Source organism: Lutra lutra, chromosome 1 (genome assembly GCF_902655055.1).
Source record: "Lutra lutra chromosome 1, mLutLut1.2, whole genome shotgun sequence".
NCBI lineage: Eukaryota > Metazoa > Chordata > Mammalia > Carnivora > Mustelidae > Lutra > Lutra lutra.
Window position 1 is genome coordinate 13,916,637 of NC_062278.1, and position 72,089 is coordinate 13,988,725.

The 72,089-nt window shown below is 39.8% G+C and overlaps 2 protein-coding genes and 1 non-coding gene across 3 annotated transcripts; 2 read left to right on the forward strand and 1 right to left on the reverse strand.

The window, feature by feature from the left end:
- Nucleotides 1–10,906: 10,906 nt before the first annotated feature.
- On the forward strand, nt 10,907–11,593 carry LOC125098750 (keratin-associated protein 7-1). The gene has a single exon (XM_047728231.1). It carries the CDS (start codon nt 10,947–10,949, stop codon nt 11,208–11,210), a length of 264 nt encoding a protein of 87 aa, XP_047584187.1. The 5' UTR covers nt 10,907–10,946; the 3' UTR covers nt 11,211–11,593.
- A 14,399-nt stretch (nt 11,594–25,992) lies between these two features.
- On the reverse strand, nt 25,993–26,141 carry LOC125090097 (small nucleolar RNA SNORA29). Its single transcript, XR_007124193.1, has one exon. It is a non-coding gene; the product is annotated as a small nucleolar RNA SNORA29 (small nucleolar RNA).
- Nucleotides 26,142–29,370: 3,229 nt separating this feature from the next.
- On the forward strand, nt 29,371–29,925 carry LOC125099442 (keratin-associated protein 8-1). Its single transcript, XM_047729134.1, has one exon. The coding sequence runs from the start codon at nt 29,406–29,408 to the stop codon at nt 29,595–29,597; it is 192 nt and encodes a 63-aa protein (XP_047585090.1). The 5' UTR covers nt 29,371–29,405; the 3' UTR covers nt 29,598–29,925.
- Nucleotides 29,926–72,089: the final 42,164 nt, after the last annotated feature.

The following is a 72,089-nucleotide window of genomic DNA, read 5'->3' on the forward strand; positions in this document are numbered from 1 at the left end:
GAATGCCAAGGCCTGCGTGACCACTCAGTGGTTGCAATACTGAGGGAAGTTGCCTTCCCCGAAGCTTTCTTAGCCCAAACTGCTGCTCTGTGATCTAAGAGATGTATGCGTTGTCCCCTAGGCTATGTTTAGCTGAACTCGTAGAACACACAGATTAGCACATATCTTTTCCCTAAACAGATGGTCCTAGTTCCAGTAAGACCCCTTGTCACATGTCATGTGCTTGAGGATTTGTGATTATCCTGAAGGACCAATAAAAGTGGGAGCAAAGAAGGGCAAATGGTCTTTGTCTCTGAGCATTGACCCCCCGATCCATCTCCTCTCTTTCACAGCAAAGTTTGGAGTAATTTTCATCCATCAGGACAAGGATTGCTGGCCATTCCCGGCAGTTTACAACAGTTAGGAACTCTGATCATCTGTTGCTTTTTAAAAATTTTTATTTTTAAAGTAATCTCTATGCCCAAAGTGGGGCTCAAACTCATGACCCCAAGATCAAGTCACATGCTTTACCGACTGAACCAGCCAGGGACCCTTTTGTTGTTCTTGTTTTTAATTAATTTGTTTTTCCTCTTGGGAAACTGGGGAAAGTGAATATTCTTAGACTAAATGAGCCAAAAAGTATCTTTCAGTTCCTGTCTAAAGCCCATGCTATGCTGTTCACTAACTGAGGAGGGGAGAAAAACAGGAGGAGGGATAGCAAAAGACAACATCAGGGTAATTGTTCTAGGACAGTCTCTACTCTGACAGGTAGACTAGGGACTCAGAAACCTAGCTGAGTGAAATTAAAGGTATTCAATGAGGATTTATGGATTGCTTTTGGGGAGCTAACATTTCCTGGTACTACAGTCTATATGATGTGAACGAAGATACTGGGACAGGGGGATCAAGGCTGGTTCAAAGTTAGATGACTTGTGTATGCAGCGTGTCGCCTGGGGGCTGCCTGATATCTGGGCTCCTCTGAGTGGGGTCTGTGGTGATGGCTCTGCGAGGGCAGTGGGCATTATGACAGTCTCCTAGAGGGTTCAACATTGGCATTACTTGTTTAGCGGCTATCAAAATGCTATAATACTGGTATTATTCAGAATCATTTTTCTTTACTAGTCAATTAACACCATTTTATTAATGTATTTTAAAAATTACTATTGGGCCCTTTCGTGGGCCAGGCTCTCTCTGTGATACCAGTGTCTCAACGCTTAACATGTGCAGCACTTTTCTCATGTTCCTTTATCCACCATTGATCACTTGATCTGTTGTTCCTTTTCTCAGTTCTCTTGGGTCCCTTCTCTTCAGGCTCCTTCTAGTTCTTTAAGAATCTGCTCACTTGTATCCTACTCCAGGAAGACTTCCAAGATTTCCACAGTCTTATTTAGTGCCCCTCCTCCCACTCCTTTTCACATCAGCTTTCCCTCTCTCTCCTTCTCCTCTCAGTCTCTTAGGGCTTTCCCAAGGTTCATTCTCAGCCCCTCTTTCCATTTTCTTATGGATATTCTTGTGGACATCATATGGTTTAAAATTTTGTTTCAAGGAGGAGGAAAACTCAATATACAGTTTTCATACAGTCTTATTACTTATTGTAGTGTGAGGATTTGGCAATGCCATTAAATATTCTTCATAAATACAATTTGTAGTGGTTGCATAGCAAGAACTATTATGACAAATCCCTGCCAGAATTTAGCTCCAAGAAAAATGTCTATAAATGGATTTTGGGGGAGGCAGTATAATATAGTAAAAATTATACTGGAAGGGGTTTTGTATCTAAACGACAGACTACACACAGATGTCTATCTCCCACTGCTCCATATCCCTAGAGATGACAGAAAAGATTGTTTTTTAGAGAAAGAGTGTGTGTGTGTGTGTGTGTGTACACTTGCGCGTGTGCCAGGGAGAATCAGAGGGAGAGGGGAGAGAATCTTAAGTGGACTCCATACTCAGCAGAGAGACCGACACAGGGCTCGATCTCATAACCCTGAGATCTTGACCTGACCCAAAATCAAGAGTCAGATGTTTAAGCAATGGAGCCATCTGGGTGTCCTGAAAAGATATTTTTTTTAAAGAAAAGGACAAATCATAACAATCCTAGAAAAATAAAGAGATTGCCATCAGAGGAGAGGAGAAATATGGAATTCTTTAAAGAGAGAAAGCGGTCAGGCTTCGCTCTGTGCTGGACCACTGAGGCAGGTGGGAGCCATTTTGATAACCTGGTACAAGGGTGAGGATGAGGAGCCCAGGTGTTTAGGAGCAGATGGTTGAGCTGGGCTGTGCCCTTTCTTCCCCATGCCAGGCAGGGTGCAGAAGAGTAACTCACCCCAAGGGTGAAGCAGTGAGTAGAGGGCAAAAAGATAATGCCTTTTGGTGGCTGGTTATGGCCGTTATGGCAGAGATGGAGAAATGTGAACTGATTTGCATACATTTCAGAGCCTATTGGGTCAGCAGCAGACTGGATCTGTGTGCGGCGTGTGTGTGTGTGTGTGTGTGTGTAGGAAATGTGTATCTTTTGTAATATAACCACAAAGTGCTGGCCTGTCACCATCATTACATGACATCATAGCTTCTTCATTCTATTCATCATATTTTATACATTTGTCATATTCTATCCATTCTATTCTACGCAGGTCCCAGGTCCCACACACAGGTGGGAGAAGTAGTTCTCAAAAGTGTGAATATCAAGAGACAGTGGTCATGGTGGCCACCTTAGGTCTGCCCACCATAGTAGGTAAGGTACAGAAAAGGAACCAATTATTTTTCCAAGAAATTAGTTGGATTCAAGTCTATAATGGATAAGGACAAAGACTTTTTAATTTTAGGCTCAAATCAACATACACAATGCAACATAGGTATGTCATGTCCTTTCCTGGATCTCACTTTCCTCGTGTATAAAATGCAGGAGTTGGACTGAGTGCCTGGGGGTGACTCAGTGGGTCAAGCATCTGCCTTCGGCTCAGGTCATGATCCTGGAGTCCCAGGATGGAGCCCCATGTTGGGTTTCCTGCTCAGCACAGAGTCTGCTTCTCTTTCTCCCTCTGCTCCTTCTCTCTCACACTCTTTCTCTCTCTCAAATAAATAAGTAAAGCCTTAAAAAATTTTTAAGAATGCAGGAGTTGGATTAATGTTACTAGCATTCAGATTTCTTGCATTATATGTATAGAAAACCCAACGAAGAAATACTGCTCGATCCTTCCACTGTGTGAGCTATCTTTTCTCACCATTTTTCTTCTCTGCCTCGATAATCATTTGTGAAGGATAGTCTACATTTATTAGTTCTTTTTAAAATTAGTATTGTCAGGCGGTGCTTGGGTGGCTCAGTCAGTTAAACCTCCAACTTCTGGTCTCGGCTTAGGTCAGGATCTCAAGGTCCTGGGATCGAGCTCGCTCCATATGGGGCTCTGCACTGAGCGTGGAGTCTGCTTGAAGAGTCTCTCTCTTTCTCTGCTCTGCTCCTCCACAACTTCACACACCTGTTCCTGCTCTAAAGAAAATATAAAATAAAATGGGTGCTGCCATTCTTGATCACTTAGAGTGCAGATTCTCCTTCTCTCTTTTCCTGTGTGTTTCTCCTCAAAGGAAAACAACCTTTTTTTGCCAAATTCAGTGAAGTGGTCTCAGTCCTCATCTTCCTTGAGTATTGTGACGTCAGGTGCCGTTGACTTCTCCCAGAACAAACTTTCCCACTTGTTACGGTGCCTGTTCGCTCTGTGGCTGTGGCTCCCCTGCTACTCTCTGGGTCTTGCTCACTGACATGCTCCCCCATGCCCCTGGAAACAGGTGTTCCCAGGGTTCTATTCTCAGTCTTTTTCTTTTATCTGGTGGGTCCTATTCATCAATGATGTTCAAACTATTATCTTCAGGAAGACAAAGGCCCAGTTGTCCCATCGAGCTTTTCTTCTAAGTTGTCCTGTTGATTTTCAACGTGTAATTACAGGCAGGCCTCACTCTGTTGCACTCCACAGATGTTGTGTTTTTTATACATGGGAGGTTGGTGGCAGCCTTGCATTGAATGAATCTATCAGCTCCCATTTTCCAACAGAATTTTCTCAGTTTGTGTCCCTGTGCCACATTTTGTTAATTCCCACAATATTTCAAACTTGTTCATTAACATTATATTTGCTATGACGATCTGTGATCAGTGATTACAACTTGCAGAAAGCTCAGATGATGATTAGCATTTTTTAGCAATAAAATTTTTTTTAATTAAGGTGTGTACATCATTTTTGTAGGCAAAATCCTATTTAACACTTAATGGACTATGGTATAGTATAAACAATTTTTACATGCACTGGGAAACCAAAAAATTCATTGGACCCACCTTACTAGAATATTCTTTCTGTTGTCGTGGTCTGGAACTGAACCTGCAATGTCTCTGAGATATGCCTCCACAACCTCCTTGGCACAAGTGACCCCTCAAAACTAGCATTCTCCTCCTGATTTCCCTATTGCCATTACTCAAAGTGCATTTGCCCTGTTCCAGGAGTGAGCCTTTGGTTTCCTTTCTTTCCTTCATGGTGACATCTTATTCATTGCTAAATAACTGCTAAATAAATAAATTATTTATAATAATTATAAATATTATAATAAATAAATAAATAAGAACTGCTACACAGTTCTCCTCTACAATGTCAATCAAATTGGTCTTCTTATCCCCATTTTTATTGCCACCAGCTTAATTCTCAATTATTTTTTGAATTAAACAATTCAATAGAATACTAATACATGTCCCTCCCTCCATAACTCTCTCTTGCAACCTGTCATTCACAAGAAGGCAGCCCTAATCACATCATTTCCTCAATTAAATTGTTTAGTAACTGCACTTTATCTATCTCCACACCTGCCATGCACGTAAGGTGATCCCTTCTCTAACTCTGGCACTCATTGCCAGAATTTTCTCCTTAACATCCCTGCTTTAGTACAGTCCTCCATCTGAATGGATCAGCTCACCCATCCCCAAACAAACCCAGACATTCCTGCTCTAACTTTGATATCCCATCTTCATAAATATCTTTAGGCTTCTGCCTGGTGATATCAGACTCAGTCCAACAACCATCTCATTCATTCCTTCATTCAGGAGATTAACAAACACTAATGAGTTCCAACTATGTGTTAGTCAGGCACAGATAAGACAAAGTGCCTACCATCTGGGAGGGCATTCGAGTGAGAAAGACACACAGTGAGGAAGAAGACTACCGTGGCTGATCACAGGACCAAAGGAGGGTAACATAAAGTGAGGTTGGAAGGTTGACAAGAAATAGACCATGTAAGAAGTTTAAATTTTGGGCACCTGGGTGGCATAGTCGGATAAGCATCTGTCTTTGGTTTAGCTCATGATCCCAGAGTCCTGGGATCGAGTCCTGCATTGGGCTCCCTGCTCAGCAGGCAGACCGCTTCTCCCACTCCCCCTGCTTGGGCTCTCCTCTTTCTGCCAAATAAATAAATAAAATCTTGAAAAAAAAAGTTTGAATTTTTTTTTCCCCTAAGAGCAACAGGAAATTACTGAAAGCTTGAATGTGGAAGGAGAGGGAACATGAGATAATAGGAACCAGTGAGGATACTATGGCAAGAATCCTGGGTAGAGGTGATGGCAGGTTGACTGGGCGACAGAAGTTGAGAAAGGAGAAGTGGGAATGAATTTGGGTTGTATTTTGGAGAGGGAGCTGGCAGATTGGATGAAAGAATTATAATGAAGAAAGAAATTAAGTTTTTGTTCTGAGGAATTAGATGACAATGTTATTTTTTGAGATAGGAAAGACCATGAAAGGAATAGGTGTGTAGCGGAAAATTAGGAGCTCATCTTTTGACATGTTAAAATCATTTGTACATGAATGTTCATGGCAACATAGTAGCCAAATACTGGAAACAACCTAAATGTCTTGTCAACTGATGAATGAGTAAACAAAATGCGGTCTACCCCCTACAAGGGAATGCTATTTGGCCATAAAGGGAAATGAAATTCCAATTCAGGCTGTAACATGGAAACCTGAAAACACCCAAAGAGAAAGAAGTCAGACACAGAAGGCTACATAGTATATGATTAAATTTATGTGACATGCCCAGAATAGGTAAATTCTAGAGACAGAACTTAGATTAGTGGTTGTGCATGGGGAGTGACTTTTGATGGTTATGAGATATCTTTTTGGCATGATGGGGTGATGAAAAGTTCTGAAATTGGATAGTCATGAAATGGAAAGGTTGCACAACTCTGTGAATATAAAAATTACTGAATTACACACTTTAAAAGGGTTATTTTTATCATGTGAATTACATCTCAAAAGAGATATTAGTTAAGACAATTTTTTGACCTACTGTTCTGGTCTAGGCTTTCCAAAAAACAGTTTCAGATAAAGGGTTTCTGTATTGCTTCTTAGGGAACAGGGGTGAGGGGCAAGAGGACGAAGCAGAGAAGAGTGGACAGCACCAGTCAGGATGCTTACTGAATTGACTTCAGCTAAATACACCTCTGTGCTTGATTCTATGGGACTATTCACCAAGAAGATGCCTAACTGTTCAGGACAGTCCATCTGCAGAGCAGATGGGAAGCCTATATACCCTGACTCCCATCTCTCCTGGTCAAAGAGGAGCACTGACTCCCCTACACTTCTGGATTATAAGTGTGTGGGCGTCACATAGGCTGGTCCGTATCTTTCCTAGGTGTTAAACATAAAGTCCGTGGATGGGAAGTAGGAGGTGCCTGGTGACGGAATGAGACAAGCACCCTCATTTTATACCAGCTTAATGTAGTTTGGAACCTATACAAAGCTGATTCCTGAAGGAACAGAAAGTCTATGAGCATCCGTGTCTGATAAAGATAGTCATTAAATATCCAAGTGAGTAGGTCACATAGGTGTCCCCTTCCATATTTCTTCCTCATAGATACTATTGTGTTGATTCATTTTCTCTTTGCTTAAAATTGAATATATACTGTAATAAGTAAAATGAAATTTGGTATAAGACCTCATTTCTTTTTTTTCACAAATCAATTGGCATTGAGGGATTTTTGTTGTAAAACTAACATTTATGACAACCGTGCCCTAAATTAGATTACAAAGTGACCAGGAAGACATGGAGGAAAGGAAAGAAAGAAAAAAATTAAAAGTGTCAAGTCATCTATAACCCCAGTCAGATTGATGGTGAATGAATTGCACTGAAAGCTGTATATTTAAAATTGCCCAGTATCAGAACCACTTTAAATTATACTGTCTTATAACCAAAATAAAATAGTGAACTATGCTATTTTAATTATGTGATACTAAAGTTACGTCAGTCTTAAAAAGCCCCTTTCTATTTCTGTGTTCATCTTATTTTCTAAATTGTGGGAGATGTGTTTAAAAACATTAAAATATGTTTTACAAATTTTTTAGTGTGTGGCAGAAATAGAAACTGCGGAAGTCATTAACGCTGTCCTGCATATCACGGATTTCCTGCTTCCGGTAGGTAGCATTGTTGTTCTCCAGGAGCCCAGGAGCGAGCTGGGGTAGTGGAGCTTTACAGAATGGGAAGAATGTGAAGACAACCATGAGGTCTGGTGGAAGTCTTTGGGAACTGACACGTGGTTTGCCACTTTCCTGTCCCCTATCAGCAGTATTTTAGATTATGAAGGCTCTGTCAGCTCACAGCTGTGAATGAGAATGATGTCTCTCCAAGACGCCCACCAACCGGATGTGCACTGTGGGCATGGAATAAGCCTCTGATCTTAACAAGCATTGACATTTGGGGTGGTTTGTTATAGCAGCAAAACTAGCCTTTCTTTATTGATGTGTTCTGCAAGAAAATAACAAAGTGATCTCAGGCACTTAATAAGCTGAAGCCCTTTCAAGTATTAATGACATATCAAAGGCAGTTCAGCAAAGAGGTTAAAAGCATGGCTTTGGAGCTTGATTCTGCTTATTAGCCATGTGACAGTGAACAATTTATTTAAACTCTCTGGCCTCAGTGTTCTTATGAAATATCACAATACCCACATCATAAGATCACTGTAAAAAATAAATGAATTGATGTTTGCTAAGTGCTTAGAAAAGTGCATAGTAAGTCCTGTCACTATGTACAGTGATAAAACATATAAATTAAATTGTACATGTGAAGTGTTCAGAACAGAACCTAGCACAGAGTAAGCCCTCTGTGAATATTGATTATTACTAATATTTAGAATAAAAACAATAATGACCAAATACTTAGCTGGGAATTTTCTCTGGGGAAAACAAGCCAAAGGGGAAGGGGTGGGAACCAGTTCATGGTTCAGCTCTGGTGGGTTTTTCCTCTGAGGAGATGCCTGGATATGCTGCTGTTACTTCCTTTCTATTCAGGTATGTTCTGAGAAAAGAAACAGAACACAGGGGAAAGGAAAGACAAACGAAGGCTTTTTCTTTAATTTCTCTGTCGCCCAGAGCAAAAGGAAACAGGGCACCTGTGACTGGCACCGAACACGCCTGTCCACGGGAGATAAGCAGCTCTGGGCGATTTCACAGAGCCAAACAAAGACAAATTCCTTGAAATCTCATGAAAGACTGGTTCAGAATTTATCAGGAAGATTTATTCATGAGAATCACCTGAGATTCTTATTAAAAAATATTGATTTCTAGAATCTCACGGTGAGAGTAGGAAAGGATTGCTCTAGAAATCCAAATTTCAAACAAGATCTTCCAACATTTTTTTTGCCCAATGGTTATTGAGAACCCGGGCCATGTGGGTCCTGAGGCGCCGACGGAGTACCTGAAGTACCACTGCCACCAGGTGGCAGTAGATCCAAATTACTGGTTCTAAAGGCATTGGAGGGAGAGTCAGCAGTTCAATTTTTCCAGCAAGCACCCAACTGTCGCGTTAAAATGAGGGCAGTCACCTCACAGACACGGTTCAAGTTTTCTGGACTAGCTGATGTAGAGTTTATATAATTTGGACCCTTGAAAGCACAGCTTTGCATCATTTTAATTCATTCTTTTTGTTAAAAACTTAATTTGAAAATAGACCTTATCTTTTGAGTCCTCCAACTATAAAATCTCACATGTAATCATTTTGTAGAGTAAAAGAAACCATGGAAAATGATCTGTAAAAAGTTCTTCTTTTTTTAAGTTTTAAATTCTAGTTCGTCAACATACAGTGTAATATTAGTTTCAGGCGTACAATATAGTGATTCAACACTTCCATATAAACCCAGTGCTCATCACAAGTGCCCTTCTTAATCCCCATCACCAATTTCTTCCATAAACCCCTGCCCCCCCCCACCTCCCCACTGGTAGCCATCCATTTCTTCTCTATAGTTAGGAAGCTGTTTTTTGTTTGCCTCTCTTTTTTTTCCCTCCCCCTTTTTTCACCTGTTTTGTTTCTTAAATTCCACATATGAGTGAGATCATATGGCATTTGTCTTTGATGACTTATTTTGCTTAGCATTATACCCTCTCGCTCCATCCATGTCATTGCATGTAAAAAGTTCTTCTATCAAAGAAATTGAGGGGCACCTGGGGGGCCCAGTGGGTTAAGCCTCTGCCTTCAGCTCAGGTCATGATCTCAGGGTCCTGGGATCAAGCCCCGCATCTGGCTCTCTGCTCAGCAGGGAGCCTGCTTCCCCCTCTCTCTCTCTGCCTGCCTCTCTGCCTACTTGTGATCCCTGTCAAATAAATAAATAAAATATTAAAAAAAAAGAAATTGAGAAAAGCTACATCTTAACAGAGAGAGAGAAAGAGATGTCTGACTGAAATAATTAATTTTGCCTGTTGGACTCTATGATCATCCATTAAGGAGAGAATAAGTAAAAAGAGTTGGTATCGATGACATTTTCTTTTTTTACTTTCAGAAAATCCACACCCTTCTTCTACCACAGAACAAAACTATTTCTTAAACGTTTGAATTGGAATAGACTTAGCTTTGCCAAGCTCAGATTCTTTCTGAGAAATGGTCACACAGGGCAAAATGTGAGCAGAAAAAAGTGTTGCATCCTTAAATATAACTGGCATTTCCTAATGGATCACAGCATCCAAGCTTGTTTTACTAGGAGTCAGTAAGAAGCCAGCACGGTACAATGTGACTTTGAAATTAAGGATCATTCCACTCACCCCCCAACATAGCAACTCCACAAGTCAGTTTGGCAGTCAGTGTTCAAGATGATTTACAACAAAGATTGTATGCTCTCCATGGGGGAAAAAATGCATTAACAAGGAAGATGCTCATAAATGAAATCCATGAAAATTACCAGTAGATGATCCACAGACAGTGACCTAAAAAAAAAAAAAAAAAAAGGATTCTATTATTTGGTGTCTCTGCAGCCTCTGTAATAAAACTTATTCCGATGGATACATGTAGCAATGTTTTAAAAATGAAAAACTAAAAAAGAAAACAAAACTCTTGAGGTGAAATTCACATAGAATAAAATGAACCACCTTAAAGTGAACAATGCTGGGGTGTTTACTACATTACATTTATAGTGTTTTGCCATCACCCCCTCTAGTTCCAAATAATTTTCTTTGCTCCAAAAGAAACTTCACACCCAGGAGCAGGCGGTTTACCCACGTTTTTAAATGGCATAGGGAGAGAATTTCAAGACTGTGTAGAAGTGTTCACATGGCTGCCAAAGCTTTTTTAGTCTAGCTCTGTCTTGGGAGGAGTTTATCATCAGAGGATTTAAAGAGTCTCACATGATGCAATCGAAGGGTAGTTAAACGATGGGGCACTGATGAAAAGAATTCAATTGTCTCTTAAAGATGGCCTTGGCTTTGAAGACACAGCACATTCCTTTGCAAATAGAAAAGCCAACAAAAATGTGGGCTATGAGTCTGTGGGTTCCTTTACGCGCATTTTATTACCAAATAAGAGACTTATTTATGCAAATGAATGGAAAGATATTTAGACAACTGTGTCATGCCCACCAGCTGGAGGTATAAAAAGCCTTCTGCAGGAGGAGACCAGCATTCACACTTGGGTAACTCGCTCTTCCCCATCCATCCCATTCCTCCTCAACTCCTGCCACCATGACTCGTTTCTTCTGCTGCGGAAGCTACTTCCCTGGCTATCCTTGCTATGGAACCAACTTCCATAGGACCTTCAGAGCCACCCCCTTGAACTGCGTTATTCCCCTGGGCTCTCCCCTGAACTACGGTTATGGATGCAATGGCTACGGCTCCCTGGGCTACAGCTTTGGTGGTAGCAACATGTACAACAGGGGCTGTTGCTATGGTGGCAGCTTCTGCAGGCCATGGGGCTCGAACTCTGGCTTCGGCTATAGTACTTACTGAAGGACCCGTGGCTCCAGGCAGTGCAGAACTCCTCATCGATTCTCTGTGTGCGAACCAACCTAAAGAGCAACAACTGTCTTCCTGTCTCCAGATGCATGAGGGAGATACATCTTCCATCTTCTTCCTGACTTCTTACTGAGTTCCTGGTCTTTGACGATGCCGAACAAGCCATCCAGGCATCCAATACTGAACTGATACTCACCTACAGCCAAGGAGAGCAAGATGTATTTCTCCGACATACCTAAATTTTAGCCGTGAAGCAAGTCGATTGCCTCTTCTAGCTGCTCTGCTCCTGTGTTACTAAATTCTGCATCGACATCCATGTATTACAATTGGGTGTGGGTAGAAAGGGGTTTTGCTATCAGTCTCTTAATAAATCTATTTCATTCAGCACACACGTGTTTTTGTTCCTGTTATTTATTTTACCCTGCTTTTATGCTTTTGAATTCATCAGCCAGTTTCAACCTATAGTGGCTGGCTTTAACCAAAACTTAATTTTGAGTTCAGACTGTACACCAGGATAGGGCGATGCCTCATTATTTTGTCCCTTAATGTTGAGATTTCAATTTTTAAAAAGGTCTTAAAAGGGTTCTAAATTAAATCCAAAATACACTGCCATTGTCAGTGTTTTTCTATGCTGACTATAAGTAGGAACATTTCTTAGCTGTTGAATGCTCAAAAAATTTCTTTCCTTCTTTCATTAGTGACACCATCTCATTTAGTTTCTTTCCCCCTTTCCCTGCTGTTTATGGAACTCGGATCTAGAGAAGTTTGAACCATGCAGTCTGCTGAAAGAATTTCAGCTAAATGGACTTAGTTATGAATCTTTGTTTTAGGAGTTTCTAAGATTTGGTGTATAAAGGGAAGCCAACAGCTAAAAATCATATAATATTTTTTCCTTTTTGATAGATGAGTTTTATTTTTCCCATCCACTTCGCTTCACTTCTGATTATACATATATATATGTATATATATGTATATATGTATATATGTATATGTATATATATATGTATATATGTATATATATATATACATATAGCTGTATTAAAAATGAAGCATTTATTCTTTAGAATGATAGTTGCCATCGAAAGCCCTTGAAATGATATGTGGTCTATACTTAGAAAATGCTTCTTGTCTTGCCTCCTGAAAAATCTTTGCTTTATTGAAGCAAAATACTTTGTTTGAATGAAAGCTTATTCATTCACATATCAAGTATTTTTGGCACCCCCAGCCTCTCTCAGAGAAGGTGCTCAATAATTGTTCATTGACTTGTTGAATCCCTGCTTCATGGGTGCAAAATATTGAATAATTCAATATAACGTTCACTCATGTATGCATGAAATACTACTGGGCTCGCCACTGTGTTAAGAGTTTTGGGGACTATGAAAACCACCTAAGATAGAGACTGGCCTGAGAAACTGACTGTTTTCAAGAGAGGCTCACTCAATAGACATTTGCCAAGTAGACACAATACCAATGATTGTCCTAAGACTTGGGGGACATAGAGACAAATAAAACATAATCCTTGCCCTGAAGACTTAAATATACTTTATTCAATATATAAAGGAAACTAAATAGTCTCCTATTTTACACCAATAAATGTGTCATAAATGATTATCCAAATATAAACAGATATTCTTTATTCATTTCCTTCCAAGGACTTAAAATAGGAGACAGCCTATGATAAAAGGCATATATATATGTGTATGTATATATGTGTATGTATATACATACACATATATATACGTATATATATACATATATGTATATACATGTATATACATATACATATATGTATGTATATGTGTATATACATACACATATATATATGTATGTATATATATATATATACATACACACATATATATATATGACACTTAGCTTAAGATCAAGGAAAGCATAATTATTAAAATGAAAAATTAATATTGATATTCATATTAATATTGATATATTATAATATTAATATAATATTATTATTTAATTACAGTACATACTCTAATTTTTTCAATTGCTGTAATAATGTCCTTTGGAGTTATTATTTGCCCTTGTCCATATAAACATAGCATAAACCGTGTAAGCTTTCATAGAAGGAAAGTTTGGGTATATAAACATGACCATGAGAGAGGTGACTTAAGAGTTATATATCGAGACAGATAACAGGTATGCAAAAAGGAAGAAGAATGGGGCTATCTGGAGATGAAGTGGGCTTTCACTGGCGAAGTTCCAGCATATAGGTAGACTGATCTGGTAGGGAGATTCCAAGAGCATCAGGTACTAAATGGATGATTTGGGATCTCTACCAACCATAAGATTCTAGATCCTTATCATCATGGCTAACATTTACCTAAAGCATAATTGTTCTAAAACCATAATTGTTTTTGTGTTTTGCTGTTACATTTTTTAAATTTTTATTTCGACATAATTTCAGATTCACAGAAAAGTTGCCATGACAGTGCAAGAAAGTTCTGCGTGCCTGGATTTACTAAATGTTTATACCTTGCCCCACTTACTTCATTACTACATGTAATATAATATACATACAGTACTGTGTGTGTGTAATATATATAATATTTAGAGTAGAAAACCCACTTCAGAATATATTTCAGGTACCATGTTGATTTGTCCTTAGAACAAAGGCAGAATAATCATGAAAATTAGAAAATTTAATATTAATTCTGTTATCTAATCAACACTCTGTAGTTAATTGTCCCAATTTGTCCCTAGTAGTTATTTTTCCCCTTGTCCCTGTAGAATCTGAGCCAGTATCATGTGTGTGTCTCCTTAAATTCTTTAATCTGCCTCAGTTCCTCAGCCTTTCTCTGTCTTTCTTGACCTCAACCAATTTGAAGGATGTTGATTACTTAACAGAATGTCCCATGGTTTTGGTTTGTCTGACTTTCCTCGTGATTTGGTTCATGTTAAACATCTTCGGCAGAAGTAATGCTGTGTTCTCCTTGGTGCATCTTATCAGGGTCACATGATGTTGGTTTATGCAAATTTGTTATAAATTTTGACCACTTGGTAAAAGTCGGATCTTTTACGCTTCTTTACTTTGTCATTAGGAATTATTGCGTTGATCCTCTGACACTATGTAAGCATACTATCACTTAAAAGCTTTTTACCCACTCATTTTAGGATCCATCTGTGACTTTCTGATTTTATACATCCTTCTACTATTTATTAGTTGGCACTCAACCTTAAGAAAGAATTTTCTTTCCCCATTTAGTTTTTTTTTTGTGCTTATTTATTTGTATCAGTATTTATATCAACATAAGCTTGTGGATTCTTCTTTTACTCAATATGTTATAATCGGTTAATGTTATTTTTTAATTTTGATGCTCAGATTGTCCCAGCTTTGGACAGTGGGAAAACCTTTACAGAAGCTCCTAAGTTCTTTAGAAATGGCCCAATCAGTATTTGATCAATTCTTTAATTTCTGGCTCAACAGAATGTTCCAGGCTCATCTTGAACTTCTCTGCTCCAGTCATGGAATCAGTGATTTCTCCTGGCCTCTAGATCCCTTAAGGGAAGACTGCAATTTAGAAGCTATTGTTGCTATATATGCTCATTTATACCTTATCATTGCTAGGATTGTCAATCATCCCATCAGGTTTAATAATGATACAGTAAGAAGGTGTGCTGGAGCTCTGCATATGGGGGGAAGGTCACAAAGGATTCATTTAGGGTAAAAGAGGAACTGGCTGGCCTTTAGGCTGGCAGCGGGGGAGGGAGGGTGGTGTTCCCAAATGCCAGAGCATAAAGGTCATCTGTTCTTTTTTTTTTTTTTTTAATTTAAGGTTTTCTTTGTTTGACAGAGAGAGAGAGAGAGAGACAGGGAGAGCAGGAACACAAGCAGGGGGAGTGGGAGAGGGAGAAGCAGGCTTCCCGCTGAGTGGGGAGCCTGATGCAGGGCTTAATCCTGGGACCCTGGGACCATGACCTGAGCCAAAGGCAGATGCTTAATGCCTGAGCCACCCAGGTGCCCCAAGGTCATTTGTTCTAAAGTTCAAGTGACCATTATGGTTGCCTGCTGATTGAACACTTCTGTTCTTCAACTAGAATTTCACTTAACCACCCTATCTCTGTTTTAGGCCCAATCTTTATATTTTTCTATGTGCAGCAATCCTGGTTCTCTCTGGGGATTTGAAGGGGAATAACAGCTTTCTCTTTGCTTATAGCCTCCTTTTCATGACCTTTGCTATGGTTTCCCCTTTCTTTCTGTTTTCTTTCCATCTCCTTCCCATCATCCAGATATTCAGTTAATCCCTCCTCAATCTGTATTGTTCCTACAATTCTGTCATTGTTGGCTTCCACCTTTTGTTATAATTGAATGCGTTCTGGAGGGTGGGGGGGATATGTGTTTGGTCTGTCTGCGATCCTTTTTTTTTTTTTTTAAGATTTATTTATTTTTGAGGGGTAGGAGGGGCAGAGGGAGGGAGAAATTCAAACAGACTCCCTGCTGGACATGGAGTTCCACTCAGGGCTTGATCTCATGACCCTCAGTTCATACCTGAGCCTAAACCAAGAGTTGAATGCTTAACCTGCTGTGCCACTCAGGTGGCCCCATCTGCCATCTTGAAGCTAAAAAGTGTAAATACCTTAAAAAGCCCAAGAAGGGATTAAGTATAACAGTGTGTCTCCTTTCCTCCTACAGTAATGATGTGACAGGCACAACAATAATTTAACTTCAATATTTATTTGCATGACAATTTTTTTGAGGTTGGCTTCCTTACCTACCCATGTTACTGAAGAGAAAGCTGATATTAAAAAGTTAAATAGTTTGAGCTTTCACATCCATTTGTAAAGAAAACATGCCAACATAAAGCCAAGGAGTGTCTGACTCCAAATCCATCCCTCCACTCTAAAATGAGTTACACAGCACTTTCAGAATTATAAAACTCTTTCCCAGAACTATTCCTGCTTAATGTCACTTCTTATGCGATCAGCAATTATGCCTTATATTTACATAGTGATTTACAGTTCACAAAATACTTCCATAGAATCTTATTTAATTCTTTTTTTATTGAGATGTAATTGACAACATTATCTTAGTCTCAGCTGCACAACATAATGGTTTGATATTTATATATATTATAATCATCACAGTGTCTAGTTAACATCCATCACCATACGGTTATAAATATTTTTTGTTGTGGTGAGAACTTTAAAGAATTACTCTCTGAGCGACTTTTAAAAATACAATACTGTATTAACTATAGTTACTATGCTATACATTATATCCCCAGAACTTATTTGTAACTGAGAGTTTGTGCCTTTTGACTACCCTCACTCATTCTGCCCACCCTCCGCCCCTGGCTCTGGCAACCACCAGTATGTTCTGTGTCCGTGAGCTCCGTTTTTGCTTTTTCCATTTTTAAGATTCCACATATATGTGACATCATATGGCATTTATCTTTCTCTATTTGACTTGTTTCACTCAGTGTAACGTACCATCCAGATGGTTGCAAATGATAAGATTTCCTTTTTCTACATGAATAAAATTCCATTATATATCATATATCTACCCATTGTATCTATCTATCTATCTATCTATCATCTATCTATCATTTATCTATCTATCTATCTATCATTTATCTATCTATCTATCTATCATTTATCTATCTATCTATCTATATCTATCATCTATTGATCACATTTTCTTTATCCCTTTATCCATCAATGGATACTTGGGTTACTTTCATGTCTTGGTTATTGTAAAAAACACTGCAGTAAACATGGGCAGTGCAGGTAAGTTTCCGAACTGGCGTTTTCATTTTCTTTGGAAATATACCTAGACATCGGATTGCTGGATCATACGGTATTCCCATTTTTAAGTTTTTTGAGGACCCTCCATACTGTTTTCAAAAATGGTTGCAACAATTTACATCCCCACCAACAGCACAGATGGGTTCCCTTTTCTCCATATCCTTACCAACACTGAATTCTATTTAATTCTGACAATTGTCTTGGGAGATTGGGTATCATGAGGAAACTGGTGAAATTAAGCAATTTTCCTGTGGGCAAATATTCACCAAGAAGAAAGCTGAGACTTGAACCAACACTTGGGCTGGGGTTTCTGGATTCCTTCTGAGGCCATCCTTCTATCACTGATAAGAGAGGAGAATGTGAACTCGGTATTTGCTGATTTGCCCATAACTGAGACTATCAAGATCCTCCATTATTTAACAAGCTTGCCAAATAAATTTTAGAGTATTAGGCTCCATTCTCTATCCAGATATCAAGCCCTTAGATTTTCCTTCCTCATCATGCCTAAGAAATGATGTTATATCCTTATTCCTAATATTTCTGCCCTGCTTTACACCTGTGTCATTTCATGCCTGGACTACTGCACCCACTGCCTATCCAGTCTGCCAGCCAGTCCCTAACCCCACTTCCATACACCAGACATAATCATCTCTCAAAATGTGAATCTAATAATATGGCTTTCTTTCACAAACTCGGGTTATTTATTTATTTATTTTTTTTGTTACTTAGAGATTTCAGGATAAAGATCAACTAGTGGCTCATAAGAGTACTGATTCCTCTAGCCCCATTTCCTATTTGTCCTTACCATGCTTTCCTCTCCCATAATTGGATCTGCCATAGTTCTTTGCTTCCTTCTGTCCCCTTCTTCATCTAACTCCTACAGATCCTTCAAAAGGTCTTCCTCTACCCCAGGGAACTTCCCTTGCTCCAGTTTGAAAGCCCCACCTCTCTTTACTTTAATATCATCCTGTTCAGACTGTCCTGCCAAAGTCCACCAACCAAGACCACCAGGAACACACCCGTCGTCAGAGTTAGGTTCATCAAGTTGTTCCAAGAGCAGAAATAATGCAAGATGAGAAATTACAGGATTTCTCAATAAGGGGGGCTTGGAAGGTGTTTGTTCTAAGATCTGGGCTTGAATGGGGTAATTCTGGAAAGGACTAATGGAGGGCAGTGGTCATTTCCGTATTGGATACCATCTGTAACAAATTGCCACAAATTTAATGGCTTAAAATTACACAAATATGCTCTTACAGTTTTGGATGTCAGAAATTCAAAATGGGTTTTACTGGGCTCAAATCAAGGTGTTGGTAGGACTGTATTCATTCGGTTTCCTAACCTTTTCCAGATTCTAAAGGCTTGCCCCCAGTCCTGTGGTTTGTGTCCCCTTCCTTCATCTTCAAACACAGTAGCATAACATCTTTAAATATCTCTCCTGGATTCTGACTCTGACCTTCCTACCTTCCTCCTTCACTTTCGATGACACTGGGCCTACCCAGATAATCCTGGGTAATCTCCTGTCTTCGAAGCCAGTGGGTTAGCAACCTTCATTCCCCTTTGCCACATAGTATAATAGATTCACAGGTTCCAGAATTAGGATGGCAATGTCTTTGCGGGACCATTATTCTGCCTCCCAGAGGTACCTAATTCTATGGCTGGGGTGTTTTAATAATTTTTACCCAGGAGGTGGAATAAGGCTAAAGGTGTTATTGGTCAAGAGGCAACAGTCACTGACAATGATGCCTAGTCATGTTGGGTTTGAATAGTGTTCCTGTTTCCATCTGTTCTTGGACATGATTACAGAGTGGCCTTTTTTTTTGTCTTACTCCATCATTGTCACGGACTGACCTTGTCTGATTTGATGTTCTGAAGATTGTGTATGAATGTGGGGAATGCTCTGGCTTATTATTAATGAGGTGAGGGCTGCTGATTATCTTTCTTATGATCCTTGATTCCCTCAATAGAGTGTGTATGCTTGTAAGTTCCTTAAGGACAAACACTGTGCTTAATTCACTGTTCTATCACCACTGTTGTCTTCTACATGCTTGATAAATATTTGCTGGATTAATATAATGATTTTAAAACTAGAGATAAAGCTTCATCCTTTGTTCCTTGAAATATGGTCAGAGGACAAGCAACATTGGCATCACCTGGGAACTTCTTCAAAAGGCAGAATCGTGGGCTCCTTTTGTACTCAGAGCTTTGACAACATTTCAGGTGATTCATGAGCTCATAAAGTTTAAACACTGGCCCAGTCCTGTGGCTGCTTACCCCAAAGGAAGTAGAGAGGGACATACGTCTCACTCTTGATTTTAAAGCACTGATGAAATGGTATTAACATTTTTAGCAAAAAAGTAAAGTTTTTGACGTATGATGTCTCTTATGTTCTTGTTCTATTTTTATTGCTATTTACAGAAAAACTAGTTTATGGTTTTCATTTCCATTGTGGGTAGAGGAAAAGCACTTAAAACTGAAGCAGGAGAACTTTCTATTAGATAAATGGAAATATTTCTTGCTTCTAAGGCCTGCCAGCAGAGAGCTCTTAGGATATTCTGTGAGACTCTTGAATGTGCTGAGAATCATCTCTAAAAATACCCTGTTATTTCTCAGACACCAGTCCTTTTGTAGTGACTGGCCTCTGAGACTCCTGACATTATCTTTGACAACAAGATTCACAGTAGAGTGTCCTGCTCTTTTCTTCCTCCCTTTCCAGTAATCCTTCCCTCTTAGTAATCTCTTTACAAGTGTGTCTCATTATCTCCATTTTGAAGCTTCTGCGTCCAACGCCCTGGGTTGCAACTGCAGAATTTTTAAGGCTTCCCTAATGAGCAGCCTAAAATTTTGAGATAAATCTTTGGGACCTAGGTCCTCACTTTTAAATTTAAATGTATTTATTTGTATATTTAGTTTTTGGTCAGCAAAAACTTTTGAGGACATGATGCTTCTAGTAGCTCAAGCTTGCCATCATTCATTGTGTGGCAGTAATGCAAAACGTGATTTTTGTCATCAGAAGGACATAACCTCAGGCCTCCCAAAGGGCAACGATGAGTACATACGTTGAAGTGTCGTGCTTCCAGTCATCAGTGATGCTGTTTAGTACTGAGGGACACAACAGATCAGAATTTTTTAATCTTTCATTCTTTGGACTAAGTCAGTGTACAGGTTGGTGCCGTGCTTTCAATTTGCACGCACATTCCCAGTTGCTGGCTCTACCTCTCCCTTTGTGTCCAAAAAGTGGACATCAGCTCCTTGTTTTGCATTACTGAGAATAGAGAGTAGATGCTAAAAATGACCTTCTTATCCCACCAGTGACTGAAAGCTGACAACAAAACCATACCTTCCTTCGAATGACTTTTCATGTCAGTTGTTAAACACCTGCAAGCTGTCTCTGACAGTCAGTGAGCTTATTATACATCCAGGCATTCCTGGGGTGTCACCTTATTTCTTAAGGACACATCATGGGTTCTACATCAAACAGCAAGCTTCAGTAATTAGGCGTTTGCTCTGATAATTAACCAAGTGGCCTCACGAATGTGGCGTAGCCCTACAAGTGCTGAGATAGCAAGGCATTGAAATTAATGTCTCAAGTTAGCCCTAAGACTTGGTCAATAAGTTCTGGCCTTGTCATGTGACACTTTGGGGGTATATTGTCTGGCAACCATATTTGATGGCCTGCAATCTTGACTTCAGTCTGGTGTTTCTTCACTTTAGCTCTATGGACACTGTGGGTTGGATAGATTTTGCTGTGAGAACTCAAGATGTAGTGTTTCTCTGTACATTGTAAACTGTGGCTGCAACCTTGGCTCCTACCCATGAGAGGCTAAGCAGCCTCCCACCAGTCCTGACAAAGAGAAATGACTCAAGACATTGCCAAATGTCTCCTGGGAAGCAAGGTTTCCCAAGACAGTAAGTTATGTTAGGTCTGGTTTATTAAGCCGGGGCAAGAAGGTGTCTCCTTTTTATCCTTCAACGACTCATGTTCATCTCCTTTTGAGTGTTGTGTTTTGTTTAAGAGGACACATCTTCAGATAGCTTACTGTGGAACACTACAAATTTCCCAAGGTGTGACCACTGCCTTTACTGGAATCATATAGTGGCATGCTTAATTGGCCAGATTCCAATGAGTGTGGGCTGCAGTGTAATATTGGGTCATCTGTGATTTTGATGTGAAAATCATTGAGGTGGTGAGTTTCAGTAAGCCAGCTTACCTCATTTTATAGTCAAATGGCTTGGGACCCAGAAAAATAATTTGCCTAAATTTTACCAACACATCAGTGACCAAATGTTTAGAATATTATTCATTCATTTACTTAGTTGGTATTACTGAAAACTTGCACTGTGCCTCGTAGTGAGCTAGGCACTGAGGAATCAAGGCTGATTAAAGACATCATTTTTGCTGATCATTTAGCAGGTTAGAGAAGCATCTGTCAGTCACACGGATAAAGTTAAAGGACAACAGTGAAAAGTACTGCAGATGTGGGGGAGATGGTGGTCTGCCATGATGCTGTAGCTGGATTTAGCTAATGCAGGGGAGGACATAAAGACCTTGCAAAGGAAGTGTTTGGGCTGGTGTCTAGAGGTTGGTGGGAGAGAAGAGGGAAAAGGATTCCAGCAGAATAAATAGTAAGTGCCAAGTCTTGAGAGCAAGAAGGAACATGGTACTTTTGAAACACTAAAAGACAGTGAAGGTTAAACATTGAGTTGGGGGCTTTTAGGTCAGTGTAAAGATAAATTTGAAAAATCATCCTGAAAGCAATTGTTAGTTATTGAAACATTTTTAATGTGTGTCTCTCACAACCAGATCTGCCTTTTGTAAATGCTGGTTGTTGGAAGGAGATTGTAAGGGGGGAAGCCGTCACCTGCGTAGTTCTGAGGCCACCATAGCAGTGCAGGTACATAAATAAATAGCTTGCATTGGGTAATATGGTAGGCTGAAAAATGGGCCCCCAAATTGTCCACTTTGTTATCTTATCTTACCTTATCAGACTCCCTACTTTACTGCTAGTGAGGCAGGGGTGAGTAAGTTAAGGATCCTGATTTGGGGAGATTATCCTAGATTATCCAGATGGGCTCAATATGATCCTTGTAAGAGGGAGGCAAGAGGATAGCAGTCTATAGCATAGGAGAAGCAAGACATTGGAGGGAGGCAGGAAAGGAGGCATGGGCCAAAGAATGCAGCTGGCCTCCATTGAAGCTAGTAAAAGCTAGAAAACCAATTCACCCCTCAGAACCTTTGGAACCATGCCTACTGCTGATTTCACACATTTGGCCATAGGAGGTTTAAGACAATAAATTTGTGTTTTTCTTATTTTTAATTTTAATTTTTTAAAAACAATATTTTATTTATTTATTTGAGAGAGAGCAAGAGAGAGAGAGAGAGCAAGTGCATGAGTTGGGGAGGGGCACTGAGCAGGAGGAACCCAAAAGATGTGTAATGTACTGTGTGTGCTATCTGGGAAGAAGATTAGGAAGTCCTGCCCTTTGGTCTTCCTTCCACAGTGTCTTCCATGGATGTCTTGTGTCAGATTCCCTGGTGGGGCTGTGGGGTGATGACCATGATAGAATCCCAGGACCCTAAGATCATGCCCTGAGCCACGGTCAGACACTTATCCAATTGAGGGACCCTGGTGCCCCAAATTCGTGTTATGTTAAGCTACCAAGTTTGTGGTAATTTGGAGCAGTAGGAAATAACAGGAAACAGATGTAGTGAAATGGAGATTGGTAGAAATTAATGGAGTCAAGAGACTTTTAGAAGGCAAAATTGACAGCGCTTGGTAATAGATTGAATTTGCAAATGAGGGCGTGTCAAGGGTTGCTCCTGGGTATTGATTCTTATGATTCAGATAGTAATATCTCATAGCATGGGGATAGATCTTATCTTCTTACTGAAAACCAGATACAATTTCCGAGTAAGAGGGCCTAGACAATAATAATTAAATTTTATATGCAAGTTAGTAAATTAACTGAAGGGAAATCATATTTTGAGGGTCATGGTATTTGATTGTCAGATAGTAGTAACTGAACAGCAATGGTTAGGAGGATTACAATCAAGGGTCTGAGTGAGCATTTTCCTTGGGATAACTTTACATTATTAGAAGCATGACAGTTCTCTTTATATGCTTCCTGTAACAGTAATTAGATGTTGTCTCTACAGGCTATTTTATTGTCTCTAATTGTCCCAAGTGCCTTATAGACCTGACTAATTGGAGGACCTCAGCACTGAATTACAGGTGTGCCAGAGGTGCTGTCGGTCTCAGTCTTTGGCTGATCTCGGCAGGATCTGGGGCGGCTGAGTTTGGGGCATGGCTATCTCCTCTCAGTGAGTCTCACCTGATTATTCCACTGCATCCCAAAGATGTGTAATGTACTGTGTGTGCTATCTGGGAAGAAGATTGGGAAGTCCTGCCCTTTGGTCTTCCTTCCACAGTGTCTTCCATGGATGTTGTTTCAGATTCCCTGGTGGGGCTGTGGGGTGATGACCATGATAGATGATTGTTAACCCACAATTGTTAAATCTAGCTTTCTAAAAATTCTTAAATTCATCCTCTTGTTCATACTGTCACCTGAATTTAGGCTCCCAGCCTCTCTTGCCTAACTTAGTGTGATGGTTTTCATGCAGTTCTACTGATTACCAACCCAATGGCCATTCCTTTCCCTCTTGCTAGGTCGGCAGAGACCACTTTGCACTATAGGAGAAGAAAATACTGGATGCATGCTTTTCCAGCCTCCTCTATAGCCCAACCATGAGATGTGATTCAGTTCTAGAGTATGGGAGCCAGTGGGAATACACTGTAAGGCAAATGTGAAAAGAATTCTTTGGAGAGAGTAAATACAAAGGAGCTGTGGGAGAAGAGATCCTCTCTTTTGCTTCTCGGTTTTGGATGTTGATGCTTGAGAATATGAGGGATGCACCTGCTGTAGTGATTCTGCAGCTGATGGGAGAGCACTGAGAGGTCCCAGTGAGCCAGCTCTGCACCCTGACATTGCCAAGCCCAGAGGCAGCCCTGGAATGGCCAGTGTTCTTGCTTTTGAGTAGTCATGAAAATAAGCTCTTTTTGTTTAAGCAGGGATCAGCGTGGGTTTTTGTTACTTGCAGCCAAAAGGATTCCTAGTGAATACAATTTAAAACCCAATCTTCATACATACTTCCAGGATTTCCCCATTCCAATTCATCCCCCACACTAACAGAGCAGTCATCTTTCTGAAATGCAAAGCTGATTATGCCCGCCACCCCTAGCTAAGTGCATGAGTGGTTCCCTTTGCCTCCACATCTTGTACAGTTTCACATGCCCCCGACCTTTTCAGCCCCAGCTTCCATTAATTCTCCTGTCACCATGGCTGCGGCCCCTTTGAATCGTCTGTGACTCCTGGAAGACTCTGTAGTATTTAACAACTTTGAGACTTTAAAACACTTCTTTCTGGAATATACCCTATCCCCCTAACCAAAACTCACCCATTTTCAAGACCCAGTTCAAATATTTATCCTTTCCATAGTGAAGTTTTCCATGGCCACTACCCTGAGTTCAAGTAGACTTGTTCATTCTCTCCATCATCCCTGAAGTCTGCAGAAGGCAATATGGACTTGCAGGGTAGAATGGGTAAACTTGTTTATTTATTTATTTATCATTTTTCTTTTAATTACTATTTCTCATTCATCTTCAGATTGCTACAACCTAACAACATACCTGAAACACAGCAGATGTCTAATAAATGTCTTTAAGAATAAATTTTTGAAAAGATAAATGGAAAGATCATTTTTGTATTACAAAGTAACCACAGATGAATATTTTAAAACTCATTTAAAACATTCCCTTGTAACTTCTCTCTCATTACTAATGAATTATAATATTTTGAAGCTAGAAATTTTATCTGTGATGCTTACAAGACAAGAACTATCTTTCTGTGCATGCTGGAATTGACTCTATTTCTAAGATCTGTACACAGTATGGTTCTTGCTCCTTTGTAGAAAATCAAAGAGCAGGACTTTCTTCTATCTTTATTCATGTCAGACCTTATTTAAAATCAAAGAAATACAAAAGAAGAAATCAAGTAATTTATTAAATAATATCTTAAGATGTTATTAAAAAAGAAAGGGGTCATGAACTTTATCCAAACCAATAAGTATCCAGTAATGATTAGTCTAGTACTGAGTCATTTTTCATGCGACAATATAATATTTTTCTTTTTATCAAACCTCCATGTCACATGATCCTGTTTTTTTGAGGAACTCACAAAAGCAAGACATTTTTACTGCATTTGGTTTAGACATTTTTTGCTTTCTACCAGGGGTTCCCTACCTCACACTTTCCCTCATGTTGGGAGGTTCTGGAGGGCCATGGGTCTTTTGGCATTTGGCTTAAGGACAAGTTGACAAGGAGATACATTTAATTTGGATATGGGGGAATAGATTCGGAGTGTGGTTTGCAGTCACTTCTGTGTCTCATTAGGCTATTTTGAGCTATCCTTGTATGGGGATGGCTTCCAGGAATTCTTTACCATCTACTCCCCTAATTTACACAAAGTTTTTGATATGAAGATGTAGGATAAGAGGTCACATGTCAGTATGAATTTGCCCCATGGCATTCAGCACAGGATGAATAGTAGAGAAAATAGTTTGAAATGATGGAGTCAGAAGCTAATCTATGGAAAAAATATTATGGAAGTATGACAAGCAGTTAAGTAGTAAAAATACTCCTTTTGGAATTTTGTAATATTTATGATTTTTGTTAGAGTTTAATTTTTTGATTTCTTTTAGCATTCAACAAATATTTAATTTTGTATTTGATTTTATATTTTTATATTATGTTCTTTTTCTTAAAGAGGGTTCTCAACATTGTATAAACTGTACGCTTTACAAAACCTAGATCTTCCCTAGATATACCTATGTAAGAATATAGCTTTCATAGAACCAATGCAAGATTAGGCTAGCTATTAGCTATGTTTTTGTTTTTCATTTTTATTTTATTTATTTTATTATTACTTTCTTTTCTTTTCTCTTTTCTTTTCTTTGTTTTGTTTTTTCCTATTCAGCCACTTCATAAAGAAAGAGAACACAAATAACTCCTTCCTCTGCCAGATCATGACAATTTTAATCTATCCCTAATCAGTTGTTTTTAAGTGACTTGTTGATAATGTGTCTCCCTGAAAGTTTTCTGTGTTGGGATTTTTTTGTAGACGTTCTAGAGAAAATTCAGGATGTTTGCTATGAAAAGGCCTAAGGTTTTTTTTAATTTTTAAAAATTTTTAAAAAGATTTTATTTATTTATTTGAGAGAGAGAGAGAGACATAAAGAAAGTGAGCACACGAGAAGCAGGGAGGGCAGAGAGAGAGGGAGAAGCAGACTCTTGGCTGAACCGGGAGCTTGACAAAGCAGGGCTTGATCCCAGGACCCCAGGATCATGATCTGAGCATAAGGCAGCTGCTTAACTGCCTGAGCCACCCATGCACCCCAAGGTCCTAAGTTTTTAAAAAGATGTCATATTTTAATTTTTATTTACCATTACCACTCAGATACAGAGCTGGGTATTGTACCATGGAGGGCATAGCTAACATCTTGCCAGATTGGGTAGTCAGGTGAGGGAGAAACTCATTTCAACAGAACATTATAAAAGATTTTGGCAAATCTTTTTCCATCCCACTGTATAATGCTACTTTTGTTTTGTTTTGTTTTGTTTTGTTTTGTTTTCTTTATGGAGCAGAGCAATGTGATGAGAGTAAGACATAGTGTTAATCATTCTGTGATTTTTTTTTTTCAGGGGAAGACCTACTCTTGAATACCTTTATATTTTAGGAGCAAAGCCAGTTTTAATTCCCTGACCTTATTTAGCTGTAAGTCACATGAAGTGTTTGAATTGTAAGTACTGAGTCAACCTAGGTGGTCATGGTGCTTTGTTCTTAAAAAAAGATGGTAACACAGCACCGTGTATTTTCAAAAATGCCTCTCCTGTAATTAATCAATTAGTGGTTAGAATGCTGCATGGTTTTATATTTTTCTAGATGTCTCACCTTGCCTTTGGATTCAACCTGTGACTTCTGTGTACTCCCAGAAATTTAGGTCTTAGTTGCTGGTGATAGGGAGGAAATCTACCTCTGGGACCTACACAGGGATCTACAAAATTTTGGGGTCCAGCATGTAATACATATTCTTCCCATGGCCTTCTAAGAATGAATTGTTATAGCTTTGTGCCTTTCTGTTTCTGTGCCATGTGTCCTCTTCTGCTGTATATTCTGTAAGTTTTCTACCAAGTGCCATTCTGGGCAATCCCAGTGCAAATGTCTGGAATAGTTTATTAGGTCTTGCATGACCCAAAGTAATTTTGATCAATCTTGTCCATTCTTTCACTCCGGTTTTGAGAACTAAATTTCTATTTAGAGAGGAATGGCTTTCCTTCTCACTCCTGGGGTGTGAGGAGTGAAATGTTGACTTCATATCCCACCTGGCCCTTCACAAGATTGTCACATTCGTCAGATAATCTGCTTTTATTAGATCCAGCAAAAAAAAAAAAAAATATATATATATATACATATATATACATTTCAGAATAAAACTTGCCATTCATTTTTCTGTTTTTTACTTTGTTATTATTTTCTTTCCTTTTTTTTAAAGATTTTGTTTATTCATTTGAGACACAGAGATACAGAGAGAGAGAGAGCATGAGCAGGGGGAGAGGCAGAGGGAGAGGGAGGAGCAAGCTCCCTGCTGAGCCAGGAGCCTGATGTAGGGCATGATCCAAGGACCCCAAAATCATGACTTGATTCAAAGGCAGACACTTAACCATCTGAGCCACGCAGGCACCCCCTCTATAGCTGTTTTCAATATTTATTTTTAAAAGGGTACCAGATCAAGATTCACTTATGGTTTGTCTCCCTCGCAATCCCATCTGAGGGTTGATGGGGGGAGAGGGGTTGGGGGGGTGGGGTTATGGACATTGGGGAGGGTATGTGCTATGGTGAGTGCTGTGAAGTGTGTAAACCTGGCGATTCACAGACCTGTACCCCTGGGGATAAAAATATATTATATGTTTATAAAAAATAAAATTAAAAAAAAAAAAAGATTAAGAAAGCAGAGGCATCCAAAAGAAATGAATTAACAAAGACACCATTGTCAAAGATGGTACCTTGATGAAGTACCATCATATAAGGAGAAACAAAACTTTGTGATTAGTAAGTCTTGAAACAAGAATGTGGCAACCATGTGCAGATTAGCCCAAAATGAGGTGATGTGGGACACAATGAAGAGATACTCATTAGATCCTCAGAACCAATGCCAGACAACTGAGATTTCCACAGGGACCCAACAGGTAAGGATTATCACCAGTCCCAGAGTAAGAAAGACCTGGGTTCTGAAATTGGTTTCAGAAAAAACTATTTGTCTCTATCAAATGTTTTATGAGTGTATACCAAGTAAAGTGTATATAATTCTCAAAAAAAAAAAAGCGTACCAGATCAACAAATCATATTTATTTAACCATTCATTTCAAGGGGCACCTGGGTGGCTCTTGGTTTTGGCTCAGGTCATGATCTTAGGGTCCTGAGATCAAGCTACACATCGATTTCCACATTGGGCTCTGCGCTCCCTGCTCAGCATGAACTCTGCTTCAGGATTATCTCCATCTGTCCCTCCCCCTACTCATGCGTGCTCTCTCTCTCTCTCTCTCTAAAATAAATAAATAAGTCTTAAAAAATTTAATCCAAAAACTCCATTTTTTTTTAACAATTATAAGATTATTAGTTCAGGCAGTGGTCTCAAAATGTGATGTTAGATATAGTTCATGTGGGGATTATAATAAAGAATAAATTTTAAAACCAGTCCTTAAGACAAAGGAGCTAGAGATAGGGAAAAAATAAAAAGGAGACTTTCCTATGAGCTCTATGGCATTTGTCTTGCACAGTACCAAAAAGAGAATTCTTTAACCAAGCGAATACTAAGAAATACCTCGAGTTTTAGTTGGACTCACTATGTGTTTATCGCTTCATTTAATTTATTCAAACACATATTTATTGAATTCCACCTTGTGTGTTGTGGAAATTCAGTGAGCAAGAGAACTGAATAAGATTTAACAGAACAGTTCTTGGTTTCATAAAGCTTGCTTACAGAGAATTCTGTCCAGGGTCTATAGGACCCAGGGCTTTGAAGTCACTGCAATACTTCTTTAGTGAAGGACATACTTTGAAGGGATCCTGTCCTTGTATTCTATGACGTGAGAGCTTTCTTAAGCAGCTGTAAAGACATCTAACACAAGAGCAGATCAAATTAACGAGCTTTTTGTGGTCTCAAGAATGAAAATTGGTATCAAGAATGAAAATGAGGCCCTCATGTTTTTAACCACACCCCACAGTCAGGGTATATAAAGAAGGTTCTGAGCCTGGAGAATCATCACACAGAGGAGACACATTCCCCAGCTACCTGAGCCCTCCACTCCTGACACCATGCAGTGCAACAACTTCTCCGGTGCCGTCTTCCCAGGATGCTACTGGGGCAGCTATGGCTACCCCTTGGGGTACAGCGTGGGCTGTGGCTATGGCAGCACCTACTCCCCAGTGGGCTATGGCTTCGGTTATGGCTACAATGGCTGTGGGGCCTTTGGCTACAGAAGATACTGGCCATTTGATCTCTACTGATCTGTTGAAATTGCCGAGGCATAGAATCTTCTCTACCAAGGCTGAAAGGCGCCCCTCCACGTCTCTCCTTTACTTCCTTCTTTAGTCCTCCTTTGCTCCATGATGTACCAGTCACCGCTTCTCAGACCTAGCTCCAGAGTCCAGAAGGAAGGAAACGAAAAAGCCGATGATGCCTCCAGCTGCCTTCCCTGGATGATGTTCTTTGAGACATTTTCAGAAACTTGACGCCCAACGACGTATTTCTTCTGAGTTTTTCACCATGCTCATGACTCTTGATAAAGTTGTGGATGTGCGCGTTGAATTCTCAATAAACTTGTCTCAATCAGCAGAATACTCTCACCTGAGCAGAGTTTCTTTTCTTGGTGTGTGCACGTTTCTGTGTGTGGAGGGAGATGTGTTTGTTTTCCTCATGTGGGCTTTAGAAGCAATAAGAAAGAAAATAATCCTTGATCTGGTGTGATAAACAGGCAAGAGGGGGCTACTAGTGAGGGGGAAAAAAAAGTCTGTCTTCATCTTTTACTTCTGGTATCTACCTCCAATCCTTGGGCAGTGGGGCACCATTCAGTTCTTGGTGTTTCTCATTTCACTGCTCCTTCCCCTCCTCAAGGAAACCCAACATTATCAGGAGGCTTTTCCAGTTATTTCCATGTTAGTACAAGTGAAACCCACTGTGTTCCCTTTCCCAGTGATGCAAGAATATAGAAAAAAAAATACCATGTTTCCTACGAAAAAATTCTGAGGCCTCAAGTAATAGAATAGCTATAGACATATTTTGGGAGCCTGAGAGTCTTTTAGGGGGAGGGATTATTCCCTTATATCAAAACACCTATGGTATTTATTTTACAGCTTAGAAACTCCAAGTAAGAAACAATGATGGAAAGCTTCATAAACTTTGTACAATTGATACCAGGTAGTGAGTTTTACTCTTTAAAGATATGAGTAACTTTTCATAAACATGGGGAAAAAGTAACTATAAAGAAGTGTTTCTGAAGATATATTAGCCTTTCTCCGGCTCCTTGAGAGAAAAGAGCTACATTCCTTTCATAAGCCAAGTCAAAAATGTCTCAATCCTCCTGTTGAAAACATTTTATGTATAGTACAAATATTCTTGGTGATAGCAGGATTTGGCTTAACCCTGCACCTTTATTGAATATCTGCACATGTCTATAGTGCCTCTGATTTGTCTCGTAGCTAAAAATGTAAAGGCTATTTGGAGAGATTACTTTAGAAGAGAGTATTTTCTCCACCATATTTTACCCAAAACATATGTCTTTTAAAAAATTCAAAAAACATCTTGTTCAAGGATTTACTTGGTAGATTCTTCCCCAGTAGACTACTGTGATAGCCAATAAAATCTCGTTTGAAACTTTCTAGCAGCTGCATATTAATTCATGCTGAGAATTATAATTTAATCAAACATGCATATTAGAATAGGAAAAGAGACTTTTTTTCAAGAATTACAGAGTCAGATTTAAACTAGAAGATGTCTATTTGATCATTCTAGAATGATGGAGTTATATAAAATATGTGTTTAAAGAGAGCTCAGAGAGATATCTTACCCCAGTGTTTCTGAAATTGTGGCGTGCGGGAGAATCACCTGGGGAACTTGCAGAAAGTGGAAATTATGCCTCGTCTCTAGGAATTTTGACTTGGTACATCTGAGGTATGGTCCAGAAATCTAAATTTTTTTTTCAGCTTAATGGAGGCTTAATTGACAAATAAAAATTGTATAGATTTAAGGTGTACAACAGAATGTTTTGATGTGTGTAGACATTGTGAAATGAGTACCACAGTCAAGCTAATTAACATATTATTCACCACCTCATATGGTGAGGATTTTTATTTCAAGTATATGAAAGGGAGCTCGACATCACTAGTCATTAGGGAAATACAAACCAAAACATAATGAATTATCACTTTACATGTGTTAGAATGGCTCTTATCAAAAAGTTAGGAGGTAAGTGTTGGTAAGGTTGTGGAGAAAAGAGAACACTTATACAGTGTTTGTGGGAGTATAAGTTGACTCAGCCACTACAGAAAACAACCTGGTGATTTCTCAAAAGATTAAAAATAGATCTATCATATGATCCAGCAGTCCCTCTTCTGGGTATATACTCATAGGAAATGAAATCATTATATCAAAGAGATATCTGTGCTCCCATGTTCATTGCAGCATTCTTCATTGTAGCTAAGATACAGAAACAGTATCTCTTCATGGAGAGATGAATTGATAAAGAAAATATAGTATACACACAATGGAATATTATTCAGCCTTAAGAAAGAAGGAAATCTTGTCATTGACAAACAACATGGAAGAACCAGAAATCTGAAGTTTTTAGCTTCTAGCTCAGGTGGTCTAAGTTCCACATTGTAAGAAGCACTGTTTCAGGGTCATTACTTACACACACACACACACACACACACACACACACACACACTCTCTTATTTGTCATCTATCTATCCATCCATCCATCCTCAGGTAACTAAATCTTGAGAAAGGAAAATACTTTACATCACCAGTTAAGGACAAAGGAAGACATCCTTTACATCCAAAGATGTAAGAGATGTGCACTGAAATACATCTATGCTTGGCACCTTTCAATCACTCTACTGGGGCTGAGGGTCCTAATGCCATGCTCTGCTTAAAGGAGAAAGTATATTATTTGATGATTTTATAAACTCATATTTTCCTATGTAATATGAAAATGTTCTACATTACTTGATGTCATTCAGTGATTTTTAAAGATCTTATTCATTTATTTATTTGTCAGAAAGTGAGAGTGAGAGAGAGAGACTGAGCACAAGCAGGAGAAGTGGCAGGCAGAGGCAGAGAGAGGAGCAAGGAGCCCGATGTAGGACTTGATCAGGACCCTGAGCTGAAGGCAGCAGCTTAACAACTGAGCCACCCAGGCATCCCCATTCAGTGATTTTTTAACTGTAATTAATTTCTATTACCTATTTTTTTAAATGCATATATTTAGTCCCTCCTCTCCACCTCCCTTCTGATGGGCAAATCTTCTACAGGGTCTGTGAATTTGTATTTAAACAAATATCCCTAAGTCACTTATGTTTGGACCATCAATTTGGAACAATTACAGGGTTCTTTATCATGGGTTTTCATAGCCTATGCTTTTAGCTTTCTTCTATTTATTTTGAAACTGGGAACTAAGATGTTCCATTTATATTTATGACTTGGATTCATCTCAGGTCACACATGAAGAAAAGTACTGTTTTTCTTTCCTACCTTCCCATTAATTTTTTATTGTTCTTAATTATCTGAAAAGCTAAGTTATGTATATTTAAGATTTCCTTGGTGAATAGAACCTGTGGAACCCAGAAAGGTGATTTTAGTGTTAAAGGAATCTTATTGACAGAAGAACCTTTGAGAAAAAGAGAAAGGGAGACAAAGAAAAATTTTTCCCTCACAATTTAGGATGGTGTAGAGTAATTGTTGCCAGAAGAAAGGCATGGTTAGAGGATATTCTGAAGTACTCCTTGAATTATGAGTCTGCGACTAAGTGTTGCACCGGCAAAACTGCCTGGTATCACCCTCACTTGAGTGCAGAGGGTAGTGTTATTTCTACTCTGCTTACCATTTTCTTAATGACTTGTTTGCATCTCTATAAAAGAGGGATATCAAATCCTGCACGTTCCTTGATTTTATTTAGAGCACTTTTACATTCTATGTATCAAAAACATATTCTTAGGTGTCTCACTAACACCCACCACCTGGTTTTAGGCTTCCTGTCCACTCTCCAAAGCCTTCAGTTCTGATCATTAGACTCTTTGTTCCTTGATTACTCTGAAGCAATGATTCATTATTGTAGTTTAATATATGAACGCTAATGGCTATTTACCCATTTGGTGCACAGGAAAGGTTTAAAGTCCCCCCAAATTTTCCAGGGCTAACTGATAGAAAATGTGCCATGTGATATCCTGCTCAACATTTCCCAAATACTCTCTAAAGGCTATTTTGAAGGTATCTGATATCTTCCTCCATCACATGGTCAGTAGAGAAATGCTCTCCATGTTACTACTTATGTGAGCACAGTATTTGATGACCCAATCCAACAAAAATGTTGGCTATGAAGTTATGACAATCGAGAATGTGAAGAGTGAGTCTAATATATGTAGGAGATCCTATGCCGTATTTACAGTGTTCTAGCATATAATAAGGGACCAAATGATTCTCCGTCACTCCCATTTTTCTTTTGCCTGCATTCTTTTGCTTTTGTTCTATACCTTTGTTCTTAAGTTTCTTACTTCTTAGAGAATCACAGGATTCTCTTCTATTTCCATAGGTAATATTAAGGCAGTGTTAATTCTGAAGCAGATTTATGATCAAGAGAAGCATCTTTCCAGTACAGAGGAATCTTCAGTCAAAATAAATCATCATTTTCAGAGATTCACGCTGGCCTTGTCTTCCAGGATCCCTCCCCCAACAATGGCGAAGGGCTTTCAGCCATGGTAGACACCTAAGGAAGACCATCAGATACCTTACAAGTTAGAGTTTTCCTTTACTTACTGAAGATACAAAGGAAACATAAACATAAGACACTGAGGAATAAATGGATGACACTGGCATTTGATAAAAATTTTTAAGGTGAAATTCTTTTTTTCTTATTCAAAGAAGAGTTTGCCTGCTCTTTTGTCAAAAACTCCAGACAAAGGCAAAACAGAAACTGGAAATGCTTCAGACTCACATGGATGTGATTTTTGATTTCCTGTAATTCTCCTTCAGCTACAGGGTGGTCTTTCTCAAAACCAGCAACCAACGCTGTGTACTCGACAATAGCATAGCTACTTTTGAGCTAAATGTTTGGTAAGCATCTTTTTCATCCCACTGATCTCTTACAACACTGAAAACTTCTAAAATGGGTTATTTGAGATTTTAGCTGAGGCCATCATTTTGAGGATGATTTCTCAGTCATTTCAATGATAAAAATAATTAGACAAAGATAACTAATATTTAGTATGTTCCTGGGCTTGTTGTAGATCATTACTCCTCTTTACACTCCCAGGAGGTTGGTTTTCTTCCAGGTTCTATTTGCTTCATGAGGAAGCTGAAATTCAGAAAGTTCAAATGATGTGTTCATGCCTCAAGGCTGTAGAGAGAGAGCAGGATTCTAATCAGCTGTGTTTGATGCCTTGCTCCTACTAACCTGAGTTGACTCCAGTTTTGTCCTATAGAACTGTGTGCTCCACGAAGGGACCTTAACTGTCCATTCACCAAAATAAAGCACAGCATTGGGCTCCTCTTGAGTCTCCAGTAAATACATCGTGAATGAAAAGGCAGGATGTTATTTTTTTCAAATTAAACTAAAGAGTCCCCAATCATGGCAATAGAGTCTTCTGAACATCATTTGTTCAAGTCTGAAAATGGTACGATTTGGCTTGGGTTTTTTTTTTGTTTGTTTGTTTGTTTTTGCAACACCCAAGAGAGATTTCATAAGCGTGTGGACCCTGAGCCCAGAAACATTCCTGACCTGGGGGAGAGGACTATGGATGCCATTTGGTCAGGATCTACCAAAAGGATGAAGCAATAATATCATGCAGCAGCTTCACTTCCCCCAGCTCTGTCAATGCCATTTATTCAACTGTGTTTTTTAGAATTTTAGAGAAATCAAATATAGTTTTGTATTTTTCAATATAATTCTTTATAAATGTAAAAATAATTTGATGTTCTGTCTAAGAATGATGAGATGAGTGAGCTCTTCAAAGTTGCACAGTCCAGAAATAGAAGGCCAATGAAGAAGGCAATAAAGGGAAGGGGAAGAGGCATGTTCATCTGACAAAGATTTTCAACTTGGCCAAACTAGCCAGGCTCCTCTGAACTCTCTTCTCAACTAAGCTCTGACTTTTGGTTTTCCACGTTTGTCTCTGCTTTGTCAAATTTTAGTAAGAAGCCTGCTAAGTGAGTTAAGTGACAACCCCCTAATTAACCCCCTACCTAACCCCCCACCCCCAGTGTCTGATCACCCTCCATATCAGGCTCCTCACCCTCCACCATCTCCTATGAGGACACCTGATCGCCCTGGATGCCTTCAACAAGAATCCTGCTAGATTGGTTTAGCCTGAAACCAACCCCCTTCCTGCCTACCCTTGATACTTCTTCCTCTTGATAATTTTCCATCCACTGACTCCTGCCCTATTCCTTGGCTATAAATGCCCACATTTCCTTATATGCAGAGTTGAGCCCAATCTCTCTTCACTATTATAAAAGTCATACTATTGTACTATAGTTGCTCCCCTTGAATAAAGTCAGGCTTCCAATCTTTAACAAGTGTCATGAATAATTTTTTAAAATACATCTCAGCTCTCTACATTCCTTGTCTGCTTATAAATTTTGCTTTTGTAATTTATAATATCAAAAGAAACTTGACTTTCTCACCTGAGTGCTATGGTACACTCTTTCTGGTCCTTAAGGCTTAATTCATCTGTATCATTTTATACATGTACAAACTCCTACTGTAATCCCTGCCCCACTGCGTCCACTCAACGTTTTATAATTATGGTATTTAGCTGTATATATTTATTTTGATTGTAGGCTTATTTGTCTTGCCTTTGCTTCTAGTTTGAAAGGTTTATTAGATCAACAAACTCTTTAATATCTATACCTCAAATGCAGGTGTAGAGTTTTATGAAGCATGAGGACATTCAGTAAATTCCTGTGCACTAAAAACATGGTTTGGTGTTGCAGCCAGCACGTTTTTTATTGTTGAGAAGTCTGATAATTGGAGGCTTAAATTTGCAGTCTGGTTTAATCCAAGACTGTGAAGATACAGCAGTAACTTCTCATTACAGGGACAAAACCCATAAAGAAGAATTCCTTTTTGGCAGTTAGTCAAGCACAAACTTTTTTTCAAAAATAATGAGGATCACTTCTTTTTCCAATGAGATCTAGAAGATTAATGAGAACTTTAATTCCCTTGATGAGGGAGGTACATTTCTTCATTATAGCCCTCCACTGAGATTATACTAGTCACATAGGGAGTAGGATCCCATTACATGCTGTAACCATCAGCCTTGATGCCTGATCAAATCCTTATCCCTGGACAATGCCTTGTGATCTCTTCCCTGAAGACTTCAACTCAAGAGGCTACTGGAGGAGTTATGGGTATTCCCTGGGCCACCTGACTCTCTACATTGTAGCACTTTCTCACTGGATTATGTAGCAATGATCTGGATTATGGCTGTAGTAGTTATTGACCACTTGGCTACACCGGGCAACAGGAGTCTGCTTGTTGATCTGCATGTCTGAGAGCTTGGCCCTTCTGGGATACTTTGGTCTTTTGTTTCCAGTCTGATTCTATCTTTCTTTGAGTCCCAAGACGCTGCTTGACCAAATGCAGCTTCTGCTTACACTGGATCAGGTTCACTTTAAGACACATCCCCTTCAACCTTTATACATCTATGAACTTTTGCAGAAGTTCATCATTTAGGTTTGCGATTCTTTTTTGGAGTATGTTCTGCCCTAACATATTTGTCAGTAGCTCATCTTGAGGGCACTTCTGTTTTCTTCTCAAAAATCTTTCTCAGTTGACATAGGACATGTGGTTTATATGTGTTTCTGGGAGTCTCATTTCAGTTACATTGTATGAAAAAACAATGTTTTAAATCCAGTAAAATGAAGATTGATTTTTATATTTTATCAGGAGATGTTAGCCCTAATATCTGGGCTAATTTAAGTGGGGACTTGGCAATGTTCAGGTTAATTGGTTTGCTTAATAACATCCAAAGTCTAGCAACAAAATCCAACCAATTCACTTTGGATCCCAAATAATACAAAATGACTGTTGAAATTGAAGAATACATCACATACCTGATCAATTTGAAATTCATTGTAAAATTAAATATATTAACATGTGGTTATGAACATACATTTCTCTTTCTTACTACTTAATTTTATCTCATCTCTAGAACTGTGTTTCTCAAAGTGTGGTTTCTGAACCAGCAGCATCAGCATTGACTCTGGGAACATTTTAGAAAGGCAGATTCTCAAGCCTTCTGTCTCTTTTCCTCCAAGATCTACAGAATCAGCAATATGTATTTTAACAAACCATTTAAGAGATTCTGATGTATGCCACATCAAAGAAATACTGCTCTAGAACATTAAGTGCATTGGTTCATCAAATTAATATGGAATAATTTTAGTTAACCACTTTTAAGAGTTAGATTTGGAGTAAACAAAAGAAAACAATGATTTTAATATACATATATATTGTACCTTATGATTTCACTCTATATTCATGTACATCGCCTTCTGAGAACTTCAAAACCTCTTAAATTAGGAAAGGCACTTATCTCTTCTTTACAACTTTACGATTGAGGCACAGAATGTGGTGTTACTGTGAAAGGTCAGGCGAACAATATGCTGATCTCAGACCAGAATTCGAGTCTTCTGATTCTACAACTGTGGTCCCATCATTATATTACATATTGACCAAACTACATTCTAGTAAGTGATACAAGCAGAAATACAAGCAAGTCCATGCAAGGTTTAGATACAGCCTTGGACATTTTACCACACTTTATTGAAGGAAATAAATAAATATATTGGTGTATTCTCAACTTTGAAGGCTAACACTTTGTTCTTCCACCTCATATTAAATATAGTCCCAATAGGATTATTCTTTTTAAGATTTATTTATTTGAGAAAGAGAAAGCGAGAGAGGGTATGAGCAGGGGGAGGGACAGTGGGAGGAGGAGAGGCAGATTCCCTGCTGAGCAGAGAGCCCACCCCCTCAGTAGGGCTTGATTTCCAGACTCTGATCATGACCTCAGCTGAAGAAAGAGGGTTAACAGACTGAGCCAGCCAGGCGCCGCTCCCATGGGATTCTTGATACGATTTCGATCCCTATCCAAAGGTGGATTTAAACATGAGCAATCCAGGGTTAACTAGAAATCTGAAGATATTCTTTTCATAAATATAAAATATATTTTATAAAATATACACCAAGCTCCATGCCATCTTCTGTTATACTTTTCTAAAAATGGGGTATTTCAAGGAAGTCAGTAAAAATTGGAAGAATTATTTTATTTTATTAAATTTGTACTTTGATACTATAATCTAGTGCTTTTTTTTTCTTCCTATTTCAGTCATCTCATGGGGCTTTTCCTTAATATTGGTTGTATCTCAATATTAAGTATCCTTAATATTGATTGCACTGCATACTATTCCAGTAATACCAAATAGCTAAATAAACGGAAGCTGTTTACCTTAATGATTTAAATATATGTAAGATGTAGAGTCGGTTCACAAATTCTTTAAGTTTTGGTTGAAGGGCTAATGTTACATTTCTGAAGTGTTTTTCTCATTCTGAGTGCTGATTTATAATTAGTCATGCAAAGTCATGTTTCTTGAGGGTAGATTATTGAGAGAAACTACATCTGTCTTTCATCTCACATGGTCGACCCTGTGAAATATGCCATTCTCTTTATTTTCTCATGCCTGATAGATCTTGGTTAGAATCAATGCTATTTAATAAACTTAGAACCTAAACATGGTTCATAATTACACAAAGGAGGAACAGTGAAGAAACTAAACATTCATTAAAAAGTTAAAGAAGGTAGTGACCATCCTCAAAAACTGATTAAATGCTCATAAATATAAAAATATATTTCCTCATAATGATAAATGTCAAGTGATAACTGAATACAAAATAATTGCAATTACATTGTGGAGCAGGTTCTTTTTTTTTTTTTAAAGATTTTATTTATTTATTTGACAGAGAGAGATCACAAGTAGACAGAGAGGCAAGCAGAGAGAGAGAGGGAAGCAGGCTTCCTGCTGAGCAGAGAGCCCGACGCAGGACTTGATCCCAGGACCCTGAGATCATGACCTGAGCCGAAGGCAGCGGCTTAACCCACTGAGCCACCCAGGCGCTCCAATGGAGCAGATTCTTAATGAGAAATAAACACTTCTGGATCTCATGAGGTATGATTAGCAGAAGATTTGCATTAGTTTTGAAACATCTATAATGGGGGTCAATCATGTATTAAAAATTTCTTAGGAGAAGAATCTCTGGACATATTTATTTAACCCCACAGTATAGACGGCATTAATAGTCCATTTTTTTGTGACCAGGAAATGTCTGTAATCTCACAAGCAATGTTAGATAATACAGTAAGAATATTTCTGATTATTTGGAAGCCTGATTTTTGATGGTTACATTTCAGTAGCTTCCTGATTAGAAGGGCAAACTCATTAGAGGCAGTTGGTTAACCCCAAATCATTTTAAGGAGCAATGAAGACTCCAAGGAACAAGGGAGCTCTTTGTTAGCAGATTTTCTCAGAATGTGGGGCTGTATGAAAGACCTTGGGCAGATGGAATAAGTCATTCTCAGGAAACATGGTCTTTGCTACTAAATACTCATCTCTTAACAAACTGTCCTTTGGCTTCTTCATGGAAGCATCTACTTAGGATCCTACTGAGCAGTTTCGGTTCGGGGTAGGTGTTGGCTGTGGTTATGGCCACAACGCTCCCCAGTGGGTTATAGCTATGGATATGGATATGGTGGCTTCTGGCCACTTGACTACAGAAGATATTGGACACTTGACCTCTATTAAACAACTACTGACAATGTGAACTATGTCATAATCTGCATCCTCAGGAACTAATGTTGAAGAGATATTTTATGGGCAGCTTCCTAGAGGATAAAATGTGAACTTTAATTGAAGTCTCAATTTTTCTTGATAGAATGCTGTACCTTATTTTAAATTACCCCAGAATATTTGATTTTCAGGTTTCCCGCTAACTTCTGGCTTCCCTTTTTAAAATGACTTCCTTATTCTAATAAATATGCTTAATTTAGCCTATAAATGTGATTTTCAATCTTGTTCTTTTCTCTTGATTCATTCTTTGTGGATGTATTTTTCAACCACATTTTGCAATGAGCACAATACTTTGTATTCAAAGCATTCTATCTACTAAAAGGACATTGATTTAAGGAAAAAATAGACAGTACATGGTGACTTTGCATGGGCTCTTCTAGCCTTCCTCTTATTCGAATATATTATACTCTCAAATAAGAAATCTGGGGACTAAAATTAGCCTTAACTTCTCTAATCTTCAGATCTCCAGTGTGTTGTATTCCTCAGTAAGGTTTTTTAACTTTTTTTTTTTTTTTTTTTAAGGGAAAGAGTGAGTAGTAGAGGGAAGAGGGAGAGAGAGAATCAATCTCACTCCTGAGATCATGGCCTGAGCTGAAATCAAGAATCAGATGCTCAACCATCTGAGCCACCCCAGTGTCCCAGGATTTTTAGCTTTTAAACAATGCTTTCCAGTTTCCTATTGTTTTTATTCTGGCTCAATGCTTACAATGTCAACAAGAAGAATCAATTGATAGAAACTATATTGAAATTTGCATCATTTCTATGTCCATCATATTCTGTTTTCAGTTTGCTTTGTGTTTATATGACTAATTTCTTGAGTCTGTTATATGAGTTTAATGGCTAAAAAAATTACTAACAGAAAGACAAAATTATGAATTAAAGTAAATTCCAATGATGTTAGGGTGGTATTTGCCTCACATGACTGGCTAAGAAAAGGTTATTCTCTTGAATATTCTCAATTGACTATATGAAAGAAAATGAGAAATACATTTTAAACTCCTTTAAATATAAAAGGTCAAAAATGGTGAATTCTGTTATAATGAGTTGTAATTTCACATTTTGGTTTATTCCTGAATCACCAAAGTTGACATCTTAAAAATGGACAAGGAAGACAAATGGCAAAAAAAAAAAAAAATTCACTGCTTTAGGGATCAAACCAGAGCAAAACCAAGTCCCCAGAATAATATTTGTATCCTGCTGGGGCACTGGCATTTTACACTCATGGCGTTTCATTGAGTTAGCTGTTGATGCTAAATAATCTTTTTAAATTTTTTTTTAAGATTATATTTATTTTATTTGACAGACAGAGATCACAAATAGGCAGAGAGGCAGGCAGAGAGATAGAGAGAGGAAGAAGCAGGCTCGCCGCTGAGCAGAGAGCCCGATGTGGGGCTCCATCCCAGGACCCTGGGATCATGACCTGAGCTGAAGGCAGAGGCTTTAACCCACTGAGCCACCCAGGCACCCTGATCTTTTTTTAATTTTTAAATTAAAAGTTTAGTTTTTAAATTAAAGAGTTTACTTTTTTATATATAGAATTGAATATTGAATTAGCCATTGATGCTAAATAATCTTTTTTTAATCTTTAAAAAATGTTTATTTATTTATTTTTAGAAAGGAGAGAGCAGAGGGTGGGGGAAGAGGGAGAGAGAGAGAGAGAGAATCTCAAGCAGACTCCTGCTGAACATGGAGCCCCAGGTAGGGCTCAATCTCAGGACCATGAGATCATGACCTGAGCCCAATGATCAACTGACTGAGCCACAAAGGTACTCTTAATAATCTTTAAAAAAATAATCATCTGGGGCGCCTGGGTGGCTCAGTGGGTTAAGCCGCTGCCTTCGGCTCAGGTCATGATCTCAGGGTCCTGGGATCGAGTCCCACATCAGGCTCTCTGCTCAGCAAGAAGCCTGCTTCCCTCTCTCTCTCTGCCTTCCTCTCCGTCTACTTGTGAGCTCTCTCTGTCAAATAAATAAATAATAATAAAAAAAAATGATCATCTTACTATTAAGTATCATTTTAAGAATATTTTCATAATTACCATTATAATTGAGTTTCTATTTCTTATGATCCCCTTCAATGCCAGTCTATGTGGCAACATGAAAACAAAATCTCATATAAGGCATTCCTATAGGCAGTAAAACAACGTAATATAGATTTAAAACTCTATGAAGATATAGATTCTAAGCTCTATGAAGAATATCACTTTATCTAACAATATAATCTGGAGCATCAAAGGAGGGATTCTTATGCCTTTAGGAAATCTCTACCAAGCTAGATTTTAAGTTGTTTTTTTCTTAATCAAGATACAGTAAAATTGTGTACATGTTTTAAGACATTCATGAACCTATATAATTATCAAGATAATCAGGATACAGAACAGTTCTATCACCTTCAAACATTCTGTTTATGCTGAAGTGATTTTAGTCACGCTCTCTTCCCTAATTTTTGACAACGATTGATCTGTTCCCTGTCATAGTTTTGTCTTTTTGACAAGGTCATATAAATGGAATTATATAGCATACAACCTTTGAAACAGACTTCTTTAGGTATGTCTCATACAGGGTTTGCTAAACTCCTTCAATCTGTCTCTGGTTAAAAATAGGCTAAGAGCTGGGGTGCCTGGGTGGCTCAGTGGGTTAAGCCTCTGCCTTCGGCTCAGGTCATGATCCCAGGGTCCTGGGATTGAGCCCAGCATTGGGCTCTCTGCTCAGCGGGGAGCCTGCTTCCCTTCTCTCTCTCTGCCTGCCTCTCTGCCTACTTGTAATCTCTATCTGTCAAATAAATAAATAAAATCTTAAAAAAAAAATAGGCTAAGAGCCTATTTGGGGTAGGCCTAAATTTCCAGGTTGACTGGTTTAGTTCCTGAAGGAGAAAAAAAATATGGGGATAGAAATTCTGGTAGTTTCTTGGGACACCTGGGAGGCTTAGTTGATTAAGCGGCTGCCTTGGCTCAGGTTATGATCCCAGCGTCCTGGGATGGAGGCCTGCATAAGCCTTCCTGCTCCGAGGGAAGTCTCCTTCTCCCTCTGCCCTTCCCCTTCTCGTGTTCAATCTCTCTCTCTCTAATACATAAATAAAATCTTAAAAAAAAAAGAAGAAAATCTGGTAGTTTCTTAAGAGTCTTAACAACCTTGACAGATATGTAACACACACAAAATTTATTTTGCAATACCCTGGATTCCATGGTTTTCAGATCTGAGCATGCAGAGACATTCTAGCCAAGCTGGTAAAGGACACACACTTCAGAGTTCTGCATCCATAGATTCTGGTTCAATACCTGTAGCCACAGTCTATTGGACTGTGCCAGTGGTTTTAACCGGCACCAAATGATCTTGGAGCAGGTGGTGCTGCAATTACCTTTTAAGAAACAATTACCTTTTAAGTACTCCAGATAAAGAAATCGACATGTTCACTACATCTCCTCAGGGTCACACAATTAAGTGGTGTTTTCAAACTCGTGAAATCAATTTCAAAGGCGACCCAAAGGAAGTGAAGAGGAAAAGGACAGTTGTCTCTAAAGGGATAAATGTGAGGTAGTGCCAGGGAAAATTAGAGAAATCTTGGCTCAGGAAATTACCACAGAGACCAAATAAGTCATATACCAGGTAGGAATCAGCAATGTAGTGTGTAATTAAAAAAGAACTTGATCCAAATGTGAGTTCATAGAAGCAGGACATGTAGGAGGTGATAATTAATCCTTCTGCTATATGGAACTGTCCAGACCCATATTAGAATACTGATTCTGTTAGCATCTGAATTTCATTAAGAATGTAATAAATTGAGGAAGAGTCTAGAGAAAAAATTACAAATTATAAAGGAAAAGAAATTGAGCCCCATAAGAACAGATTGCAAGACTAATGCGTTGTGATTTGCTTTCATAGAAAAATTAAAATATTCTATTTTTAATGAATAATTATTCACTGAAAACAGTACAGAAAATAACATAAATATTATTCATTAATCAGGAGTATCCAATAGCTCCCTAGTGCCTGAAAGCAAAATAAAGTTTTTTATCTTTTCTAGTGTGATTATTTTAATGCTCTCTATGTAATTAAAAATTATTTAAAAACATAATTTAAAATGATTGCATCATATTTCTCTACGGAAATACAGCATATTTAATTTATTTAATCTTGTTTTTACCTATTTAGGTATTTTCAAGTGCTCATACTTGCAATAGTGTTTTGATAAACATCACTAAATAATCACTATTCCCATTATAATGATTTCCTTTAGAACTCCAATTAGAGCCAACACAATCAAAGGTCAGAAATATTTTTAGGGTTCAAGACATATGTTATCATCTAATGCCAGGCTATTACAATGAAAATAAATTTCTTGTTCCTTACTATGCCCTATAGGACCTTGAAAAGAACTTTCCTGAAACACCTAACTCAATTACTCTGTTTACAGCATTTATTGTCAGTTAAAATTATCTTATCTAACTATTAGTTAACTATAAAAATGATCAAAGTTCCAGGGATGTTTCAAAAGAAACTTGTACCAAAACAATAGGTAGTAAAAATGTGGTTTTATGTATGACCTATCCCTTCCTACCTTCTATATCTTCTTCTACCCAATGATACATCTTTAAACACTTCATTTTTTTCACACCTAATCATGTATGCCTAAAAATTTTATTCTGTCTGCATTTTTTTATTTTCTCAATTTTACATGTAATTTATTGGCTTCCTATTATGCAAGAGGGGATTTACTTTTTTTTTTGAAGATTTTATTTATTATTTATTTGAGAGAGAGAGAGAGCGCGCGCGAGTGCACAAGCAGGGGGAGAAGCAGAGGGAGAGGGAAGAAGCAGACTTCCCGCTATGCAGGGAGTCTGACTCAGGGCTCAGTCCCAGGACCCTGAGATCAGGACCAGAGCTGAAGGCAGATGCTTAACGATTGAGCCACCCAGGTGCTCTGAGAGTTTTTTTTTTTTTTTTTTTTTTTAATATATGTACTTCATCCAGAACATCCTTTATTACCAGGTAGATCATGAAGGCCAGATTACTATGATTTTTTTCTTCTGGAATATCACATTTATGAATATATTTGTGTTGTCTTTTACACACTGATTTTTTTTTATTCAATCTTTTCTTTTCTTTTTTTCTTTCTCTCTCTTTCTTTCTTTCTTTTCTCTCTCTCTCTCTCTCCCTCCCTCTTCTTCTTTCCTTCCTTCCTTCCTTCCTTCCTTCCTTCCTTCCTTCCTTCCCTCCTTCCACTCTCAACCTTCCCAGATGGTTCTATCACACTAGTATTTACACTAACCTGACCACATAAGCAGCATTTGCCCTAAATCCATGGTGTGTCAGAACTGTGTTTCCTCTCCAGGAATTAATAAACTGCCTAAGTTTTCCACAAACAAGCTCTCCAAAGTCTGACAGAACTATAAAATTCCTTATCATAATTTTGTACATATCAGGAAATACACCGTTTCCCTTTTCCCCCTAGAAATATTTCCCTTGAAACTCTCTGTACTTCTGCTCCCTTTGGGACCTGGACTGCTGTTCCTTGGGCTGGTGACATATCTCAAATCCCTTACCCCCATGCCCCCACTTTTCACATCACTTATTGCCTGAACCCATGTTTGGATCTCTGGGTGTCTGGCAGAATACATCCTCTAGTAGTTTTCTGAGCTAGTGGGTCTTTAGGTAAACTTTCTGATATCCTGTGTGTCTGAAAATATTTTGTTTTACCCTGATAGTTTGTAAATGGACTGGTTTTCTAGATTAGAAATAATTTTCTTTCATTTTACTGAAAACATTGTTTCATTTTTCTTCTGGATTTCAATTTTGCTTTGGAGATATCTAAAGCCTTCTGATCTCTAGTCCTTTGGATTGTCGGGGTCAAGGGTAGTCCACCCAGAAATGTGCTGCATTGGCATCTTGATTATTTTACATAAAGGATAAGACACAGCCCATGCTGTTTCAGACCCTCTGTCCCTCTGAAAGCAGGAAATAAATCTCCCATGTGAAAGGCACAGTCCCTGTAGGAGGAGGTAAAGATTTATCCTCGTCATCAGATACAGGAAATGTAAAGCTGAGAAAATTATATAACAATGTTTATTACTTTTTAGTAATTTACTACCCAGTCCAAATTCTGTTTAGAATTTCTTCCTAATCAAAGGTCCCAAAGTTAAGTTTTTCTTGTCCTGGCAATTCCTCACAGATGTATTGTCACTTTGTCTAAAAAGTTTTACACTGCCTGCCTTGATCATTCTTTTGGGTCTCAAATATGTTATTGGACCTCTGTGTACAGATAATTCAACTATTTTCCCACCTCCTGTTAATCTGTCTCATGTCAACCTAATTTTTAGTCTAGCTAGAGCCTCGGACTCAGGAAAATATCTCCTTTCCCTTTGTATGCACACTTTTTTCCTCCTCTCTGTGAAAGCTTTCAAAATTCTCTTCTTATAGGTACTGGCCTGGAAATAAATTTTAAGATAAATTTTATTACCAGGTAAATCATGAAGGACATATTCCTGTGATTTTTTTCTTTTTCTTCTAGAATATCACATTAATGAATATTTGTGTTCTCTTTTACATGCTGTTTTTTTTATATTCAATCTTCCTTTCTTCCTTCCTTCCTTCCTTCCTTCTTTCCTTCCTTCCTTCTTTCCTTCCTTTCTTCTTTCTTTCTTTCTTTAATTCTGTTTCAAGAAAGAGAAGATTCTTTCCATTTGTCATGACCCATGTCACAAGTCAATTAAAGGGAAAAAATAAAACTGTACAATTATCAACAGGATGAGAAGAGAAGGTGATAAAACATCAGTGATCTTTGTAAACTGACTGGTTGGTTGAGATAAACTTAGTTTTGACAGTCTGTAAAATGGTGAGGCCAGTGCTCAGGCCAACATCATACCTAGTGATGAGCACACCCATGGGACATGAACAGCAATAAATCCTAGCAAGAGGCAGGATTGGGCATGAAAGCAAAAAAGTGTTAGTGACCATATTGAGGATGTTCACATTCCAACACTTGCCAGCGTATTGTTTCTTATAATTTTGTATTCAGATATCCTGGATAAATTCTGTCTTTAAGGTTTATCTATTTAACGGTATCGATCTTCATAGAATTCTAACCTTCTTTTTGACAGCCATGATTACCCTGTCACATGCCTGGGATTCTGGCACATGATTTTTTGTTAGCAGATACTATGTGAAACACTGCCATTGGCTCTAATTTTGCCTTGAAAGTAAAAGAACTTAACTTTTTACTGAACTTCATAATAGTGACTCCCATTTACCTTCTGAACTTCTATTTGTGAAAGCAAAAGACTTTGCTTCTGATGACAAATCAAATGCAGAAGAGGCTTCATTTTCAAATGTGCTTCTTGAGCAGGCCCTCATTGTCTCTGTTTGGGCTTTCCCTCAGCTCAGGGACCAGCAGCTATAAAAGTTTACTATAATCCCTATTGAGCAAAAGTAATCATTAAAACACTGTAACGTCCTGAAAAGCAAGTGAAGCCATTTGTCACCTGAATGCTTGTTAAGAGAAATAACATGCTGTGGTGACTGGCCCACAGTGTTAGTTAACGTTGGCAGTTACCTTGCCTAGGGTCTGTTAGTCTTTCAGGATAATATTTATGGGCAATGGCTCCATTTGGATGTGTTCTGTTGGTTATTTGGCTTCCTAGTGGGAGTGTAGGTGTTGTGCCAGCAGCAGCCAAAGCCCTATGTTGGGAGAAGCAACATCCTCAGTTAAGTGAGGTTTGTTCAGAGACCCCCAGTTTCTGGGGAAAGTTCACCTCGTCAAAGGTTTTGAGAGGCAGATGTAGTGAAAAGAAGGGCCATCTGTACCCCAATGTTTATAGCAGCAATGGCCACGGTCGCCAAACTGTGGAAAGAACCAAGATGCCCTTCAACGGATGAATGGATAAGGAAGATGTGGTCTATATACACTATGGAGTATTTTGCCTCCATCAGAAAGGATGAATACCCAACTTTTGTAGCAACATGGACAGGACTGGAAGAGATTATGCTGAGTGAAATAAGTCAAGCAGAGAGAGTCAATTATCATATGGTTTCACTTATTTGTGGAGCATAACAAATAGCATGGAGGACAAGGGGAGTTAGAGAGGAGAAGGGAGTTGAGGGAAATTGGAAGGGGAGGTGAACCATGAGAGACTATGGACTCTGAAAAACAATCTGAGGGTTTTGAAGGGGCAGAGGGTGGGAGGTTGGGAGAATCAGGTGGTGGGTATTAGAAAGGGCACGGATTGCATGGAGCACTGGGTGTCGTGCAAAAACAATGAATACTGTTACGCTGAAAAGAAATAAAAAATAAAAAAAAAAGGTTTTGAGAGGAGATATGAGATCTTATTAGAGGATAAAGAAATCTCAGGATTTTTCGGCAGAATAGAACACAGCCTGGTTTTAGAGCTTTAGATCTGGGAACACCAATTAAAGATTGCCATTTCTTGGTGTAGGGTACACATTGAGGGAGGTTTGGGGATTTACAACTTAACCTCAAAACATATTTAAGCATCTTTAAAGAATATAATGTCACATCTTGTTTAAGAGGACAACAGATACATGAGGTTTGTTATTTTCTTTAAATCTGTTAATAGAATATGAGCCAGGATAGTAGCAGTATCCCACCCTCTCTGCTACATAGGTATAAATGGACTTGTTGATCATGGGGATTGGGCTCAACTAATTTTGATTACTTTCTCCTGGATATCAGAAGATGCTCTTAATCCCAATATGTTATACTACAGAAACTACTGTTCTGGCTGGTTCCTGCTCCCCCCATCTCCTCTTCACCCCTCCAAGGCTTCTCTAGACCTTATGATTCTGTCTTTGGAAACCTGAGTTATAACTGGGACTCTTGCTATGGGTATGGTTATGGCTGTTGGTATTTCCAATGATGGGGAGATAGATGTGGATGTGGCTCTTTGTTGGCTGGGAAAATGGAAAGACCCCAGCTTGCTGTGGAGGATACTGGTCAACTAACTGGACCTTGCCCCTTTTCAACTGGGGACTTCTATACCTTGATCACCATGATGTGTCATCTCATCTGCCCACTCAGCTCACACCTTGGCACCAATTCCTGTATTATTTTTGGTAACTAATTTCCCTGGCTTTGTTGTCCTTGTGAATGTAAATGCAAGTGTTGAACTGACTTTTTTACTTCAAAGTGGTCGACTGGAATACATTTTATTGAAGTTCTTCAGATATTCTGCATTTAAATGTCCCTTTTGCTCTTAATGGAGTGTTATGCTTGGGTCATGGAGTTATAGTTCACTTCAGTTCAAGTTAGGGGTCATTTTTCTATGTTGATTTGTATATGCCACTTTCTAAGTGGCACTATTGCCTTCTGAAAGAAGGCCAACCTCAAAGTAAGTTAGTAAATGCTTTATTCACTGTCTTACTGGGGACTACAGCATGGGAGACAGGATTTCAGATTGCCCTGAGGAACTGCTCCGAGATTCATTAGCTACAGGGGATTATGTATGCAAGAAGGGCAAAGGGTATATGTCCTTATAAGCAATTCTCCAAATAGTTGGCATTGTACAAGGTATCATTTTTTTTACAGTTATAAAAATTAAGGTTTACTGATTTCCACATAGACTCATGAAAGACCCTTAAAACATCTCATACATTATGTTTCAATCATATCTGATTGTTAAAAAACATTGCCTACATGCCTCTGCTCAAATGGTTTTCCAATTCTTCCCACTTTTCATTATCTCCTGAGGTCACTTGAGATAGTCACAGAAGGATGCCATCAGTCACTCACTGAAGCTTTACTGCCTACTCTCTACCTAGGGTAGCAATTGCTAATTCTTCTTTCTGATTTTGAGGAGTTGCTTTTATTGTATTATTGTTGTTGTTATTATTATTTTTTTAATTCTGTTTCAGTTTGGGTCCTTGGTTTAGGTCTGTGTGCTAGATCCCAGAATAGTTTATCTGCTAGTTTTGCTTACTTCTTTCTTTTTTTTTTTTTTTAAAGATTTTATTTATTTATTTGACAGACAGAGATCATAGGTAGAGAGGCAGGCAGAGAGAGAGAGGGAAGCAGGCTCCCTGCTGAGCAGAGAGCCCGATGTGGGACTCGATCCCAGGACCCTGAGATCATGACCTGAGCCGAAGGCTGCGGCTTAACCCACTGAGCCACCCAGGTGCCCTGCTTACTTCTTTCTTAAATTTAACCTCTGTTTGACTTGTTCATGATTTTCAATTTTTCAGACTTTCATATCTGGGTAAAAGATTTTTTTTTTTTCTTTTTCTGTTCTGAAAAGCTCCTGATCTATGTCTAGATTTTGGGCTTTCTTTTAAGATTGTGGTTCTCTCAGTGTCCTCTCTATTTGATCACTGTTAAAACAATAAAGTATTTTGACCTCTATGGTGTCAAAGGAAAAAAATTCAACTGAGTAAATTTGAAGGTCTAATTGGTTTTATTAAATGATTCGTGAATCTGGCAGCATCCCTTCTAGAAGGTAGAGAAGGAGTTCTTAGGAGTTGTATGAAAAGGGAAAAGTTTTATAGGAAAGAAAGTGGGTCAAGAGAGTTATTAGTAAAAGAAAAGAAAAAAGAATGGATAGTTTCAGGTAAGCTCACTTTCTCTTAGGGGGAAGGGGCAGGGAATCTTATAGGGTGGATGACCTCATCTTCCTTTGGAGGGTTGGCAGGGCTCATTGGACAGATTATCTCACTGGTGTTGATCAGAAAATTTCTGACTGACTGATTAAGACTATATTTCTGGAAGAGGTTGAAATGGTAATTAGGTTATATCTTAAGCCCTGGATTTGGTGACTTAGTCTAAGTGATGCCATTTTGGGCTTATAGTTTCCTGCTTCAGAGTGGTACCAAAGAGGGGCACCTGGGTGGCTCAGTTGGTTAAAAGTGATATCAAAGGTATACATAAAGGAGGATTCCTGTGTCCTGAAATAATGTAATACCTCTCCTTTGGGTCCAGAACTTTAAATATGACCTATGAAGTTCTCCAGGGAACTGAACTTTTGCTGTGTATACTAGACTATTCTTAATATTCAGTTAATATCAACAGTAAAAGATTGAGGTCCTTAATTATTAGTCTTCTGGTTTTTAAGTGTAAGGGTTGAATACCTAAAGGAATAAATGAATAATAAATACTTATTCCTAAAATGTAGCATCAATGGGCTATGAATAGCAGCTGGATAATTGATGAGTTCAGACTATATTTTCTGGTTTGGTCCTGAGTGTTTATAGATTTCATAGTTGATTAAGGGAGGAACCATGTGCATTCAGAGGACATATACATATTAAGGCCTTTTAGTCATTCCTGTTAATATTTTGGAGTATGAGGACATTATTATTATTATTATTTAGATTTTATTTATTTATTTTAGAGAGAGAGAGGGAAAGAGAGCAGGGGAAGGGCCAGAGGGAGGGGGAAAGAGAGGATCTTAAGCGGACTCCATGCTCAGTGCTGAGCCTGATGCTGAGATCATGACCACTGAGCTGAAATCAAGAGTTGGCTGCTTAACTGACTGATCTACCCAGGTGCCCATGGGGCAATATTATTCCTAAAACGTATGTTATTCATGTGATATTAATTCCCATGAGAAAAGCACAATACACACTACAGTCTTTATGTTATCATATTTAGTTTGTCAAGTTGTTGATATAGATTATTTTACAGAAAAGAGTATAAGTGAGAAGGTAGAATTCATCCTGGCAGAAAGATGTCGTATGTTCTAGATTGTACTTTGAGAACACATTGCCTTGCACTCACACATAAGCAGATATTATGTTTTAAGATAAAAAGTAACAGAAAAGGGAAGACAATGTATATACAGAATAAGTTTAACATTTGCCCTGGCTTTGCCTTCTGCAATTTCGAATGGCTCAGTGTCCACTCCAATCTTAACTCTTGGCGTCTCTGAACTTTTCTTCTTTCCTGGTCCTGTGATAGTTCCAGTAGTATGATGGTATTAGTTATCCTGGTAAGGCTTATGACTGAGATTTGTAGTTATTATCTAAATATTTACTTTCAGCTATTAACAGGCAGTCTACAGGTAAGTTGGACCACTCTTGTTATTGTATAGTGAGATCTGCTCTTTGAGGTATTCATAATCTGAAGAGCAACCTGCTATAGGAAGGAGTGATGATTGTAAAGCTATTGATTTTTCTATGGAAATTGTGAAGAACTGATAAGCATCTAAATAAAGAGAAATGCATTGACAACCAATCCAAATAGTATTGAAGCAGGAGAGCTAGGTTCTTGTCTCACAGAGTCAAGAATGAATCTTGTGGACAAAGGAGAGTAAGTAAAGTGATAGTTTATTAAGTGAAGATACAGAAAAAACTCTCAAGAGTGAGAGGGGTTTTGACAGGGTAGCCCATGAGGGACTTTAGGGTTGGTCTTTTTGTAGAAAGCTAACCAGGAAACTTAATCTATTGGTAACAACTTTATCAGCTTACTTCCTTTTTGGGGTCTGATTATTCTTTGTTGGTCAGGGGTGATATCATAGAAAGACATCTACCCCACCTGCCCAGGGCAGGGTAGTCCAGTTGGTTCCCTCATCTCGGGTTTCCTTATACTTCAGCATGTTTGGGATTTGTGAGCCTGATCACATAGTCCCCTATTTATCTCTCCTTACCTAGCCCTACCTGTCCCTTACTCATTGTAAGAGTCTATGCTATCTAGATCAATGTTTGTCAAAGTGTTATGTGGGTCTACTATATGGCGATTTATAAATGTTTAAAAAAAAAAAAAAGAAATAACAGGCCCCAAGTAGAGTCACTTGCCCACAGGACAACAAACAAAAATTTAATTGTAATTTCACCTTCTTTCAGGAGTGGAATTTTAAACTGGTCTGGAGGTAAACTGCTTGATAAGACCTCCTGCCTTTCCCCAAGGGAAGGTACCTAGCCTGAAATAATCCTTTCTCTTATTTTGCTAATAACCTTCTTATTCCACCCAATTTTTGCCTATAAAATCCTTCTATTTTGTGCAGCTTCTTGGAGCAACTTTCTACTTACTAGGTAGGTCTCTATCTGATTCGCAAATTGAATAAAGCTAGGTAGATCTCTAAACTTACTGTTGAATTTTGTTTAACATAAGAAATACATACTTGGTCTTCATCTCCATTTCTGGCATGGAGCTCCTAAAACCCTTGAAACCTCTACTCAAGGAGAGCAGCTAAGGTATGTTTTGTTTTTGTGCTTTTTGGATCTCACCATAGTGGTGAATTTTTAGAATGTAAGTGAGGGGGCCGCCTGGGTGGCTCAGTGGGTTAAAGTCTCTGCCTTTGACTCAGGTCATGATCTCAGGGTCCTGGGATTGAGTCCCGCATCGGGCTCTCTGATCAGAGAGGAGCCTGCTTCCCTTTCTCTCTCTCTGCATGCCTCTCTGCCTACTTGTGATCTCTCTCTCTCTCTCTGTTAAATAAAAAAAAAAAAATAAGAATGTAAGTGAGGTTTGGTGGGGTGGAAGCCCACAGCTGATGACCAAGAAAGAATTCTTGAGACATCTTTGGTGCAAAATGGTGGTTTATTAAAACATGGGGACAGGACCCATGGGCAGGAAGAATCACTGTCCTGGGGTTGTGAGGGGTGGCAGGTTGTATATGATGGGGTTGGAAGAGATTGGGAAACAGGAAGTTTCCAATAGAACTTTCATATGCTAAAGAAGACCTATAGGATACCAGATACCAGAGGCCTTGACTTTGTCAAGGTTGTTTCCCCCTTTTTAGCAAGGTATTAACATTAAGATAGTTGGGGGATTCCTAAAGAATGTCACATATGTCCCACTCAGGAGTGGGGTGGGGGTGGAGGTTGCGGGGTGTTAGCTTTTGCTTTGTCCTCAGCCAGACTTTTGTTCCCTCATCATTAGGGTGGGGGCTGGTTGTCAAGGGAACCAACCATCTGATAAGGGGTTGGAACATTCAGTCCCACCCCCGACCTTGGGGAGGGGAAAGGAAGTGGAGGTTCAATCAATTGGCAATGGCCAGGGATCTAATCAATCATGTCTATATAATAAAGCCTCCATAGAAACTTCAGAAGTTGAGATTTCACCATTGTGGTGAACACACAGAGGTTTAGGGAGAGTGAAGCACAAAGAAGTTCCACATCCCTTCCCCGTTCTTTGCTCAGGGCATCTCTGCCATCTGGCTGTTCCTGAGTTACATCCTTTTGTAATAAGCTGGTAAAGAAATTTGACTTCTGCAAGCTGTTCCATGAAGGGGATTGTTGGAACCTCTAATCTATAACCAGTCATTCAGAAGTAAGGTAATAGATTGGGCTTGTGACTGTTTTCTGTGTGGAGGCTGAGAAAAATTAAGGCCATCCCACCTTAGGTTTAGCCTTAGCATAAGTACAGCCATCTTAGCTCTGGCAGCCATCTCAGACCCCTGTGCCCAAGGGCTGAACTTTCCCCTGCTTTACTTTAGTTCTAAGGATCCCCACCCTGCTTTAGTAACACGAACCTCCACACTGCTTTGGTTCCAGAAACCCCCCACCCTGCTCTAGTAACAGGAATCTCTACCCTGCTTTGGTAACAGGAACCCATAAATACCCTGCCTTAATTAAGCTCGGGGTCCAAGTCCCTACTCTGCTGTGTCGGGTATACTTGGGTCCAAGCTTAAGCTTGTTAAATAAACCCTCATGTGATTGCATTGGTTTTGGCTCCTTGGTGGTCTCTTGGACACGAAACCTCAGGTACAACATTTGGAGGTTCCACTGAGACCTGGGAGACTCCCAGAACCCCAACCCGGAGGGTCTTGCACTGGCTGGTGAGTGCACTCGTTTTTATCTATTTGCGCGCATACTTTGAGAGCTCCAATCTGCGTTTTTACCCATAGCAATTCCAACGTGTATCTGGGTCAACATTGGCTCAAGCGGATGCGTGGCGGGCCATCGACCGGGGGTCTTGGGAGATGCCCCTTGCCTCCACAGGGGGTGCGAATCCCCTGCCATTTCAGGGGGTTAGAGTCCCCCTAAGCAGTCACCAGGGGGTTCAAGTCCCCTGCCGTTTCAGGGGGTTAGAGTCCCCTTAAGCTGTCACCAGGGAGTTCGTGGTCCCTCAAGGCAACCAGGGGGTTCGAGTCCCCCTGGGCGGTTAGGCGTCTTGTTTTTGTTGTCAGTTGTGCTGTTTGTTAAATGTATGGGAATTTTGTCTGTTGTGCTGGTGGTTAAGTTTATGGGAATTTTTGGAAGAGGCATCCCTTACCCCCGCCTGGAGGACAAGATCTTCATCTGTGAGGAGAGCTGGCTGCCGTTGCGGTCGGATTCTCCCTTAACTTCCTTTCAGTTTTGTCTTCGCGGACGTGCCAGATCGTTTGTCTGTGAGAGTGTGTTCTTGTTAATTGTTAAAGTGTATATGCCTTGTTGTGGACTGAAGGTGTGAAGGGACAGACACAGAATACCCCTCTGTCCCTGATGATTAACCACTTCTTGGATGTCAGGGAGAGAGCTCATAATCTGAGCACAGATGTACGAAAGGGAAAGTTTTGGACTTTCTGCATGTCTGAGTGGCCAGCTTTTAATGTAAAATGGCCCGGGGAGGGAACCTTTCAACTGCCTATTATCCTACAGGTTAAGGGCATCATCTTCAGGGAAAAACCACATGGCCACCCTGACCAAATACCTTACATCCTGGTCTGGCAGGACATGATAGAGAATCCTCCCTTCTGGCTTAAACCTTTTCTCCCTCCTGAAGCAGGACCTACACCCAAGATCCTGGCCCTGTGGAAACCAACTCCTAAGTCTAACAAGAAAGCGGACTCTGAACCAAAGACTCCTCTTTACCTGGTCTTCCAGGACACTCCCACGGAGGACCTGATTTTTCTGCCGCCCTACCAGGTCTTCCCTCCACCCTGTCTCTCCATGCAGAGGCATCAGGGGCTGTCGAGGGAGTGCCACACCCCCTCCCAGATGGAGGGGCCCCCATGCAGGGACCAGTGGCAGGGACACGTGGACGGATCCATCGAGTGGCCCCAGCCTCAAACCTGGGACTGGCCGATTCCACTGCCCTTCCCCTCTGTGCAATGGGACCCCCCGATGAAACAGGGGAACAACCAATGTTATATTGGCCATTCTCTACTAATGATTTATACAATTGGAGAACTCAACATGCAAAGTTCTCTGATAACCCAAAAGATCTGATTGGTCTTTTGGATACTGTTCTTTTCACCCATCAGCCACCTGGGATGACTGCCAGCAGCTCTTAAAGGTTCTCTTTACCACTGAGGAAAGAGAGCGAATCCAGGTGGAAGACTGAAAGTCCGTCCTGGGTAACGACAGGCAGCCAACTCAGAACCCTGATCTCATAAATGCAGCTTTCCCCTTGTCTCACCCCGCTTGGGACTACAACTCAACAGAAGGTAAGGAGAAGCTCCGGGTCTCTTGCCAGACTCTAATGGCAGGTCTCAAGGCTGCAGCACATAGCCTACCAATCTGGCCAAGGTATATGATGTAAAACAGGGTAAAGATTAGAGTCCGGTGGCATTCCTAGAAAGGATCATAGAGGTGTTCAGACAGTACACCCCTATGAATCAGAGGCCCCAGAGACCAAAGCTGCCATAGTTATGGCTTTTGTTAACCAAGTCGCCCCGGACATTAAAAGGAAATTACAGAGAGTAGAAAGACTAGGAGAGAAGAGCCTACAGGATCTGATAGTGGTGGCAGAAAGAGTCTACAATAACAGAGAGAACCTGGAGGAACATCAGGCTAGGATAAGTGACCGTCAGACCTGGAACCTGGCTAAGATCCTACTGCCACGACCATGAATAACCCACATGAAAAACAGTGACGTCTCAAGAAGCTGGCTTCAGGAGAAGGTAAGGGGGATGGCCCCCACCGAGAACGCCCCAAACTGAATAGAAACCAGTGTGCTTATTGCGGGAAAGAAGGCCACTGGGCAAGGGTCTGCCCCTGGTTAAAGGAATCCCCTGACAAAAGACCAAAGGCCTCCACTACTATCTTGGAGGTCGAAGAGTTAGATGACTAGGGGAGTCAGGTGCAGAAGCACCCCTCCCCGAGCCCAGGGTAAACCCTTAAAGTGGAGGGGCAATCGATTAAATTCCTAGTAGACACCAGGGCACAGCACTCTGTCTTGCTACAACCTCAAGGGAAGTTGGCAAATAAGACTTCATGGGTACAGGGGGCCACAGGCACTAAACAATATTCATGGACTACCTGAAGAACAGTGGACCTCGGCGTGGGTCGGGTAACCCACTCCTTCATGGTCATTCCTGAGTGCCCCTACCACCTGTTAGGCAGGGACCAACTCTCTGAGATGGGAGCCCAAATTAGTTTCCACCCTGAAGGGGCAAAGGCTCTGGATAAAGAAGGACACCTGATCCAGGTGCTTGTCATGAACCTGGAGGACAAATATCGTCTTCACCAAATGCCCCCAGAACCAATGACCGACACTGACCACTGGTTGCAAGAGTTTCCCCAAGTGTGGGCAGAAACTGGGGGAATGGGATAGGCCCAACATTGGCCAGCGTTATACATTGAACTAAAGCTAGGAGCAGAACCAGTCAGAGTCTGCCAATACCCCATGCCTCTCACAGCATGGACGGGGATCACCCCACACATCTGGCGATTGCTAGACTCAGACACTGTGGCCTTGCCAGTCGGCATGGAACACTCCCCTGTTGCCAGTGCGAAAGCCACACTCTAATGATTATAGACTGGTCCAGGACTTGAGGGAAGTTAACCGATGGGTGATGGACATGCACCCTATGGTCCCAAACCCCTACAACCCTCCTCTCCACCTTGTCCCCCAGAAAAGACTTGGTATACAGTGGTAGACCTAAAGGATGCCTTTTTCAGCTTGCCCTTGGCCCCAAAGAGCCAAGACCTCTTCGCTTTTGAATGGGCAGACCTGGAGAAGGGCATCAATGGCCAACTCACCTGGACTTGACTACTGCAAGGATTCAAGAATTCGCCCACCATCTTCGACGAGGCACTGCACGAAGACTTAGGTGAGTTCTGTGCCAAACATCCTAATCTGACTCTATTACAATATGTAGATGATATCCTGTTGGCAGCAGAGGACCAGGAAGCGTGCCTACAAGGCACCAAGTACTTGCTCCAAACGATAGCAACTCTGGGATACCAGGCTTCAGCTACGAAGGCCCAGATCTGCAGAATGGAGGTGAGCTACCTGGGGTACAAATTAAAAGATGGACAAAGATGGTTAAGGTATGCATGGAAGAAGACTGTCATGAGAATCCCACAGCCTTGAAACGTCCACCAGGTATGTGAATTCCTAGGGTCGGCTGGGTTCTGCCAATTGTGGTTCCCAGGTTTAGCTGACATAGCTAAGCCCCTCTACGAGGCCACAAAACAAAAACAGGACTTTGTATGGACTGAGGCCATGGACAAAGCCTTCACTGACCTTAAACAAGCCTGCTTTCAGCCCCAGCACTTGGGCTGCCTGATCTGACTAAGCCCTTCCACCTTTTACATGGATGAAAAGGAAGGGGTGGCGAAGGGAGTCCTAATTCAATACATGGGCCCCTGGAAGAAACCGGTGGCATACCTCTCAAAGAAATTAGATGCTGTGACTGCTGGATGGCCTCCATGTCTAAAAATTATTGCTGCAGTGGTCACCATGGTTAAAGATACAGATAAGCTGGCTATGGGGCAGGAACTATAGGTCATTACCCCACATGCCATTGAAGGGGTAATCAAACAACCCCCGGACCGATGGATCAGCAATGTCCGCTTGACCCATTACCAGAGCTTGCTTTTGAACCCTACCAGAATTTTGGTCCAGGCACCAACAGCCCTAAGCCCAGCGACACTGCTCCCTAACCCTGACTGGGAACCCACCCCCACCCCCGGCGCATGACTGCCAAGAAATCCTGGCTCAGGTGCACGGAGTCAGAGCTGGTCTCCAGGACCAGCCTCTGCTGAACGCAGATGACACCTGGTGTAGAGATGGCAGTAGCTTTGTCCGGGAAGGATCAGGTATGCAGGGCCAGCTGTGACCACAGAGACAGAGACTGTCTGGGAGGAACCGTTGGCGGCTGGGACTTCTGCCCAACGTGCAGAACTGATTGCGCTAACCAGGATGCTAACAATGGGAGCAGGCAAGCAGATAAACATCTATACTGATAGCAGGTACGCCTTTGCCACAGCCCACATCCATGGAGCCATTTACAGAGAAAGAGGGCTCTTAACAGCAGAAGGAATGACTATTAAAAACAAGGTAGAGGGCGCCTGGGTGGCTCAGTGGGTTAAGCCTCTGCCTTCGGCTCGGGTCATGGTCTCGGGGTCCTGGGATCGAGTTCCGCATCGGGCTCTCTGCTCAGTGGGGAGCCTGCTTCCCCCTCTCTCTCTGCCTGCTGCTCTGCCTACTTGTGATCTGTCAAATAAATAAATAAATCTTAAAAAAACAAAACAAAACAAAAACAAAAACCAAGGTCGAAATCCTCGAGCTCCTAAGGGCCCTCTGGCTGCCTAAGGCACTAGCCATTATCCATTGTCCGGGACATCAAAAAGCAGACATGCAGTGGCCAGAGTAAACTGGCCGGCTGACTTAAAAGCAAAAGAGGCAGCTCTTTCAGTGGACCATGTCTTAGTGACCCCACTGCCCGATCCGGGAGCACTACTTGCCAGACAACCTCAATTACGCTGACTCAGACTTACAATGGATTAGGCATCTGCCCAGGACACAATGCCTACATGGCTGGTGGAGAGCTGTAGATTGCAGCATTAATCCTACCAGAGGAACTGGGATGGCAGCTCCTATCCAAAATGCACAGGAGTACACACATGAGAACAAAAAAAGTGGGAGACTTGGTGTAACATGCAAAGATCACCATCAAAGACTCCCGATCAAAGATCAAACAGATTGTGGCAAGCTGCCACGCATGCCAATTAACTAATGCCACCGCCCATGGATCTAACCCGGGCACCCGGCTTCCGGGGGACCGGCCAGGAGCTTACAGGGAAGTGGACTTCACCAAGATAAAACCTGGAAAATACAGATACAGGTATTTACTGGTATTTGTAGATAATTTTTCAGGATGGACGAGGCATTTCCCACCAAACATGAAACCGCACAGACCGTGATCAAGAAACTGCTGGAAGACATTTTACCGAGGTATGGTTTTCCTGTTAAGATTGGATCAGACAACGGACCAGTATTTGTCTCTAAGGTAACACAGGGAGTGGCACTAGTACTTGGGGCAGATTGGAAATTACATTGCACATAAAGGCTCCAAAGCTCAGGACAGGGAGAGAGGATGAACAGAACATTAAAGGAGACCTTCACTAAATTAGTCTTGGAGACTGGTGGGGATTGGGTGACTCTCCTCCCCTTTGCCCCATAAAGGGTGCGAAAGTCCCAATATAAGATGGGACTTACCCCTTAGGAGATCATGTTCGGTATTCCTCCACCTATTATTCCCAATTTAAAATCTGAGGTGCTTGCTGAGTTTGATGATCACCAACTCCTTTTCTCCCTCCAAACATTACAATGAAACCATGAACAGGTGTGGCCTAAGCTGAGGGCCCTCTACGAGACTGGGCCACCCCCATACCCCATCGATATCAGCCGGGTGACTGGGTGTACGTCCGGAGATACCAACACCAGAGACTTCAACCACACGAGAAGGGACCCTACATCGTGATCCTGATCACTCCCACCACTCTCAAGGTTGGTGGGATCACTCTCTGGGTTCACTACACCCATGTCCGGCCAGCTGACCCACACGCCGTTCTCAAGTACTTCGTCCCAGAATGGAAAAGTCAGCCCAACAAGGACAATCCCCTAAAGCTAAGACTGCGCTGTTCTCACTTACCCCACTAATGTTGCTTACTTTTGTCAAAGACAGAGTCAGTACAGTTCAGCTCATGGTACTCAGACAGCAATACCAACCACCAGACCTTGTTGCTGAGACCAGCCTGGACCCCTGATTGGGTCCTTCCTTAGGTTCCTCTGAGAGGGGGAAATGTGGAGGCCGAGAAAAATTAAGGCCATCCCACCTCAGGTTTAGCCTTAGCATAAGTACAGCCATCTTAGCTCCGGCAGCCATCTCAGACCCCTGTGCCCATGGGCTGAACTTTCCCCTACTTTGCTTTAAGTTCCAGAGACACCCACCCTGCTTGAGTAACAGGAAGCCCCACCCTGCTTTGGTTCCAGAGACCTCCCCCCCACCCTGCTTTAATAACGGGAATCCCCACCCTGCTTTATTAACAGGAACCCATAAATACCCCTGCCTTAACTAAGCTCGGGGTCCAAGTCCCTACTCCTCTGTGTTGGGTATACTTGGGCCCAAGCTTAAGCTTGTCAAATAAACCTTCGTGTGATTGCATCGGTGTTGACTCCTTGGTGGTCTCTCAGACGCAAAACCTCGGGTACAACACCTTCCTAGAGGGAAAAACAGCCTTAACTAACTTGAGCTTGTCAAGGCCTCAGGTATCCTGTGAGTCTTTTTTAACATATGAAAATCCTTTTGAAACCTCCCTTTTCCTTACCTCCTCCAACTCCCAAGTGTGTAAATGGCTATTCCTCACAACCCCAGGATTGCTGCTCTTTTCTGTCCCCTGAGCTTTAATAAAACCAGTGTTTTAGATACAAGATTTTTTTCTTGGTTGTTGGCTCTGGATTGGACCTCACTCCCACAAAACCTCACCTATATTCCAAAACTATGTCATTCTTAGAATGAAGTAAAAATTAAATATTAAAATATTAAAATTCAGTACCAGCAAATGATTTAGAGGAAAAGTACCCAAAATACATTTGGCTTTCATTGTAAAAGTTTCAAAACAACAGACTTTAGAAAAAATGCTTAAGAAAGATACTGCCTTGAAATTTTGACTTTGTGAAAAATATATGTGGAAATTAGTGCTATAGAATCTTAGGCTGAATATTTTTGGAAAAAATATTTTTCAGATTTTTCCTAAGGTACATATTTTCTTTTAGAAAATATTTATATTAATTTTAACTTAGTTAATTCCCCTAAATTATGATAATGAGAGCAGAAGGCAAGCTGAATGCAAAGCACAAGCTGACATTTAGCAAATCCCCCCACCCCTAAGGTGGGATACATGTGACATCCCTCAGGCACTCCTGGATGCCCTAAACTAAGGGAAGGAAAAACAAATGGTTAACTAATAGAATTCACAGTCCTGAAAGACCTGAGTTCCCATTAGTTTACCAATGTCTTAGTGACTGACAAGAAAAAAACATTCTTATGAATAGACTCAATTTCCTGGAGCCCTCGCATCACCCTTCTGTCCATAGTGGTGTGGCAAACAAAGGCAGACAGGAATGTAAATAAAATGAGATTTCTTTATAACCTGCAGCCCATTGACAAATACTTGAGGCAGGCAGAATATAACATTCCTCCTGGAAACTCTCAAATGTCTTAATGTTAATACTTTGTTAGAGGGAAAAACAGCCTTGGTTTGACAGTAGCCAGACCTCCAGTATCCAGAGGTTCTTCTTTAGCATATGAAAGTCCTTTTGGACACCTCTCTTTGCTCTTACCTTCCCCAATTCCCAAATACAGAATCAGCCATTCCTCACAACACTCACACAGCAGCTCTTTCTGCCCAAGGGTCCTGTTCCCATACTTTAATAAAATCACCTTTTTTGCACCAAAGACATCTCAAGAAATCTTGGCCATCAGCTCTGGACCTCATGAACATTCCAAAACTACATCAATGATGTAATTGAATATGCAGTTTTTGTATCTTGTATCTTAGACATTTGGACAGAAAAAAATGAAAAAAATCTTTTTTGAGGTTGATAATAGATTGTATTAATGATGAAACCCACCACGATTCTACTTTACTCTTGTATTGAGGGATCTCTGGAACTCATGCAGTGAACAGTATTATGAATCAGGTGGAAAAATACATTTGTAAAAAAAAATCTGCAAAGAAAAGTGATTACAATTGCCAGTGACAATGGGAACAATACAGTGAAGTCTCTGAGAGATTTAGTAATTATGTACATTAGGATTTTTATCTTCACCCTTCAGTTTTATGCTCAGGGCATAATTGTGGCACACAGTAGGGAAACAGAATTATTGTCTACTGTAATCAGTAAGATGGTGAGCTAATTAAATCATTATTCTTTAACCAAAGACAAACTACATGACATAAAGAGAATTTTGGAACTTCTTTTTCATGGACTTATATAAAATGTTCCAAATAAGATGAAATAGCATTTATCATATTAAATGGTGCTTAAAAAAACAATATTGCACTTGACAGATAATACAATATAGTAGGACATCTGATTGCTTGCAGATTTTTAATCCTCTTGCTGGAATTTGCTGTCAAAGTAACTAAACTCATGCATGTATTTCTTCCATCTTTTCTGCTTCCTGTCTTTCTGTTCTGGAAGAGATGCTGAGCTTGCTATACATACAATGAAATCTGAGGTATAGATAGGTCATAAATAGTTTATCTTGTAAGTCATTAACACTGTTCCATTACCATATGATATTTAAGAACAAATTTTCTCAAGTGATTGAATGAAGCAAAAAGTTATGTACAAATGCATTAACCATGTCTTTTATTTTCTGTATTCTGATGCTTTGCTATCTGGGGCCCTGCTGACCCTAGAAAGGACATCCCTTTCAGGGTCAGCTGATTAATTTCTTGAGATAGCAAACCAATTACCATGAATCTACCTTTCAAATGCAAACCAACCAGTCCATAGCCCATTACCCAACCACCTCCTTTGTCAGGCTGTCAGGCTCCAGGCTACTCTCCACTTGCTTACAACACCCCAGGGCCAAGAACCAGACAGCTAGGGACAGATCTTACTGCCCAGAGCCTGCTGAAATGATTCCAACTAGTCAATTCCAAGCCTGTTTACCCTGCTTCACCATGAAAACTGATGTGGGAAACAAAGGCAGAAGAAAAATTAACAAATTTCCTTACTACCTACAGCCCACTGACAAGTCCCTGAAACAGAGAGAGGCATTCCTTTAGAAACTCAGCTTCCTTGATGTTGCTTCTTTGCTAAGGGAAAAAGGCAATCTTAATCTAATCCCTAGGATCCTGTAAGTATACTTTAACGTGTAAAATTGCTTTGGAAACTTCCTTTATCTCTACCTCCCAAGACACTTGTTGGCAAACATCCTCCAAGCATATGATCTACGCATATACATCTGAAGGACCTCATGACTAAGGCTTTATTAGATGGTAATAAATGACATTTCCCCATCAATAGCTGGTCCCCTCAAAGTCCTAGAAACCTTGCTTCCAAATTCCTTAGAGACCTAGGCTATCCCTGACCCCCTCCCAACTTGTAAGTATATAATGGGCCACTCCTCGGGGACCCCAGTGCAACTCTTTCTGCCCATGGGCTTTAATAAAATGCTTTAATAAAAATGCTTTAATAAAATCATTTTCTTGCATCAAAGACATCTCAAGAATTCTTTCTTGGCCAAAGGTTTCAAACCCTAACGTCTTTCCTACATCAAAACCCACAATAAAGACTCTTGGTCCCATTGCTTGCTCTCCCTTTCCTTACCAACTGACCCTAGTGCTTCTCCATGTAGCCTTCTGTGGTGTAGTGTGCCCCATCTTCTTGGAATCCATGAGTATAACAAATTATCTTTTCAATGGTCTGATGTGTTGGCCTCACCATACCTAAATAATAAGAAAATCTATTTCATTTGATCAAAAAGTAGCAGTAACAATTTGATATTAGATTTTGTATCAGTATATTTATTTATCAAATCATCAGGTGATTTCAAAATCTTCTTAAAATCCAAATTTTAACATTTTTACTTCAATTCAATGCTACTCCTCTACGTGACTGTGAATATATATGTATATTCTTGCTGTATGGCTTGTGACTGAGTACTTTAGCACAACCTCCAGGTTTCTATATTGGGTAAGTATCATCTTAATCGGATCAAAATGAACAGACACACAAGTCCATGAGCCCTGCATGCGGGAACACAAGCTCCATAAGAAAATGAATAAAGCTAACAACTCCAGGACCAGGAAAGAAAGCAATAATAAGAAGACATAGAAATTAGGTGGTACCATGAAATAGAAAACCAGCCTAGCAAGAACTTAGTACCAAAAGTATCAGCAGGAATCAAGCACATAAGCACTAAGCTTGTATCTCAGAGATGACTCCATTTTTATGGGGAGTGAGGACTAGGTAAAACAGGACCATCATCCAAAGAATTACCCAGTATACTAAGTTAGAGATGAATTTAATCTGTGAAGGGGAGAAAATATTCACGTGGTAACCTATTCAATATATAGGTTATAAAATCATAATAATATTGTTCATATTTTATTGAAATATCTCTCAAAATTAATTCATTATCTATCTTCCAAATTTTTATTTTAAATTTCCATTAGTTAGCATTCATTATAACAATAGTTTCAGGTGAAGAACTTAGTGATTCATCACTTACAAACACCACCTGGTGCTCATCACAAGTGGCCTCCTTAATTACCTTCACCTATTTAACCCACTCCCTCCACTAAACTCCCCTCTGCTAACCATCAATTTGTTCTGTCTAGTTAAGAGCATATTTCTCAGCTTTCTTTCTTTATCTCTTTGACTGAATACAAACAGTCTACACTTTACAAAGATGGGCTCTCTGGAGAAAGGGGAACCCTCTTACACTGTTGGTGGGAATGCCAGTTGCGGCAGCTACTTTGGAGAACAGTGTGGAGATTCTTCAAGAAATTAAAAATAGAGCTTCCCTATGACCCTGCAATTGCACTACTGGGCATTTACACCAAAGATACAGATGTAGTGAAAAGAAGGGCCATCTGTACCCCAATGTTCATAGCAGCAATGGCCACAGTCACCAAACTGAAAATAACCAAGATGCCCTTCAAAGGATGAATGGATAAGGAGGATATGGTCCATATATACTATGGAGTATTATGCCTCCATCAGAAAGGATGAATACCCAACTTTTGTATCAACATGGATGGGACTGGAAGAGACTATGCTGAGTGAAATAAGTCAAGCAGAGAGAGTCAATTATCATATGGTTTCACTTATTTGTGGAGCATAAGAAATAACATGGAGGACATGGGGAGATGGAGAGGAGAAGGGAGTTGAGGGAAATTGAAGGGGGAGATGAACCATGAGAGACTATGGACTCTGAAAAACAATCTGAGGGTTTTGAAGGGGCGGGGGGTGGGAAGTTGTGTGAGCTTGGTGGTGGGTATTATGGAGGGCATGTATTACATGGAGCACTGGGTGTGGTGCATAAACAATGAATTCTGGCACACTGAAAAGAAATTAAAAAAATAAAAAAAATTAAAAAGTTAAAAAAAATAAGAAAATCTATATTTTGAGCAGCAAAGATATTAGGAATTAATTCAATATAAAATTGAGGATGAGGGGTGCCTGGGTGGCTCAGTGGGTTAGAGCCTCTGCCTTCAGCTCAGGTCATGATCCCATGACCTGGGATCGGGCCCCGCATCGGGCTCTCTGCTCGGTGGGGAGCCTGCTTCCTCCTCTCTCTCTCTGCCTGCCTCTGCCTCCTTGTGATTTCTGTCTGTCAAGTAAATAAATAAAATCTTTAAAAAAAATTGAGGATGAAAATCTTGAGTCCATCTCTGAAAATATTCAGAAATGTGAAGTTTCATTTTGTGAGATTGCTTCTCTGAAAATGTGTCAATGCCAATGATGATTTTTAAGTCGAGAGTTGAAGAGTAGATGCCCTTTCTTTAGGTCCTGATAGAAAGAGAATCGAGCCTTGGGGATGACACAGTTTTCTGTGGAGCACTATGTCAATTTGCAGAACAACTTGCTTTTAACCTGCATGGACTTTGTGAACATGTACGTTGTACAGATTTCTGGTTTAATAACCCCATAAGCCGTCTTAAGGGGGACACTGCTGAGAAATTAATCTTCTGAACTAAAATGTCAAACACTAAACATTTGTCCACATAATTTTTAATGGTGAGATAATATTTTTTAAAATTTAGATTTTTTCATATACATCTGAACTTTATTCCATCTTAGTGGTGTTTCATGTTGCCCTCAGCTTTGGATGAATTTTTAAAAAGATTTTTTTAATGTATTCATTTGAGAGAGAGAGTGCACGAGAGCAGAAGAAGGGGCTCAGAGGGAGAGGTAGAAGCAGACTTCCTGCTGAGCAGGGAGCCCTACTGGGACTAGATCCCACAACCCTGAGATCATGACCTGATCTGAAGGCAGATGCTTAACTAACTGAGCCATCCAGGTGCCCCCAAATGAAACTTGATTTAACTATGGCCATTGGACTTTGGTCAAAATGTGTTTAGTTCACTCCAAATACTGGGTTTACAGTGCAAGTACATATTAATGATTGATGGTAAGTAAATATATTTTTTTACACAGTAGATTTTCCTATATGCCTGGCTGGTGAATTAAATACAAACATGTTAAAGATAAATAATTGAATGAGAAGGGATAAACAAGTGTCATCAAGGAGATTTGTGCCTAAATAAAAAATGGATTGACAGTATCCAATATTCTTTTGGAAAAGTTGCTTAAAGTATTTCTCATATGAGTCTGGATAACTGTTCAAGGAAATGAATAACACTAATTTACCTCTGGTATATGTTCTTTTTACGTGAAGATATAATAATGATTTATGGGAAGTGAATATGGAAATTTTCCCCTCATTATTGATATCACTCAAAATATGCAATAAGACACAGACCGACATGTTTTAAGTCCCCAAATGTGCATTAAGTCCAAAATTTCCATTTTCTGACCTTACATTTCTCCTGTGCATCCAGATTGCTTTGCTTCCTTATTTGCTCAACTATCTTCGTAGAGGTACATAAATATGTTTCAAAGTTAATCTCAGCTGAGTTTCAAGTTTTTCCTCTAGACCTGAACCATCCCTCCTGTGCCTACTACATCAGTGAGCCTCCCAATCCACACTGTTCCCAGGGCTAAAAATCACTCAGGTGGCCTTGGCCTGCTCTCTCCTCCGTGCAATGCATCTCCACATCCTGGCGACAGGTCTTCTGTCCGTCTCAAAATTTTCAGTTTATCATCATCTTCATGGTTCCTCACATACTTCAGAACTGTGTCCCACTTGGAAGTTTTGTGCTGGCTTCTCTCCTGACTATTTTCCATACCTCCAGTCTCTCCCTACTCTGTGTCACTCAGAAGTAGTTCAACTAGTAAGGTTTGTTGCTATGAAATGCTCTCTCAAAAATACATCTGCTAATACTGCTTACCTGCTACATGTCCTCTGATAGCTTCCAACTTTGTCTATGGAAAAAAAAAAATCCAAATTTCCTAGCATGCCATATGTGTAAGGTAATTATACAATTTGCCACCTAAATTGGAATATTTAAGACAGACGAAGGGAGGGTGCTTTCGTCTGAATGTTTGTGCCCCCCCTTCTCAAAAAAAAATTCATATATTGACATTGTAATACCTATTATGACAGTATTTGGTGGTGGGACTTCTGGGAGGTGATTAGGTTGTGTGAGTGGAGTCTTCATCTATAGGATTAGTGCTCTTATAAAAAAAGGCTCACCTATGAGGGCTCTTATAAAGTTATCTGTAGCCCCTTCCTACCATGTAAGGATACAAGAAGAAGAAGTCTGACCCTCACTCGATCATGCTAAATGCTGGCACCCTGATCTCAGACTTCCAGGCTCCAGAACTGTGAGAAACATGACTCTGTCTGTTGTTAATAAGCTACTCAGTCTGTGGTACTTTGTTATAGCAGCCTAAACAGACTAAGACAAAGCCCTATTAATAATTATGCCAGAACCACAGGGACTGGCAAACCGGAAAGTATGGTCACTCGTAATTATTATCATTTTGTAAATACAGCTTAGATTTCAAGCTTCATCTCTCATGAAACTTTGCCATATACTTTGTTCATACAACTTATTTGTTCAACAAGTAAACTTTGTGAATCAGCTCTCTGATAATTACTATTCTAGACAAAAGTCACTGCACTTATAGAACTTAGGTTTTAGCTTTGGAGACTTAAAACTAATAAGTAGAAGATACCCTGTCAGACTGTGAGAAGAATAAAGGAGGTTAATAAATAGAGTGCCAAGGAGGGGAGCTGAAATATTACTTTTTTTTTTTTTTTAATGACCCTGAGATCAAGACCTAAGCTGAGATCAAGAGCCATCAAGCCACTCGGGTAGCCATGGGAAGCTGAAATTTTAAATAAGATGGTCAGTGAAAATCTCCATGAGAAAATGGCTTTCAAGAAAATCTTGAAGGAGGATAAGTGTGAGTCTTGCGTTTGTAAGGAGAAAACATTTGAGGCATAGTGAACAGTGGGTGTAAAGTTACAAAGGCTGGGCTCTGCTCAGTGTATAGAAGAAGAAACAACTTGAGTGAGGATAGAGGTCAGTGAAGTTGGGTGGGTGGTAGGAAATGAGGTCAGAGAATCTAGAATAAGGGTTCTAGCTTTTAGCTTTTATTCTAAGATGGGAGTCCACTTCAGGGTTTGGAGAAAAGTGACAGCCTGACTTACATTTTAACAGGATCTCCAGCTGCTGTGTTGATCACATCCTGCTAAGGAGTAGCAATGGGCAAAAGTTGAAGTAGGGAGACCAGTTAGAAGGCTATTGACTATTGAAAATAGCTGTGGAATGATAGCTGTGCCTCTTTCAAAGGCAGAATTTACTAATTTTGCTGAATGATTGGTATGAAGTGTAAATATATGAGTAGTGTTAAGGATGATTCCAAAGTCTGTGCCAACTGACCAGAAAGATAAAACAGTCCTAAATTGAGGTATAATACATTGCAAGGGATGTAGGTATGTGGGGCAAGATCAGGAGATCAATTTTGGACTTTCTATATTTGAGAGGTTCATCAGATATCCAAGTTGAGATGTTGAATAAGCAGTTGGGTTTGTAAAGCCAGAAGGAAGTGTGGGCCTGAGTTTTACAGTTGGTAGTTGTCAGAGATAGAGAGTTGTATCTAACACCACGAGACTGGGCAAGATTATGAAGGGAATGAATGTGGGCAGACAAGGGAAGAGGACTAAAGACAGAATTCTGGGCACTCCATGCCATATACCTGCAGCATCCTAACTGTATCATGATTCTCCCTGTTCTTTTCCCACATGTACTTCTTTCTCCATGAAAGACTTTTCTTTGTTCTCTATTCTATGGTGTCTTATTTATCCTTTTGGAAATTTTCAGAACCCTCTGGCTTGAGTTAGTACTTGTATCTATGTTCTTCTTGTCATATTACTGCAGAATTGCTTACTTACAAGTTTATCATATGTATAATCCTTGGGGACAGGGATTATTTTGCATTGTCAGGACTTAACACACAAAAGATATTCAATTAATACATACAGCACAAATGAATGTATACATTATTTTATTTATTTTAATTTTTTTAGATTTATTCATTTACTTGAGAAAGAGAGAGAGCACACACACACAGAGGGAGAGAGAGCAGGAGAGGGAGAGGGAGAAGCTGACTCTCTGCTGAGCAAGGAGTCTGATGTGAGGCTTCATCGCAGGATGTTAGGATCATGTCTTGAGTTGAGGGCAGATGCTTAACCGACTAAACTACTCAGGTACCCCCACTTTATTATCTTTTTAATAAAGATTTTATTTATTTATTTATTTAGAGAGAGAACATGATCAGAGGGAGGAGGAGTGGGAGAGGGACAAGAAGATTGCTGAGAACAGAGCCTGACATTGGGCTCCATCTCATGACCCCTGAGATCATGACCTGAACTAAAACCAAGAGTTGGCCACTCAACCAACTGAATCACCCAGGCACCCCACAGATGAATAGTATACATTTAATAGTATACATTTATATGTATAATTATAAATATATATATATATATGTGTGTATATTTATATGTATAAATAGTATATATTTAGTTCCTGTGATACATATGCTTATCAGACAGCTATAATGAACAACCAGAATGATACTTTTGAAGATGAGATTAGGCATGTATTTTCAATGATATTAACTTAGAAAGACTATGGTCTTGTGCTACTGTAGAAAGACCCTTATATTTAGAACAAGGAAACTTCACGTGCAATTTGCTCCTCTATTCACTATTCATTTGGCCATCTGCAAGTAGTTCAATGTCTCCAAACCTTGGTTTTCTTTTCTGTAAAATGGAATTCATATTTTTTTAATCACCATACTAGATTACATACATGGAAACATTTTGTAAACTGTTGAATACTATAAAAGTGTTACTAATTTTCTGTTTGGAAAGACATCCATAGGAACCTATCTTCACCTTGGGTATTGCATATTAAGATAAGACCTGTTTAGGATTAGTATGCTGTGTTCCAACATGCCAATTATAGCTGGTGCAGCATATGGCCATTGAGTTTCTGTTATGGCGAATCTCCTTTCATTTCATGGACTGTAATGCTCTACCTGCCTGCTATTACATTTTATATGTTGTCAGTTACAGCCTCCAGAGCAAGCTATCATAGTGATGTCAGATGCAGATTAAAAGAAGGTAGTACCGGCTTTGAATAAAAGAGATTGTAATGTTCATGAGTTGGATGCTTGTGTTGGAACACGTTTTTCTCCCTTATGGCTCACCAGTATACATTCTGAGCATATGCTGGCTCTCGTCTATGATCCCCTGTTGGAAATCAGAACACATGCTGCTTTATAGAGTTGGGTGACATCAGGGAACTAACCGGATTCTCTTTCATATTTGAACTACATAGGGATTATCTTTAACTTCTCTCTCTCTGTCTGGTTTGGTTGCACCTAGACCTTCAGGAATGAAAGCTCCCATGGCTTCCTGATCTTCTGTGAGGCTCCTTTTTCTCTTGAATTCAGTTCAACAAAGACTCCTTGGATCCACTGCTCTTTGTCAGCCTTATGGAGAAGTAGGATTTTGTTTTGTCCAAGCTTTTCTGGTTGTTATGGGAAGGAAGATAGTTCTTCATCTTTGATAGGATAACTGGAAGTAGAAGTATCTTCTTATAGTTCTTTATTCACATTCTACCTGC

Bases quoted from the DNA above. Each gene is read 5' to 3' on its own strand.
- LOC125098750 (XM_047728231.1), top strand. From the start codon at position 10,947: ATGACTCGTTTCTTCTGCTGCGGAAGCTACTTCCCTGGCTATCCTTGC.
- LOC125099442 (XM_047729134.1), top strand. From the start codon at position 29,406: ATGCAGTGCAACAACTTCTCCGGTGCCGTCTTCCCAGGATGCTACTGG.